The sequence below is a fragment of the Ananas comosus genome, linkage group 13 (assembly GCF_001540865.1).
Source record: "Ananas comosus cultivar F153 linkage group 13, ASM154086v1, whole genome shotgun sequence".
Lineage (NCBI taxonomy): Eukaryota > Viridiplantae > Streptophyta > Magnoliopsida > Poales > Bromeliaceae > Ananas > Ananas comosus.
Window position 1 is genome coordinate 8,684,449 of NC_033633.1, and position 65,715 is coordinate 8,750,163.

At 40.2% G+C, this 65,715-nt stretch overlaps 2 protein-coding genes across 4 annotated transcripts; both read right to left on the reverse strand.

Moving 5' to 3' along the window:
* Nucleotides 26,855-33,819, reverse strand: LOC109719075 (probable LRR receptor-like serine/threonine-protein kinase RKF3). Of its 2 annotated transcripts, XR_002218601.1 has the most exons (2): nucleotides 31,463-33,819; nucleotides 26,855-27,066 (listed from the first exon to the last, which is right to left on the reverse strand). XR_002218601.1 is itself a non-coding variant. In XM_020245593.1 (1 exon), the coding sequence occupies exon 1, from the start codon at nucleotides 33,350-33,352 to the stop codon at nucleotides 31,559-31,561; it is 1,794 nt and encodes a 597-aa protein (XP_020101182.1). In that variant the 5' UTR covers nucleotides 33,353-33,819; the 3' UTR covers nucleotides 31,259-31,558. The 2 variants fall into 2 exon arrangements, 1 of the variants encoding a protein (XP_020101182.1); XM_020245593.1 differs by lacking the exon at nucleotides 26,855-27,066 and having other exon boundaries at nucleotides 31,259-33,819.
* On the reverse strand, nucleotides 48,131-51,697 carry LOC109719180 (auxin-responsive protein SAUR72-like). Of its 2 annotated transcripts, XM_020245724.1 has the most exons (4): nucleotides 51,515-51,697; nucleotides 50,181-50,350; nucleotides 48,965-49,519; nucleotides 48,131-48,479 (listed from the first exon to the last, which is right to left on the reverse strand). In XM_020245724.1, the coding sequence occupies exons 3-4, from the start codon at nucleotides 49,410-49,412 to the stop codon at nucleotides 48,445-48,447; spliced, it is 483 nt and encodes a 160-aa protein (XP_020101313.1). In that variant the 5' UTR covers nucleotides 49,413-49,519; nucleotides 50,181-50,350; nucleotides 51,515-51,697; the 3' UTR covers nucleotides 48,131-48,444. The 2 variants fall into 2 exon arrangements, with proteins under 2 accessions (XP_020101313.1, XP_020101312.1); XM_020245723.1 differs by lacking the exon at nucleotides 50,181-50,350.

Consider the following 65,715-nt stretch of genomic DNA (forward strand, 5'->3'; position numbering starts at 1 on the left):
CAGATCCGTCCGTCAGATTTGCGAACGGATTGCACCAGTGCGATCAGCACCTCAGAGACAACAAAGCTACGATTTCGTTTCNTTTTTTTTTCTCTTTACAGCTTGATATTCTCTCTTTTTTTTAATGGTCTTATGCTTGTTAATTTTTTTTTAATGGACAATTTATTTTGTCATGCTTTGATTGTGTAATACCTAAATTTATAATCACTTAGTTAATGTTTAGAATTGGTATTCTTAACAAACTAAATACATATACAAATTTTTTTGCGAAAAAATTATATATAAAAGCATTATGATTAGCACAAAAAAAATTTAAAATAATTATTGCAAAAATATTTGTAAATTGGCAACCAAATTAGATTTTGTCATATATATAATAGCATGACGATCAGGACAGGGGAAAATAATAAATTTCTAAATTATTCACAGCAACAAATTGGTGGGCAAAAAAATAGTATATACATAAATATTAAATAATAGAACTTACAAATTTGAGCCAATCAATCACAGATCAACTATGCACGTATAGTCAATTTTATGAGATAAAGTAAAATTATTCAGTATTTAAAAAAATAATAATAAGTAGTCAAATTGAAATTCAAACAAAAATGAAAGGTGAAAACCAAATCAGAGAAGAAAATAGCACCAGCAGAGAAATAGAATTTTTTGCCGCAAATAAAAATTTTATGGAGGCATATTATATAGGCAAAAAAAATCACATTCAACGTAAAATGACCCTTCGGATTCAACAAATACAAATATTCAAGGAGTCGAAGAGAGCGTAGAGAATAAATCCGAACCATTTTTGCGACCAGAGAGGGATTAATCGGCAGGAACGAAGCGTTGCAAACAAAAAAGGCGCGACGGGAAGAAGGATCGACAATGAACTTGGCCCAATTTTCTGTCTAGGGAGGACGCATTAGGAGTCGGAGAGGCATCTAGAGGGGCGAGCGGCATCTAGGGCGAACAGTTTAGGGTTGAAGGTGGTAACCAATTGGAAGATGAACCGAGTACATTGAACTAATTAAATGGAAACCGGGTGAGCAATTAAGTGGGAAGAAGATGAGAAAAAAAACACTGACAAGTAGGGCCCATGGGCCTTATAATTAGGATGAATAATAGGTCTCACACAAATCAATTAAATGGGAAACGAATGAGCAATTAAGTGGGAAGAAGATGACTAAAAAAAACTGACATGTAGGGCCCATAGGTCAGGATGTATGATAGGTTCTACACAAATCAATAATTAAGGTAATTTAATATGACAGGTAGGTCCCACAAAAACACAAAATGTCATATGTCCAAAAAAGTTTATAGATGTTATCATCAATGTAAAGTTCATATACAATATGAAAATGTCATATGTCCAAAAATTCTAAGATGTCATGAATAGAATGAAAATGCATCTAATTAAACCCTATAACAAGATAGGAGATATAGGGTGAGTTCACCCATTCGGTAAGGTCAAACCCACCAGATATCTTTCGAAACTTGTTCGTTTCTCCAAACGAAATGGTTTCCTAGACTTATAGCACCCTAAGAAAAATTCTCAAAGAATTACAAGCTTCTAAAAAGCTTACCATTCAATTCACCAAAAATCAAGAAGAAAATAGATGAAAATTACCTTAGATCAAGTAGAACTCGTCCAAAGTCCAAACCAAAGCTAAGAAGTGTCAAATCCAATCTAAAAGAGTGTTCTACACCCATCAATTTAACCCCAACAGCTCAAAATAGAGAAATCCCAAAATAAACCATAGTTTCTTCCAAACTAGATTTTCTTCCAAAATTCTTGCGAAACTCAATTAGCGGATGTAAAAAGGCTACTAACCTCAATTAGAGCTCCAAACCAAGTTATGTGATGCTAGGGTTGAGTTTAATCCTCAAACAAGCTTCTTCCTTTACTCCCAAGCTCCCTTTAAGACCCAATAAGCAATCTTTAATGAAGAAGATGGAGAAAAAGATATCAAACCCAAGAATTTAGGGGTTTGGAGGGAGAAATCCAAGAGAGAGAAAGAGTAACTCACCTTCTCCTCTCTCTAACCTCAGCACAAAAGGAAACAAGTGAGGGGATGGAGGGTTATACTACATGTTGCAACAATCCCCCTTAGGCCCCTCAAAAATCTAGAAATTGCTTACTGCATGAAATAGACTCTGCAACATTAAGTACCGGTATACGATTTAAGTACTGGTACTCGGTAGTTTTGGTACCAAGGGTCCAATTCCACAAAATCCGAACGTTGGAAATTCTGGTTTTCAACTGCATTTCGGTACCCGCCTAATGTAGTGCCGGTACTGGGCTCGGTACTAATACACACAACAAGGATCTGCAAAACCCGAGAGCTACCCATTTCAGCACTCTACTGAGTTTCAGTACCTCAAGGCAGTACTGGTACTCAACACCAAAATCTGTAGTTTGCAGATTTTGATATCAAATAATCCCCTACATTTAAGGGTCATGCTCATGTTCTGGGAGATCGTCAACCACCCAGATGGCCGAAACAATGAAGCTGACACTAGAGAACCCTAATTCGGCTAAGTCGAAGCAGGGGAAGTTCGGCTAGGGTTCCGGCTAAAATCTATACCTCACACTAGCCATCCAAACAAGTGAGGAAAACACTCACGCATGATGCTCTCGAGCTCCCAAGTTGCTTCCCACTCCTCATAGTTGATCCATAATATTTTCACATAGGGGATGAAGCGATTCTACAACACTCTGTCTTGTCGATTGAGGATGCTAATCGGAGCTCAAATCCTCCGCAAGTCCAACGGTGGATAACTGATAATATAAGTGGATCAGGCACATAGTTGCGGAGTAGAGACACATAGGACATCATGTACTCCCGCCAAACTTGGGGTAGTGCAACCTGATATGCCACGGGCCCGATCTGCTTTAACACCTCAAAGGATCCAATATAGCAAGAACTTAACTTTTCCTGCATTCTGAATCCCTTCAGACCCCTTAGAGAGACTTTCAAGAGAACATGATCTCCGACGCTAAACTTTCTTCAGTCAATCCACGATCACCCAAATTGCATCGTGGCCCACTTTTGACTGGGCAAACCCGCAATGAAGTCTATGGTGATGTTCTCCCACTTCCAAACGAATATAGATAGACTTTACAATTTGCCCTCCAGAAGTCGGTTCTCCACCTTGACTTGTTAGCACACTTAAACACTGAGCCACAAAGTGTCGAACATCACCTTTCATACCTGACCACCAATAATGTGTCTTTAAATCTTTATACATTTTGGTACCACCCGGGTGTATGGTATATGGGAACTGGTATGCTTCTTTCAATATCTCCTCTCGAATTTTCGGGTCAGTGGCCTGAAACCTCTACAACCCCCTCGAAGTCCAAACTGAAATCCTCCATGCGCCCATCAATATCAAACAGCACCTTTTGGAGCTTTTAATCTGAGGTTTTCTTTTTCTTGCTTTTCTCCAACAAAGTTGGGAGAGTACTATAAGTGTCATGATTTTCATTGTGGCGCTAAACGTAACAACATGTAAATCAAAACACCTCATTTCTTCTTACAGCGGCGCCTAGCTAGAGATCATCATTGCAAGATTTTTCACGGACTTTCGACTTAGAACGTCCGCCACCACATTTGCCTTTCTCGGGTGGTACAAGATTGTGACGCCATAGTCTTTCAACAATTTCAACAACCGACATTGTCTCAGATTCAATTCCTTCTAAGTAAATAGATACTTGAGGCTCTTGTGGTCCGTGTAATCTCACAATACACGCCATATAAATAGTGCTACCATAACATCAAGGCAAAGATCACCGTAGCCAACTCAAGGTCATAGTCGATAGTTCCTTTCATAACTCTTCAATTATGAAGAGGCATACGTTATGACTCTTTCCTCTTGCATCAGAACGCACTCAAAACTGCTTCTGAAGGCATCACTATATATGACAAATCCTTTCAACACCGTAGGGAAAGTGAGGATTGAAGCCGATGTCAATTTGTCCTTCAAAAGTTGAAAATTTTGGTTGCACGCATTGCTCCAAACAAACTTAGTCCCTTTGCGTGTGGGGCGCGTAAGCAGAGTGATAATTTTGGAGAACCCCTCCACGAACTGCTTCTAGTATCCCGCAAGCCCGACAAAGCTTCAAACTTCGATAACATTTCTGGGCCGGGGCCAGTCCTTGATGGCCTCTACTTTGTCAGGGTCCAACGAGACCCTAACTTTTGAAGTAACATGTCCTAAGAATACAACTTTGTGAAGCCAAAATTCGTATTTTTTTAATTTCGTGAAAGCCTCCGCTCTCAAAGAACATAATTCCTCTCGAAGGTGTTCTTTGTGCTCCTCATCACTTCAAGAGTAAACCAAGATATCGTTAATGAAAACCACGACAACCCGATCTAGGAATGGCTGGAAACACAATTCATAGGATCCATGAAAGCCGTCGAGCGTTGATAAGCCCGAACGGCATAACATAAAACTCATAGTTACCATAACGCGTCCTAAAAGCCATCTTGTGCACATCCTCCGGTTTTATTTTCAGCTGGTGGTATTCTAATTGAAGATCAGTCTGCAAGAATACACGGGACCCTTGCAATTGTTGGAATAGATCGTTGATCCGTGGTAGTGGATACTTGTTTGATTGTAACTTTGTTGAGTCACATTAATCCACACATAACCGCAATGAGCCATTATTCTTCACAAATAGCACCGGGACTCCCTACAAGAAAACACTAGGCTTGATGAAGCCCTTCTCCAACAGATCTTGCGATTGAGTATTAAGCTTTATCAACTCCATTGGTGCCATCTAATAGGGTGCCTTGGAAACTGGCACCATTCTAAAAACGAAGTCAATCACAAACTCAATCTCCCGGTCAGGCAGCATTCCCGATAGCTCCTGTGGAAACACATCCAAGTACTCTTAGGCTACGGAGATGCCCTCGAGTATCGATGACTTTGCACAATCCTCCACTACGGTGACCAAGTAGGCCACAGATCTACCATTAATCAACTTCTTGGCTCGAGACATGGAGACCATCATGGTGAAAAGAGAGCTCCTACAACCTCGGTAGATGAACTCCTTTTTCCCAGGCTCTCGAAAAGTGATGACTCGACTCTCATAATTCCGAAGGGCTGAAGCATTGGATTGTGGTAGTGAGTGGCTACGAATGATAGTAGTATAATACCGCGAGAGCCAGTCCATCCCTCACACGATGTCAAAGTCCTCCATCCGCCTTAACACCAAGAAATCCGCAAGCATGATCCAATCGCCTATCTGCTCTGGATATGCAGGGCAATAATCGGTGATGTAGAGTCCAGGACTTGAACCCGCTTATTGCTCGTGGCCTCTAAGACGCTAATCTCGTGGTAGTGGCAAATATCCTACCGATGAATGAATGCGATGCACCAGTATCGAATAATGCCCTACATTTAACACTATTTAGTAAAATTATACTTGCCACAATGTCGTTGGCTGCTACCGGCTTCTCCACCTGAGTGGCAAAGACCTGCCCACTCGATGCTTGCCGTGAACCCTCGTGCTGCCGTGATGAAAAGGGTTGCCCGCACGAAGGAGCGGCACACAGTGCTCTCAAATATTGTCTCGGGACAAATGGAACCGAAGCTGAAAAAGGGGCCAATGATGCACCCATGTAGCAGTCGTCCGCCAAATGTCCCGATTGGCCACACCTGAAACATTTCCCGTCTTACTCCTCGCATTGCTGGACCCGATGCGCCCCTACATAGATAATGCACTGCTCATGAGGCCGGGAAGCATGCTATCCACAAGAGTGTGACTGTGAGCACGGGTGCTTAGAAGGCTTCTTCGTGCTAGACTGACTCCCAGAGCTACCCGAAGATTGCTTCTTGTCGTTCTCCTTTCCTCTCTCGAAGGCCTCGCACTCACGGCTCACGACGATCTCGCCTCGCTCAACCAATCGGGCGTGGTCCACCACCACTTGAAAGGTATGTAGATCAGGTGGCTAGACCTTGGAGTAGATGCCTGGTCAAAGGCCCCGCTCAAGACACCAAGCCTTGTCTGCCTCGTCTCGCACCACGAACGGGATACAACTCACGATGCGGGAGAACTACTGCTCGTACTCCTGCACCCTACGACTCCGCTAGCAAAGGTTCTTGAAGTCCTCACCTATTTGTTGTTTGGTGCTGTTGGGGAAATAAGATGTGAAAAGAAGTCCCTAAAACTCCTCCCAAGTCGAAGGTGGTAAAGCGGCATTGGCCCAGTTGCTCTTATCCGATTTCCAACACTTGTGGGCCATTTAGTCCAAGCAATGGGCCGCCAAGTAGACCTTGTCCCGATCCGGTATCAAGAGGTCCTCAAATAGCTTTTCTATCTTGTCGACCCATGACTCGACTACTAGTGGGTCATCGGTCTTGTCGTTGAAGATTGGTGAGTTGAACTTCTTGAAGCTGGCGAGACTCTCTATAGCCAGCAACTGCTCCGCCCGCTGAGCCATGGGCCCCGACGGAGGCATCAGAGTCTGTTCATAGGGTGCATCGACACGGGCGCCACCATCGTTATGCCCTTCACGCCTGTCCACACAGCAGGCAAAGAGGTAGGTTCCTGACTTGTATGCGCAGCCCCAACTTGTTGCGAATAAAAATTGCGGAGCGTCTTAATTTGCTCCTCATATCATCCGAAAGCTTCCTCTTGCTGTCGAGAGGCCTCCGCCTATTGTGGCATGGCCATTTGGTTGCACAGCTTGTGACCTCGCTCGGCCCCGAGTGTTCAGACGCCTTGAGTCAAGTGGACACAGACCTTATCCTCGATCGTCCAAGCATTGCCATTGTATTCCTGTATATTATAGCATCAATATTTTAATGTAAGTCTTTCACTTAGACCCTTAGCAACATGTAAAGAAAATAATAAAGGGCCCAATTAAGTGAAAGTTCATAAAGGACACTTCCTCTCATTCCCGATATTATGTTCGTAACCACCAACATAATCATCCAAAGAATGAAAAGATCATCTCCCTCAATCAGTCCCAACATTCTATTTGGGAACATTACAAGACCCAATTACACACTTTCGCCAAAGTTCACATACCACTCACATTCCTAAGTCCCTAGGGTCTTCCTAAGGCTTAATTGTTCATCAAAACCACCTAGAACTCTACCTAAACTATGATATCACTCTTATTTGCCACGTCCTGAGACCGCCAATTACTCCTACTTAGGCACGTGCAACAGACCCACTGAACAGGAAAGACTTTCCTTACCGCATGAAGCGAAATCACATATCAACATGGACAACCATATACAATATGGATATATGTAATATCAGAGTATAACTACTAATTTGAAATATTTAAGTTTAAATAGTTTTAAAGTCTACAACTAATTTAAACCATTTCACAAAATTAAACTTCATTAAAGTTTACATGATTTTATCCCAAATATTACAATACTTTATTTGTCCAAATAAAAGGTACATCTAGACCTCTCTCTAGGTCCACTACTCCGTAACGCCCTTGCCGCAATCACGGACCTCACCAGTGGTACCAGGATCTAAAAATGGTAAACCACAAGGAGGTGAGAACTACAATTAGTTTCCAGTGGATGCAACTACCAAATGTGGCACTCTACACTTACTCGGTCTAATGGAGGCATTAGTAGAATAGGTAATGATAACAGCTAGATATTTCTATGCTTGAAATGCGATAATTAAATTTTACAACTATAATACCTCAAGTATACAAGATGCCACTATACCACTGGTTACAAGTTTACCCAATTACCACGTCTCTAACCATCTATTAGATTGGTTCCATTTCATATACATATCTCATGGAGAACTGAGGAAGATCGTACTACTCTTCAATTGGTAGCCAGTAGGCACTTAGAGCTGAGGGTGATCGTCCCTCCAAGTGCTTCATATGGAGTCGAGAGGATCGACACTCTGATGCATAGTGGAAGTCGAGGGTGATCGGTCCTCTCAATGCATACGAGAGAGTCGAGGTGATCGATTCTCCCTGAGACACTTTCGAAAGGTCGCAACATAACTCATCATGACACCCTAAGTTTAGATGACTTCCAAGGTTATCAACCATATCTAATATACATAACTTATTCCTTAGTTCACGTTTACCTAGGGTTCACATGTCTCTATGTTTCATTATAAATTTTAACCTAAGTTCAGATACTACACATGTTTAGCCTATTTCCTAAATTCTCTTTAAACAAACATGCACGTGTCCAAAGTCCCATTATCATCGAAACCCTACTTTTGCTAGTATGCAACTAAAATCCATTTAGTTTAATAACAACTTGGAGAGTGAGCGGACCGCTAAGAGGCAAGACTAGCTGCCTTCTCATCCAAAATATCATGTGAGGGAGAAGGTATAGTGTCGGATCGTTGGCACTAACCATTAATCCCAAAAGCTCGAGCTGTTAAAAATACGCAACCAGTTCACTTAAAGTGCACAAATACAATACCCAAGGGTTTCGATTGTGACTCGGCCCAACCAGTCTCACGCCTCTTCGAACATGACTAGACCCAACCCAACCTCACGGCACTTCGAAGATGACTCGGCCCAACATGGTGTCCCGCCACAGGGTAGGATACTGGCCCATTTAAGCCAACAATCCCCCCTCTAGCAACTGCACAAATTCGCAGTATGCGGGAATCGAGCTCGTGACCTCTGTCTCTAATAGCACTTTTCGGATCGTTGGTGCTAACCATTAATCCCAAAAGCTTGAGCTGTTAGAAATACATAACCAATTCACTTAAAGCGTTCATCTCGATTGTAACTAGGCCCAACCAGCCTCACGCCACTTCGAACATGACTCGGTCCAACTCAGCCTCACGCTATTTCGAACATGACTGGGCCCAACATGGCCTCCCGCCACAGAAGAGGATGCTAGCCCATTTAATCCAACATATGAAAGTCCCTCCACAATTTTGCATGTAATTGTAAAATCTACATTTTGAACCTTCAAAAACAAAGAAGAATTAAGGGTCTCTCTTTGAAGGGCAATGTGGAAACTAGCATAAGTATTAGAATTTTCCTTTATAATTTTTATCTTCTGTCAATTTCTCCCACCAGGCTATTAAAAATTTGGTACAAATACAAGTAAAATGAAATTGATTTTGTGTTTACAGCCTGAGTTTATTTTCAAATCTTTTGAAAGTAACCTGATAAACAATAAGAAAATCAATAATTTGCAGTAAAAGTCAATCCAGAATCAAAGAAGAAACAGTTTAGTGTCCCCAAGCATAGTAAGGAACCTGGAAGTAGCAAATGGCTTATTCTGTTTTCGAAACGAAGCTATACATTTCCTGCCCATGAATGCAATAACAAGTGTTACAACTTACTTTGACTTCCATGAGGCTTTGATTGCTTGTTGTAGGTTATGCTTTGAATCCTCTCATATCTTCGTCCCAAGATGGTGTGGCAAATCTATGCACTCTTGCTTGGCCATGAACTACAAAACTTCAGCTATCAAAAGAGAAAACCAGTTCAGTTACAACTAAAATATTAGAAACTAAGAGGACATAAAATGCGCCGTCATAACTGCATCACTTCTTTAGCATTCTCACCTAGCGTCGGAAGAAAAGAAGGGCCCTCCCATTCTTTTCTTCTTGTTGCTCTGTTGCGAAGAAAATAAATTTTTGCTCCAACAGCTCCAACTCCTTTACCCAGTCGTCAACAATTTGCCATATAATCATCTTTCTCCTGATTATTAATTAAGTTTCATAAGAGTTAGCAGACAAGCAGTTGCCAGTCTGCTAGAGAAGCAGCTCTTAATGAATTCTTAGATCCTAAAGGCAGAATGAGTAATGCACTCAAATTAGGTTTATGTTGCAGTGGATGATGATTAATTACATGTATAAGAAATGATGGGAATGCTGAGAAGATCAAGAATATTATAGGACGACTCACACTTGTGTTACCACAGTTTAGCTATTGCAACATTCAATAGAAAATCAATTATGATGGGATACCTGAGTTGGACATATAAATCGTGTTTGATATGAACAACAATGGGGCATGCCTGTTGAAGACTTGGGCTGTGCATGCATACAAACAAGGAGTAATTAAGGTAGCACCTAGAGACAATACACAAAAATGAATGAGATCGATGTGCAATTCGTAAAGCCTACCTAGAAGATCCTTAGAAAGTTGCCCTGGCAATGACTATCGAGCACATAACATGCCACGGAGCATCAAGATAGCTAATCTACATACCAGAAACAGTCATTTTTTTAAACCATTTTTATACAGTCTAATCAATTTAAATGTTTGCTTGGAATGCACTTTAAGAATCATTTTACTATAACGAATCAAAGTATTAAAGGGTAAACACACGTGTACACCTATTAACAAAGCATCAAGTTTTCTCTTTCTTTTTTCATCTTTTTTTACGCTCTCCAAACGGTAGATATGCTAGCACAATCATATAACAACCACACATGAGAGCCTTTTCACTTTTAAAAAACTCAAAAACACAACTCCGTTTTCTCTTTATCCACAAATAGCTTCCCTATTCACATCTTGTTGCGCACCCGGACGATCCGCAACCGCCGATGATGAGATTGCTCTGAGGTCGGTATGGCGGTGAGGATGATGGGCGTATCCCAGTCGCAATTAAGATGAGAAGGTGATAAGAAACGAGGGAGAGAAGGAAGAATCAGATGTAAGAAGAGACAGAGTAGAGAATAGTAACAGAGGGAGATGAAGTTGAGAAAGAAAGCATTAATTTCATTCCTTGTCTAATTCCTATTACACGCTGCCTCTTATTTGCAATCTGAAGAAAACCCTAAACCTAACTGGACTCCTAGGACTCCTCTCGGTGGCCCAACATAACATGGGCCTTGCTGGCCCGCTTCTTAAGAGGTATCGGATCAGACCCTCTCGATTATCCGCATCCGCCCAAAGCCGCTCCATCAGACTATCTAGAAGCTGGGTCACTTCTCACTGCTCTTCACTCCTGTCGGATTGCCCTCTTTTCTCTACCCCTTCCTAAGTCCTCCCTTCTCCTTCCTATGCCTCCCTCCTACCGCCGATCCTTGCCGACGCACGGCACACCTCCTGGAACCTGGACCGAGAAGAAGAAGTTAAGTCCTTCTCCTCTCTGATTATTCTGACTATATCCTCTACTGCTGCTACTAACTCCTTCTTCTACTTGGCAGGTGCAACACATCTCTATTCAGATAGCTATCTAAATTTTATCTCAAAACCTGTGAGATTTAGCTGATCAAAACTTAGCACTTGCAGTAGTGATATGTATTCCTCCAATGACCTAGAAGATTACTTGGACCATTGCTGATCAATCTGCTTATAAGCAAGTAGAAAAAGAGAAGCATGATATGAATGTAGAAGCATAATATGAAATATCTAGTTGAACAGTTGTGTTATTTAAACTTCAAGGCCATAAATTCCAATAGGAAGTTGTCTTTGCCGACTCATTTATGATGGTCATGTAAAATGCTGACCTCTAGATTACATGTTTGTGTATAACAGCACAAAAAGATGGATAATCTTAATCCCACCCTGTATCAACAATTCCAAGGTCAGGATAAGCAGTTTCAACTGCATCATTTTTTGTGATTTGCATCTACCACATGACAAAGGCTCACTAGCACAAAGCTTTTCNGAGAAGAAGAAGTTAAGTCCTTCTCCTCTCTGATTATTCTGACTATATCCTCTACTGCTGCTACTAACTCCTTCTTCTACTTGGCAGGTGCAACACATCTCTATTCAGATAGCTATCTAAATTTTATCTCAAAACCTGTGAGATTTAGCTGATCAAAACTTAGCACTTGCAGTAGTGATATGTATTCCTCCAATGACCTAGAAGATTACTTGGACCATTGCTGATCAATCTGCTTATAAGCAAGTAGAAAAAGAGAAGCATGATATGAATGTAGAAGCATAATATGAAATATCTAGTTGAACAGTTGTGTTATTTAAACTTCAAGGCCATAAATTCCAATAGGAAGTTGTCTTTGCCGACTCATTTATGATGGTCATGTAAAATGCTGACCTCTAGATTACATGTTTGTGTATAACAGCACAAAAAGATGGATAATCTTAATCCCACCCTGTATCAACAATTCCAAGGTCAGGATAAGCAGTTTCAACTGCATCATTTTTTGTGATTTGCATCTACCACATGACAAAGGCTCACTAGCACAAAGCTTTTCATCCTTAATTCTAAATCCCAAATAACTAAAAAATAAGTTTACAACAATATGAGAACATAAGTATGGTAGCCTGCTTGATACACTTAATACACTTAACAGCATGATATCTGGAGTGCTTAAATTTCATGTGATTTTATTCAAGTTTAACATGCCAGAGAAAAAGCAACACAGATGGCAACACAATAGCATCAAGAGAGAATCTGAGAGTATTAGAATGAATAGAAGGTATAGACTATAGATGATGTTATATTTAAATAGTAAATTCAATTCAAATATAGTTAGTTACCCTACTTTCATGGGAATACAGAATTCATCACTTTTTATAATCTAGGGCTGGATCCATTTGTTTATTTTGACTGCTCAGCAAACAAGAAATCAAAGGTGTTTAGGGAATGACTTGTGCTATTTGCATAAGCTTTATAATCTTTCTAAACTTGTATTATTTAAGTGTGAAACGAGAAATTAAGAATGTCTCAAGTCTCAACGCTATAATTTTCATATACGTTATCTATAGAACGGCACTGAATTTTCTTGCTGACTTCATTTCACATTTATTTTCCGATCCTTAAATTTATCGAAGTCATGAACTTCTCCTTCCTAAAGAAAACATAGTCAATGAAAGTCACCATATACTGCATGCAGCTTATTGACGCCTTTTCACATGACAGAAGATCCCCCTATGAACTGTTGGGAATCTGGTACTCGCCCCGGTACCGGATCTCGTGAATCCGCAACCCGCTCCGATACCGACTGCTGTGAATCCGGTATCGATTGTTGGGATTCCGCAACGGAAGCTTCAAATCGGGTTTTAACCATAAACCCGTCTCCTCAGCAAAAACTGATACAATCATAAAAGAGAGAAATACCAAAAAAATAAAAAATATGCGGGTAAAATAAGATTCATTAAATAAGAGAAGATTACACCTGACTCCTTTTCTGCACAGAGTAGCTACAATTCGAGCTCTCTTCCTGAATCTCTCCTACCCTTCTCTCGTCTTCTATAATCCCATAAAGAAGACAATCATCCGCGTGCACCCATGCACTAGGTGCACTAAATAACTCTCTCTCTCTCTCTTTTCTCTCTCCGGTACGGCACCCAAGAGGCCTTTTCTCTCTCTCCCGTACTCCACCACAAAAGCAAACCCACAAAGAGCTATTTATAAGGCTCCACCAAAACGTACCTCAATCCTAATATATTTAGGATTTCTACTCCAATTAATATCTAAATCTATCTTAATCAATCTCTAATAGATTTAAATGTTAATCCTAATCTAGTTAGGTTTATCCTCTAATTAATATTTAAATCTTAATTTATCTCAAACAGATTTAAATATTAATTCTTATCCAAACAGGATTTAATTACAAATCTAACCAAATCCTAACATGAACTAGTTCCGTTCGTTCCTTTGCTCTAAATTTGATTCCTCATACGGCAATTGCTGTGCTTTACCATATTGGAACCAGCAGAAACTATGTATTCCTTAAGTTCAAGTTGAGGACCATTCAATATCGACTTTTCCGTCCTGGTCTTATATTTCCGTCCTGGTCTTATAACTTGAGATAGTTGGCATGTTCGAAGTGAGCATGGAGAGGTCTACAGTCTCATTATACCAAGTCTTCTTTAAATAAGATGACTTTGCCCACATCACATACGTGGACTCAAGCCAAAGTCAAATACACACCCTTCACTTTGTAAATGCTGCACAAAAGCTATAACACTAAACCCCCATCAATATTACACTACTGCTGCGGGCGGACATTAAAATATATAGGTTGCTTCTGCCTTTTCTTGTTCACTCCCTCCTCTCTTCCTTTCTCTTTTTCTCTTTTACTTCACTCTTCCATTTGTCAGCACACAATGGTGCTCTTAACTTGTTATTTATGGGCCCAAGTCAAGGCAAAATTGGCGACCAAACTAACACATATTTCCCAACACAAGGTTGAAAAAAACAAGAAGGGTGCCTCATCGCATGGCCATGGGCTGTGACTGGCCCAATAGGGCATATGTACTGTAGTTAGGGCTGGCAAATGAGCGAGCCGGCTCGTGTTCGACTCGATATTCGGCTCGCTCGAGCTCGGCTCGAATTAATTTCAAGTCGAGCTTGAGCGTAAATTTAGGCTCGAAATTAATTTCAAGCCAAGCTTGAATATTACCCGGCTCGCTCGATTTAGGCTCGAAAAGCTCGAAATATATATATATAGAGAGAGAGAGAGAGAAAAAGTCTACTATGTTATTAATAGTGTTGATCACTTGCTATTAGGTTTTCGGCCCTTGGATGAAGGGATGTGCGGTTAGAATGAAAGTAATTAGAATGTTTTTCTTTTATCATCACATAATAACTATCTAAGTGCCGAAATCCTAATAGCAAGTAGTTAATACTATTAATAATATTGTAACCTAATTCTATATATATATATAGGCTAAGGCTACTATATTCTTATGAGTATAGACCCCTTTATACTTATAAATTTTTCGCCGTTGGATGTGCAATTAGGATAATAGTGGTTCCCTAGGATTGAGGGGTGGTTGGTTGAATTGTATGATTTATGGATGGAAATGGTCAAAAGTATAGATCTAACGATAAAAAACTTATGAGTATAAAGGGGTCTATACTAATAGAGTATAATAGCCGAACTCTCTCTATATATAATTATATATAATATATAGTTTAATTATATAAATTTATATTATGTATTTTAATTATATGTATATAGAATTTAGATTATTGGGCCCATAAAACCAAACCAGCAAAATCCTACTTTAATTGCTCTCTTTTTCTCTTTTTCGCTCGCTCATAGAGTTGTTTTTCCTAATTTTTTTTAATATTATAATATCGTATTTCATGTATTCATTTTGTATGTTGAGCTATTAGACATTTTTTGTATCGATTTTAGATAATATTTTATGAAAATTAAACTATAGATTGCCCGATGTTAAGAATTTCAAGCAGCTCGTTTAGGGCTCGAGCTCGTTTAGGGCTCGAGCTCGCTCGACTCGAAATTAGGCTCGCTCGAGCTCGGCTCGAATTAATTTCAAGCCGAGCTTGAGCCTAAATTTAGGCTCGAAATTAATTTCAAGCCAAGCTTGAGCTGCGGCAAGCTCGCTCGAGCTCGGCTCGTTTCCACCCCTAACTGTAGTGACCTGTACTGGACCAACCACTGTGCCAATTCGATGGCCAGACAAATCGCAGCCTATGACACTCACAGGCCAAGCCTTGTTACGGCCCAGCATGCCACCACAATGTGCCATGCCCGTCAGAAAAATGCATTGATACTATATATAAATCATTGAATAGCCGACTAGTATAAGCGACTTGTTGAGCCTAAACTAACACCTGAAATACCCAAGTCCATGTTACCCATATTGAAGTGCCAGCCTTAATTTGTATTCCGATGTATAGTCCCTAAGGGTGCGATAGTTCGAGTTATGTAGCATTACGGGTTATTTCAACATAACCAGATAACTGAGATTTTTGAATTATATTGCTACTGATACTATATTACCGCAGTTGATTTAATGCAATAATATAATGTTGGATTACAGTGTATACTGAATTACTATATTTAATTTATTTATAAAATTCAGTAATCCTGACAGTAAAGTGTAATCTATTCCAAAATTGCCCTTGGTGTCATATTTAATATTTTTTTACTAAACTTAACTTAATATAATTTGCACTTTAATTAATTCTATTAATACGCNTCGATTATCCGCATCCGCCCAAAGCCGCTCCATCAGACTATCTAGAAGCTGGGTCACTTCTCACTGCTCTTCACTCCTGTCGGATTGCCCTCTTTTCTCTACCCCTTCCTAAGTCCTCCCTTCTCCTTCCTATGCCTCCCTCCTACCGCCGATCCTTGCCGACGCACGGCACACCTCCTGGAACCTGGACCGAGAAGAAGAAGTTAAGTCCTTCTCCTCTCTGATTATTCTGACTATATCCTCTACTGCTGCTACTAACTCCTTCTTCTACTTGGCAGGTGCAACAATCCCCCCTACTTGAGTTGATCCTTGCCCTCAAGGATCAAAAGATGGGCATTGGCTTTTGATGAACCCCGAATCCTCCCATGTTGCGAGTTCCTCTGGAAGATTTGCCCATTTTATCAAGATTTCGGTCGTGGCTCTGCCTCCGCGCTCCACCGTCCTCCTCTCTAATGTTTTCTCTGGTTCTGCTCTCAATCCTTCCTCTTCTCCCACAGAGGGCGCTGTCGGAGATGCCTGAACTGAAAGCGGTGGGCTCTTCTTAAGTAAGGAAATATGGAATACTGGGTGGATTCTTGACCCCTCCGGTAACTATAACTTGTATGCCACTGGCCCGATGCGCTCTAGTATCTTGAATGGACCAAAAAACCGCGCTGAAAGCTTCAGGTTTCTCCTTAGTGCCACCGTGGTTTGCCTGTAGGGCTGTAGTTTCAGGTAAACCCAGTCCCCCACCGAGTACTCTTTCTCCTTCCTATGTTTGTCCTCTTGCTGTTTCATTCTGTTTTGGGCCACATGTAATCGATCTCTTAGCTCTCGAGTCAGTTGCTCTCTGTCCTTTATCCATCCCTTCAGCTCCTGAGAGGTAGCCTTGTCTACGGCGGCCACCAAGTGGTTTGGGGGTGGTTTTCCGTAGAGCGCCTCATACGGGGTCATGCCTATTGCCGATTGAAAACTGGTATTATACCACCATTCTGCCAGAGCTAGCCACGAATGCCATTTCTTGGGATGTTGAAAACACATGCATCTTAAATATGTCTCTAGGCATCTGTTAACCCTCTCGGTTTGGCCGTCGGTTTCTGGATGATACGCTGAACTCATGTGGAGCTTCGTTCCCATTGCCTGAAAAAGCTCCTTCCAAAATTGACTCACAAAGATTTTGTCCCTGTCGGAAACTATTCTTTTTGGGCATCCGTGAAGCCTGTAGATTGTGTTCATGAAAGCTTTCGCCACATCTGAAGCCGAAAACGGATGCTTCAAAGATATGAAGTGTGCGTATTTTGTGAGTCGATCAACCACCACCATTATCGTGTCTCGACCTTCTGATTTAGGCAAGGCTTCTATGAAATCCAGGCTTATATCCTCCCAAACTTGGTGTGGAATTGGTAGGGGCTGCAGTAAACCAGCGTATGGGGACCCATCTACCTTGTTTTGGGCGCAGATCGTACAGTTCTTAACCCAATCCTCCACTTCCTTCTTTAACCCGAGCCAAAAAAAATGTTGTTTAATCCTTCGATAAGTATTTTGTATTCCCGAGTGGCCTCCCAAGGCTGAATTGTGCATCTGATCTAAAATCCGTTTTCTTAAAGGCCCAGCCTCTCCAATGTATAACTTGTCTTTGTGGCGTAGCAATCCATGGCCAAAAGAGTAGTCCCCTTGAGTGGGGGCCTGCAGGATTAATTTGTTTATTATCTTCTCGCAGTGTTTATCTCCCGAATAACTTTCCACCACCTCTTCTACCCAGGTTGGAATTGCTGCCGTGATAGCTAACGATTCCCCTTTTGTTTCTCCTCTCCTGGATAATGCATCTGCTGCTGCGTTCTCTCTTCCCTTCTTATACTGTATAGTGTAATTAAGCCCCATCAACTTCAGCATACCCTTTTGTTGCATCGGCGTCGAAATCCTTTGCTCCAGGAGATGTTTCAAACTTTCGTGATCTGTTTTTATCACAAAAGTGTTTGTATTCAAGTAATGCCTCCATTTTTGTACCGCCATGAGTATCGCCAAAAATTCTTTTTCATATGTCGATAACCCAAGGTGCTTTCCGCCAACTGCCTTGCTCAGATATGCTATCGGCCTCCCTTCTTGTGATAGTATTGCGCCTATCCCCGTGCCACATGCATCCACCTCTACTGTGAAAGGCTTTTCAAAATCTGGCATGGCCAAAACCGGAGCACTAACCATTGCCACCTTCAACTCCTCGAAGGCTGATTGAGCATCCTTGTCCAAGTGAAACTGATCCTTCTTTAACAACTCGGTCAAAGGCTTGCTAATCCTCCCGTACTCTCTGATGAACTTCCTATAGTACCCTGTGAGACCCAAGAACCCACGAAGCTCCTTAACAGATCTGGGTATCGGCCACCTCGTCATCGCTTCAATCTTTGACGGGTCCGTAGCGACCCCTTCGGCAGATATAATATGTCCGAGGTACTCCACCTTATCTTGCCCAAAGTAGCACTTGCTCCTCTTGGCGTAGAACCTGTGTTTTCTCAACTCATCTAGTGTGATGCACAAATGCCTCACATGCTCCTCCAACCCTTTGCTATAGATTAGTATATCATCAAAGAATACCAAAATAAATTTTCGTAAATAAGGTTCAAACGTACAGTTCATGATTGCTTGAAAGGTTGCGGGAGCGTTGGTGAGACCAAAAGGCATTACCCGAAACTCGTAATGCCCTTGATGAGTTCGGAATGCTGTCTTAGGAATGTCCGCTGGGTTCATTCGGATCTGGTGGTATCCGGATCGTAGGTCTATCTTGGAGAAATGAGTCGAGCCTCCCAATTCATCTAACAAATCGTCGATAATCGGAATGGGGAATTTATCTTTAACAGTGGATTTATTCAACTGCCGATAATCAATGCACATGCGCCAGCTTCCATCTTTCTTCTTTACCAGCAAGGCCGGCGAGGCGAACGGGCTGTTACTCCTCTGTATTATTGAATCACTCAACAATTCTCTAATCTGTTTCTCCAGCTCCTCTTTCTGTTCGTGCGAATACCTATATGGTCTCACATTAATCGGGGCGGTGTCAGGTTGAAGCACAATCGTGTGATCTTGGACCCTGGTTGGGGGCATCCCTCGTGGCTCTTCGAACACATCGGGGTACTGATTCAGCACCTGTTGAATGTCAGGGTGAATCACGGATTCGGCTTTGGGATCGTCCGATATTATTTGATGGCTCAGTAAATAACACTCCCCGGTGCTCATTTCCTGTTTCCATTGAGCTGCCGTAATCAACTTCAGCTTCGCCCCCTCCTCAATCCCTTTCAACTCCAATCTCTGCCCTTCCTTCATGATGGTAACCGAATTGGATAGGAAGTCGAAGGTTACCTTTCCATAAGACTTAAGCCAGTCAATTCCCAACACAATGCTAACTCCTTCAATCCGAATCACCCGTAAATCTGCCACGAATTCGTGCCCTTGCATGACCCATGAAAATCCCGGACATTGAGCTTGCTTAACATCTTGTGTCCATCCGCTATAGTAACCACCAATGGCGAGGCGGCTTCCATCTTTGCCCCAATTCCTTTTGCCACCTGAAGGTCGATGAAGCTATGCGTGCTTCCTGTATCTATCAACAAGGTCAGTATTTTATTCTTCGCTTCACCTCTGATCTTAATAGTGTCCTGCGGTCTTTCTCCACTCAATACATGTACTGACACGCCGATTTCCCGCGCCTCCTCGTTGTCAGTTATAATTTCATCCCTTGGCTCTTCCCCTCCTATAGCTTCTGCACCCACTTCTTCTTGTAAGCAATCTTCGTCGTAGACTTCGATAACTTCATCTGAGGCTTGCAGGGTGTTTAGTGATTTGCTGTTGCACACGTGCCCTGGGTGATACCTTTCTCCACACCTGAAGCAAAGCCCTACTGCCCTTCTTTGCTCTATTAGCTGCCTACTAATTGGATTGTGATTGATCTGGTTTCTTTGAGTTGTTTGGTACTGAGGTTTCGAATTTTCGCCGCTCTTGTTAACCCCACTTCTTGTGTTGCCACGAAATGATGATGATGGGTATGGGCCCCCCGACCCTTTGGGCAGGTACTTGCTTTTCCTATTAAGTGAAGCTATAGCCTTCTCATGTAGCTGTGCTTGTTCATACGCCTCCTCCAATGTATTCGGATGCGCAATATCCATGAAATGAACCAGTTCTTCCTTGAGTCCATTAATGTAACACGCGATAAAATATTCTTCGGTTAAGTGTGGGTTATAATAAAGCAGTTGGTACCTTAACTCTTCAAACTTCTCTTGATACTTTTCGCATGTTCCGGTGTGTTTCAAATTAGTGAACTCCCGGATCAGATACCTTTCGCCCACTTGTGCAAATCGCCTACACACTGGTTCAACAAACTCGTCCCAAGAAAGAGTTTGCTTGTTGACGAAATAGCCCTGCTTCCATGTTCTCGCCCTGCCTGTTAGATACATGGTGGCTACACTCAACCACTGATGTTGCGGTATTTGGTATAATTCGAAATATTGTTCGCAATTTTCGATCCAACTTCTGGGATCCTCTCCATCAAAGTAAGGAAAATCCAACCGAGGGTACGGTAAGTGCTGATGTTGATTAAAAGTTCGATTGCTCCATGGTGAGGTATGCTCTTCATCTATATCATGCGCTCTAAACGGAGTGGGTAGAATACCTTTACCTTTTTCTTCTCTGATTAACAACGGTGTGTTACTACTCCCAGGCCTGAATTTGCGGTCCGAAGGGGGCGCCTCGGCTTGGGTTTTGAGTGTGGGTAACTGGGCGGTTATAAGTTTCAGCAGCTCCTCGTGCCTCCTGTTTGCCTCGGTTTGTAGTGACTCAAACTGTTTTTGTCCCGTATCCCTCACTTCGGATATTCTTTGGTTAAGTGCTTCTATGTTGGCTTGATGTTCCGTTCCCAACTGCTGATACTTCTCCTCTAATGTATGGATGTGATCACTAATATCCCTCAGTCGGGTCCCTTCGGCCATATCTATATCCTCCAAATAATCCCTTGGATTGAACTTGAACTTGTTGCTCCGCTTACCCCCAATCTTGTCGTGTTGCGCGAATTACTTATGGTGGGTTCTCTAACAGAAGAGTTGTGATCCAATGAAGTTGCCTCGGATGACTCAATGCGCCTGCGGTATAAATTAATCTGAGGAGTGAGGGGGTTTTCCTCAGATCCTATGGTCAGTCCTGGGTTACTGTACGGTGATTTCCTTTGTCCAACTCTGATCTCGGTACAGAATTGGCAGCGCGGAAATCTTAGATGCGATTAAACTCAACGATGCTAAGATCGGAGTCAGGAAGCGATTCTACCACACATGGCCCTGGGATCGGACTGCTCTGATACCAATTGTTGCGCACCCGGACGATTCCCAACCGCCGATGATGAGATTGCTCTGAGGTCGGTATGGCGGTGAGGATGATGGGCGTATCCCAGTCGCGATTAAGATGAGAAGGTGATAAGAAACGAGGGAGAGAAGGAAGAATCAGATGTAAGAAGAGACAGAGTAGAGAATAGTAACAGAGGGAGATGAAGTTGAGAAAGAAAGCATTAATTTCATTCCTTGTCTAATTCCTATTACACGCTGCCTCTTATTTGCAATCTGAAGAAAACCCTAAACCTAACTGGACTCCTAGGACTCCTCTCGATGGCCCAACATAACATGGGCCTTGCTGGCCCGCTTCTTAAGAGGTATCGGATCAGACCCTCTCGATTATCTGCATCCGCCCAAAGCCGCTCCATCAGACTATCTAGAAGCTGGGTCACTTCTCACTGCTCTTCACTCCTGTCGGATTGCCCTCTTTCCTCTACCTCTTCCTAAGTCCTTCCTTCTCCTTCCTATGCCTCCCTCCTACCGCCGATCCTTGCCGACGCACGGCACACCTCCTGGAACCTGGACCGAGAAGAAGAAGTTAAGTCCTTCTCCTCTCTGATTATTCTGACTATATCCTCTACTGCTGCTACTAACTCCTTCTTCTACTTGGCAGGTGCAACACATCTCTATTCAGATAGCTATCTAAATTTTATCTCAAAACCTGTGAGATTTAGCTGATCAAAACTTAGCACTTGCAGTAGTGATATGTATTCCTCCAATGACCTAGAAGATTACTTGGACCATTGCTGATCAATCTGCTTATAAGCAAGTAGAAAAAGAGAAGCATGATATGAATGTAGAAGCATAATATGAAATATCTAGTTGAACAGTTGTGTTATTTAAACTTCAAGGCCATAAATTCCAATAGGAAGTTGTCTTTGCCGACTCATTTATGATGGTCATGTAAAATGCTGACCTCTAGATTACATGTTTGTGTATAACAGCACAAAAAGATGGATAATCTTAATCCCACCCTGTATCAACAATTCCAAGGTCAGGATAAGCAGTTTCAACTGCATCATTTTTTGTGATTTGCATCTACCACATGACAAAGGCTCACTAGCACAAAGCTTTTCNGGGCTAAAATTATAGTTTTACGTAATATGCAAGATTACCCGCTATCAATAATTAGAGATACCCACCCCCGCTGGGTAATATTTTCGGAGTAATCTTGCACTATTTGTAATGTTACATTACAAACCAGATTACAGATTGGATGAACCAAATGCAGTAATCTTGACAAAATTGCCTGTAATCCTCGCAGGATAATCTGAGCCAAACGCACCCTAAGTATCAAATATTGCAACGACAAGGGTATGACAACTTTATCCTACGATGGCGTCTCACCCCTAATGTTTGACAAATGGTTCAATTTTATACAACAACGAATATATAGCGGGTTTAGTTAATGTAAACATATCGTTCATACCTGTTGGGAATTTAGTACTCGCTCTTATACCAGATTTTAAGAATCCGCAACCAGCTCTAATACCAACTGTTATTTATTTGGTACATGTTTCAGTACCGATTGTTGGGATTCCTTAACGGAAGCGTCAAATTACTTTTTTTACTATAAACCAATCTCCTTGCAAAAGAGTTGTTGCTGGCACAGCCACAAAAGAAAGAAAAACTAAACAGAAAATATACAGGTGAAATAAGATTCACTAACCAAGAAAAGATTACACATAACTCCTCTTCTACAACAGAGTAGCTTCAACCTGAGCCCTTTTTCTAAATCTTTTTCATCTCTCTCTCTCTTCTTCTGTGAACTCAGAAGACTACTCTCGTATGCATCTGTGCACTAGGTGCATACATAAACCATGGACAAAACACACACTCTCTCTTGCCTTTGTACGTAACTGGGAGCAACCTCAACTTTGGCCGTACTTCACCGATGGGAACTGCCATACAGCACGTAGGCTTCAACTCTATTTATGCCGTATAAAAATCTCAAACAATGATGTACCCAAATCTAGTAAAATTCGGAATCATACTCTAATTAATATTTAAATCCAAATCAATTTATCTCTAATGGATTTAAATATTTATCCTAATCCAACTAGGAATCAACTACAAATCTAACCAAATCCCAACAATACCATTAGAATCTTTAATAGTTAATGGTGTTAAGTATTGTGTGTTGGCAAGTTTCGTGAATTGAGTCCGAGTCTTGAAGGTTCGGTGCATATTGTCGAAGATCGAAGAATCCAGGACTTCGAAGAAATCAGAAATATCTCACGACATGAATCACGATGCTCAGGTAAAGTTTTGATTCATATTATGGTGATTCATACTTAGTTATAGACATTAGAATCATGAAAATCAAAGTTTAGTGGATTAGAAAGTACTTTGAAAATTTTGAAACCCGAAATCAAGCATTGCTGAAATTTGAATAGGGTACCGGTACTACATTGACTTGGTACTGGTATTGATCTGGTACCGGTGACAACATGATTTAGTAACCGGTATGAAGTATATGGAATTTTCTGTGTCGTCTTTTGGTACCGGTGACAACATACTTTGTAACCAGTACACAGTGTAAAATTCTGAAAACTTTCTAATCTGACTCTAATTGATTCTAAAGCCTATAAATAAGCTATTAAGGTTCTCTAACTTATAGAATATCACGAGAATACATGTTTGAGAAACCATAGAGGCTAGGATTTCGTTCTAAACCTATTTTTTATAAATTAGCCTCTTTTAGCTCAATTCGAGATATTGAAAATTGATATCTAAATGTCGAATTGATCTACTCTTCACTTAGAGATTCTTTTCTGGTTTTCATCGATACTCTAAGTGAAGGATCACCATTAGCATGATGTTCTTCATGGATGGCGTTGTGGATTCGGCGCGATCGAAGGCAATTCGAGGGTTCAGATCGTGTGCTCATGGATTCGAGTGGCGTTCGTGGATTCGGACATGTGCGAGGCGTTCGTGGATTCGAACGTGAGGATGTGGACAACCCAGAGGATTACGCGAGACTCATAGGAGGCTAAGAGATGTCAAGTCCGTAGAGTCGGTAATCACCTTGTAATCTTTTCGCTTAGTGAATTATTTTTTCGCTTGTTGGTCCTGTGGGTTTTTTACTCTAAGTTGGAGTTTTCCCACGTAAATCTCAGTGTGATTTTTATTTTCCGCATTTACTTTTTTATTGCATTGAGATTTGTGATTTTTGGCCTTTACACCACCTATTCACCCCCCCTCTAGGTATTTGATAGTACTTCTAGATAAAGATCCTAGGGTTCCGCATAACTTACAATGGGTACCCCAATTTTTTTTTTTCTTCTCTTTTCTAAATAACTAAATTCTAGTCTTAGTGTGACGCCCCACTTCCCAGGGCCACCCATCCTACAACTACTAACGCTGAGCTCACGCAATCCTCTTAACCTCTTGAGCCTAACCACTGCACAAAATGCTATATTTGGGTTAAGAGTTTAGCCCTACTATCCTTATATAAAGGGCTATTCCAAATCGTGAAAGTGTCATATTCCTCTCCCCCTTATGCCTTGACGTTCTCGTTAGGCTAAAGCACATTTATAAGCATCAGACAATGTGAGACTCATCTGGCTAACCTTAGCAGATCTTATGGAGAGTTGTGCAATACCCATAGCAATCGTCAGCCGGGGAGCCACGCTCTTGACCGTTGTATAACCCTAGCTCATTTGAGACTAATCTCATAATTCTAGCTGGTGATTGGCTATGATACCAATTGTGGCGTCTTACTTCCCACGGGGTCACCTATTCTAGAACTACTCTAGCCCTAGGCTCGCTCAACTCTCTTAACCTTTTAGGTCTAGCCACCACCCAAAATGATATAGCCAGATTAAGAGGTTTAACCTTATTATATCTTATATGCAGGACTATTCCAAATTTTGAAAGTATCACACTTACTGGTAGAAAAATGATAGCTTAACTCTAGTCAAATGGCTTTAAAATGTTTCAAAAGAACATGTAGTATTGTAGTGAAGTCTTATTGTTAATGTCTTCTATGATTCTTCTACTTGTAAGCGACGATAATTTGATTGGCTAAGGTCATTTGGAGGAGAGTATCTTCTAGAATGGGAGTTTTAACCATCTATCAATATCATAAGCTACTTTGAGATATCTCCTATAAATTTGAAGCAGCAATAGCAAAAAACCAATCAAAAAAATGCCACAAAAATAGATCAAATTTTAAAACCATAGTGCCATCTTTGACCTAGAGTTGAATAGCGTGAAGTTGATGACAAGTTCCTCAAAAAGAACAAATTTGGCCACGAGCCAGGTTAAGAGGTTTAATCCTATTATATCTTATATATAGAACTATTCCAAATCTTGAAAGTGTCACACTTACTAGTAGAAAAATGACATCCTAACTCTAGTTAAATGGCCTTAAAATGTTTTAAAAGTACATGTAGTATTGTAGTGAAGTCTTTATTATTAACGTCTTCTATGATTCTTGTACTTATAAGCGACGATAATTTGATTGGCTAAGGTCATTTGGAGGAGAGTATCCTCTAGAATGGGAGTTCTAACCGTCTATCAATATCATAAGCTACTTTGAGATATCTCCTATAAATTTGAAGCAACAGTAGCAGAAAAACAATCAATAAAACACCACAGAAATAGATCAAATTTTATAACCATAGTGTCGACCTAGAGTTGAATAGGGTGAAGTTGATGACAAGTTCCTCAAAAAGTGCAAATTTGGCCACGAGAATAGTATATAATGTAATAAGGACCACTTATCATTAAAACTTCTTTTTCCTGAAAGTTCACTTCACATTAAAAGTCAATTAGAGGCCATCTAGAACAAGGAAGATGGAAAAGAACATTGGAACATACTTCCCACTATGCTAACTTATCGTTCTTTTGTCTCTTATCACACTCCCTATTCCTCAAATTTCACATCTACCAGCAAAGTTAACCAAGCTATGTATTCCCATATCACAAATTTTAGTACTGCCAAAATAACAAAGAAATAAAATCATATCCTTTCAAAAGTTCAAAGTTCCCTATATCAGACTAATTAATGTCAGAAAACATGCACAATGTTCTGTCATTTCAAAATATTGTTATACAATGAGAAAATGTCAGAAAGGTTAATTTGATGACTAGAGAATAGATATTCAAACCAAAGACATGACAAGCAATACAAGATGATCCAAATGAATTGATTGCATAAATACTTTCTTTTCTTATGGTTAACATTAGCATACTACATTTGATATAACATAACTTTCAAAAAAGGAAAAACAAGAATCGAGAAAATAAAATCACCTTCCCCAAGAAAAATCATTTGAAACTATGCTCAAACTAGCTTAAACCACTCCAAGATCATGAAATTTTGTCCCAACTTATTTGGCAAGCATTTCCTAATAACCTATTCTATTTAGTTTAGTGCCAAAAGTAGCTTTTCCAATAATTTTCTCATGACATCCTGTCACGCCCCGCTTCCTGCCTATTTGGTCAGGTTCGGGCCACGTCAACAGACGCCCAACAGACAGGGCCTCCCCTGCCCGCCCAAGGCTCTAGCAACAGGTATAATTAAGCATCAACAATAATATTTGCAATTATACAAGGCTTGCACGAGGGCAAGTAACAACGGAAGCGAAAGCTCTAAGCTACAACATACAACCATACATAATATTTGATTACATTTAAACCAAATACTAGTAAACTAAAATCATTCCCTTCTTTTTTCCTTTCATTCATAATATCTTTTTACATCTTAATCATTCAACCCCAAAATACATGAATGTTTACAACTTTACAATTCTAGATCAACAAAAGAAAGTTGATACATGAACCAAATAGGGAATGACTAAATGCAAGTACTCCGGCGGCCACTAGCTATGGCACAATACCCTTGCCTCGGTCCTCCATCGCCCCGCTCGCGCTCAGACCTGTAGGGTTAGTGGTGTGAGAACTACAACGAAGTTTCCAGTGAGTTCGGCAACCGACCTCGCTGACTTACCTACTAGATCTATTCAGGCATAAGTATTTCAAAGAAAGAGAAAAGTAGCCAATACTAATGCTAATACTATGCCTGCAAGAAAGCTGTCAGTGGATATATATATAATGAAATATGAATGATTATGCATGCATGCTCTTTCGATAACTTTACTTTGGCTTTTACCCAATCTTACCGGTTAACCTTGTTAACCCCAATAACTCACAACCCGTAATCCCTTTTGTTCGGGAAGGTTCTAAGCACTGCAAGACCCGAGGGACCGTCTTCGGGGCCACGATCCCCGTGGTGACTGTTCCGGAACGCACCGCTCGAGGGGAAACTACCTCCCTCAAGTCAAGACTTATCGTGAGTATCGATCCAATCCTCAACTTGAGGATATATAGCTATTAGTCACAATGCCACTATCATAACAGGTTTCTACCTAGTTATTAATGTCACTTTCTAAGTCAATCTTGTCACAACGCCACTATTGGTTAAACTCTGTTTAACGGTTCATGTCTCAATGACAATCTTGTCTCTATTATCAATGCCACCTTTGTTTACTATCATCATAGTCCCGATCTCACATTCATACAAGTATAGAGTTCCAACATACATGTCCATCGTGGTCCATATCAATCACTATGTTCATCTACGTTAGAAGCATAATATTGAAATTTAACCAACATTCATATGTGAACTACCTTATCATGCATGAATGACTATTGATATATGCTCAACAAAAAGGTGATATAGATATAGAATGGAATCCAACGATTCCAGATAGCACCCCCCGTCTCGAATAGTAGTAGAGGAGTTGTGGTTCGATTCTCGGGATTTTTAGACTCGTATTCCGCAAACGATTGCTATCTGTACCAAAAATAGCGTTTTGTCATTAACTTCACGTATACTCGTCGAATTGCCGAACCGAGCGCACCAACGCGTCGAAGACACCCCCAATTAGGTTTCCACAAGGTCAATTTATCTTGAAAACACCCTAGGACAAAAGTCCCAAATTTTATGCCCTAACAATATCACTTTGCTAGATTTATTGGTTTGATCTTGGAGCTAAACAAAAACAAGCTTAGAACCTTCCAAGAAGCTCTCTAATACCATTCTTAACTCATTTGAACCATTCCTAGAGCATCTACTATGAACCCTAGATGTTCACCATGAGAGCACTTTGAGAAACCATGGATTTTCATGGGTTCAAGGTCTCAAGAGGGTTTATAACCTTGCAATAAAATCAAAACCCAAAGATCTAAGGTAAAACCCAAACCCTAGAACTTACTCTTGCATAAAAACTCACCTTAGCCCAAGCTCTTCCAAGTTCTCCTTGTTGGAGAGCTTCTAAAGCCTTCAAATCCACCAAAAATCCCTCCAAAGCTTCTTCTAAATCCCTCCAAAGCTTCTTCTCCTTGCTCTAGGGCAAGATCTCTAGAGAGAGAAAGAGAGAAATGAGAGAGAGAGGGAGTGGTGGCTGTGGGAGGGAGAGAGAGAGTGTGTGGGATATATTACATGTTTTAACAATTGCAACTAGGGCCCCCAACAACTCATATTTGCAGTAGACTATTTTCTTGCTGCCAGATCAAAGTGTACCGGTACATGGGTTCCTGTCACCGGTAACACGGCCGTGCAGAGGCAAACCCGAGAGCAAGTTTCTTGGTTACGCAGGGTTTGTAACGGTACACTTTTATTTTGTACCGGTACACTTCCAACTTTTCTCAAACCTGAGAGCTTCCTCTCTCGGTCAGCGATGGTTGTACCGGTACAAAAGCTCCAGATTTCTGTTTTTCGCGTTGTTTCGATTCTACTTCGTACCGAACAACGCTAAAATCTTTCTAATTTCTTTAAACTCATTTTTAGCCCTTCCAACATTATTGGAATGCTAAATGGAACTTGTCCAACCATTCCTCTCGGCACTTTAACCAATTTGGTTAAAGTTCAATAATCGCTATCGAGGTTTCGATATATTACCCATCCATCGGAGAATAGTTCCTCTTAATGAATCCTTCTTACATTTTTAACAGCCTCTCCTAAATTTATTGCTGCTTAAATGCATTGAATTATATCCAAGAAATAAAAAACAAAAGGTACACAACATGGCTCCTCTTGATGAGAAAGAATCCCAATTGGGTTGAAAAAATGCATTTAAGCAGCAATAAATTTAGGAGAGGCTGTTAAAAATGTAAGAAGGATTCATTAAGAGGAACTATTCTCCGATGGATGGGTAATATATCGAAACCTCGATAGCGATTATTGAACTTTAACCAAATTGGTTAAAGTGCCGAGAGGAATGGTTGGACAAGTTCCATTNAGATCTAAGGTAAAACCCAAACCCTAGAACTTACTCTTGCATAAAAACTCACCTTAGCCGAAACTCTTCCAAGTCCTCCTTGTTGGAGAGCTTCTAAAGCCTTCAAATCCACCAAAAATCCCTCCAAAGCTTCTTCTCCTTGCTCTAGGGCAAGATCTCTAGAGAGAGAAAGAGAGAAATGAGAGAGAGAGGGAGTGGTGGCTGTGGGAGGGAGAGAGAGAGTGTGTGGGGTATATTACATGTTGTAACAATTGCAACTAGGCCCCCCAACAACTCATATTTGCAGCAGACTATTTTCTTGCTGCCAGATCAAAGTGTACCGGTACATGAGTTCCTGTCATCGGTAACACGGCCGTGCAAAGAGAGCAAGTTTCTCGGTTACGTAGGGTTTGTACCGGTACACTTTTATTTTGTACCGGTACACTTCCAACTTTTCTCAAATCTGAGAGCTTCCTCCCTCGGTCAGCAATGGTTGTACCGATACAAAAGCTTTAGATTTCTGTTTTTCGCGTTGTTTCGATTCTACTTCGCACCGAACAACGCTAAAACATTTCAAATTTCTTTAAACTCACTTTTAGCCCTTTCAACATTATTGGAATGCTAAATGGAACTTGTCCAACCATTCCTCTCGGCACTTTAACCAATTTGGTTAAAGTTCAATAATCGCTATCGAGGTTTCGATATATTACACATCCATCGGAGAATAGTTCCTCTTAGGCTGCGTTTGGTTCGGGTATAAGTAAGAACTGCTAGTTCTAGGGATAGGTACAAGTTCAGGTATAAGCAGGAACTAGACCAATTTTGCGTTTGGATGAAAATTGGGTTGTTCCTGGGAATAAGGTAAAAAGTGTTTGGATGATTAGATTGGAACAAGAGGAATAAACGTTATAATTTGCAATTAAAATTATATTATGTAATTAATTAACATAAAAATATTACTTAAAAATAAATAAAAAATTAATTATTAATAATTAATTATAAATAATAAATTAATTATTAATAACGATTATCTAATTAATAATAATTATTATTATTATTAATTATTAATTTTCTTATTAATTAATTATAAATATATAAATATTAATATATTGATTATCTAATATTAGATATAATTATATTAATATTAATTAAGTAATAATAATAATTAATAAAAGAAATTATTATTATTAATAATCTATTATGAAATAAAAATAATAATAACATCGATTATTCTTTATTAAGAAAATAAAATAATAATTATTAATAATAATAAATTAATTTTATTAATTATTAATTATAAATAATGATATTAGATAATAATATCGATTATCATTAAGAATAATAATTTATTAATAAATAAATTACTAAATATTATTAAATTATTAATAATTAATTATAAAAATAATAAATTAATAATAATTATCTTAATTATTATAATAGTTATAAATAATTAAATATTAATTATTTAATTATTAAAATAATAAATAATATTTAAATATATTAATGTAGATTAATTAATAATTTAATTGTCATTAAATTAAATTTATGATTTTAATTAATCTTGTTCTCATCAAGGAACGCACAGCTTGTTCCAGAGGAAACGGTGATACAGCAAGTTCCAAGCCTATTCCAGCTAGTTCCAAATTCCCGACTACTGTTCCCCGGGAGCCAAACATAGTGTTCTGGGCACCACAAAGGGGGAAACAGAGGCTTAAGTTACTTCCCCCTCCTTGTTCCCCAAACCAAACGGACTTAATTGAACACCTCTCCTAAATTTAGTGCTGCTTTGATGCATTGAATTATATCCAAGAAATAAAAAACAAAAGGTACACAACATGGCTCCTCTTGATGAGAAAGAATCCCAATTGGGTTGAAAAAATGCATTCAATCATTATTGAAATTGAATAATTACATGTTACATTAATCCCCCCTCCGATGGAGAAGGAAAAATGTAGAAACAAAACTATCTACAATAAAAAAAAAAACTCAATATTCTCACATCTCAAGATTCAAATGAATATTTCAAATAACGAATAATGCAACGCAAGCATACCTGAGGAGCCCTTGCAAAAACTGGATATATGCTTTGCCTCATTTATACAATCCTTTTTCGAGAAATACATCCACCCAACGGCCGTAACCCAGTATCTCAGGACAGAGGTTCTTCTGAGGAATGACTAGAAACGCGATCAGCTCCATTAGTAAAAGGCTGGTACCCAGAAAAGCTAGTCAGCCCTCCTGACCCACTGCTGCTCATCGATCTTTCGATATCTTCCATGCTCGCCACGATGGGGATCGGCCGGTCCGGAATCGTCGGGACCGACAAGTCGGTTTCTAAAATCTTCACAATCTGGTCCATTGTTGGCCTCGCGTGCAATTGAGGATGGGTCGAGAGCACGGCCACTAGCACGTACTTCTCCACGACTTCCCTCGGCCCCATGTCCTCCATTCCTTCTTGAATAACTTCAAAGGTCCTCCCTTGCCTCACCAGCGACCAGGCCCAATCAGTGAGCACAAAGCTCTGGCCCTCGCCGAGCGAAACAAAGGCCTTCCTTCCACTCAGGAGCTCGAGCAGGACGACTCCGAAGCTGTAAACGTCGATCTTCTCCGTCAATTGGCCGTAGAGAGCGTACTCGGGCGCCACGTATCCGAGGGTTCCGGCCACCCTCGTGCTCATGTGGGACATCCCCTCCGGGGCAAACTTGGCCAGGCCGAAATCGGCGAGCTTCGCCTCGAAATTCTCGTCTACCAGAATGTTGCTGGACTTGATGTCCCTGTGAATTATCGCGGGCTGCGCCCCGTAATGCAGGTACGCCAATCCGCGCGCCATCCCGACCGCGATCTTCTGCCGGAGCGGCCAGCTGAGGCGGCTCTCCCCCGGGGAGCCGAAGAGGTGGTCGTGGAGGCTGCCGTTCTCGACGAGGTCGCAGACGATCATCCGCTGGTGGCCCTCCATCGGCGTGGTGGCGATGCAGTAGCCGCGGAGGGCGAGGAGGTTGACGTGGCGGACCGACGCGATGACCTCGACCTCGTGGGCGAAGCTGGCGTCCCCGGCGGCGGAGCAGTTCTTGAACCGCTTGATCGCGACGGCCGACCCGTCGGGGAGGACGCCGCAGTAGACGTTCCCGTAGCCGCCGCGGCCGACGAGGCGGTCCCGCGAGAAGTTCCCGGTGGCCGCCTTGATGTCGTCGAACGCGTACTTGACCAGCGTCGTGCTCGCCCCGATCGACTCCAGCGCCCGCGACCCGGCGGACGGCGCCTCCGCGTCCTTCCTCCGCCTCCGCCGCCGCCGGCCGCGGCGCCTCGAGAAAAGCCACGCGGCGACGGCTGCGAGGAGCAGGAGAGCGACGCAGCCGACGACGACGCCGTAGATCCAATTACGAGATCCGGCGGAGGGGGAGGGGGAGGGGGGGGCGGAGGGAGCGGAGTCGAGGAAGAAGAGGCAGAAGGCGGTGCCGGGGGCGGAGGGGCCGGAGGGGTTGGAGACGGCGGCGGCGTAGATGAAGGGGTAGTCGGCGCACTTGGTGACGTTGCCGACGGCGGGGCCCGGGAGGTAGGCGGCCTTGACGCGGTTGAGGCTGGTGGTGCAGGCGGTGCAGGAGGGGACGGCGGCCAGAGACTGGTTGCAGTTGGCGGCCATGTCGTCGCGGGCGGGGGAGAGGAAGGACTGGAAGTGAGACCAGCAGGAGGAGGCGGAGGGGGCGGGGGGCAGGAAGCGGGAGGAGGTGAGGAGGTACTGGGCGAGGACGAGGTGGAGGGCTTGGACGGAGAAGGCGCAGAGGGAGGAGGTGTTGGTCGGGACGGTCGAGGCGGAGACGAAGTTGCGCAGCACGGAGAAGTCCAGGGGGCACTCAGTAGAGTTGGTTTGGGAGAGCGTGGAGCCGGGGAGGACGAAGAAGATGAGGAGGGAGAAGGAGATTTGTTGGAGCTTTCTTCTTCTCATCGTTAATGGAGGGGCGAAGATGAGGACCTAGAGACAGAGGAGGCGAGAGGAGAATCGCGGTGAGTAAGCACATGTTATGTTATAAAAATAATAATAATAATAATTATTATTATTATTGAGGGGTTTAAGTAATCTTTGATGAGGAGGTGTTGTTGTCCACTGTTGTTCTTTTTCGTCGTTTTATAATTGCGGAGTTGGTGATTATTTTTGACGCAGAGGCAGGCGGTTAGTCTGGAGCGGTGTTGGGATATGTGTGCTAGAGAGAGAAAGAGAGGGTGAGAGAGCAAGCAGGTTTCGACGAAACAGAGAGGGTGGGAGGGCAGGTAGAGATTTCGAGGAAAAAAGGTTGAAGATTTTAATCTAATTTGGCGGGCTGAGTGGCGGAAGTAGGAAGCCGGCGAGAAAATTAGGAGGGGAAGAGATTTGTAGGCGCTGCTTAGTTGGGACTTGGGATAATGGGAGGAGGGAAGGTGTCAGTTATGGAAATGGGGACTAGGATGGTTCAAGAATAATAATATTTTTACATTTTAATGGCTAATTTATATAAAAAAAAATTCATAAATTTTGAAATTTTGCAAAGCTGGACCGTCTTTTTCGATTTTACAAATTCAGTCCAAATTTTCAACAAACTGATCAAAATACCTTTTATTATTTTTTCTCTCTCCTTTTTTTTCTCTTGTTAATTTTTTTTTTCTCACTGAAGAAGGCAGGCGAGGCAGAGGCGAAGGCGAAAACGGCCCGCCTCGCCTCTCACCCTCTCGCCCTCGCCCTCGCCCTCGCCCTCGCCCGCGCACCCCTACGCCTTCCTCGCCTCCCACCCCGCCGAGGCGGTGCCGCGATTCTTTTTTTTTCCCCCCTCCGACCCTCCTCCACCGTCTCCGACGACAACACCTCTCTCGTCCTTCCCCGCCCTTCTCGTCCTCTTCCTCTCCCTCCTCCTCCGTCGCCTCCGACAACGACGCATCTTCGCCGACGCCGACGCTGCGAAGGTCGCTGCGGCGCCACAACCTCAGAGCATGAGTTCTTAGCGGCGTCGTCGCCGGCGCCGTGGCTGTTGACTAGACCTGGCAATCTTGACCCAAACCTGCGGTTACCTGCGGGTTACCCACAAATTTGCGGGTACCAACTTTTCCAACCCAAAAAATTACGGGTAAAACGGGTGGGTACCCATTAAGCAGTAGGCATTTTGGGTAACCCGCGGGTACCCACGGATACTCGCACATATATTTTTTAGTTATAAAATATATTTTCTTAATTAATATATATTTTTTATTTACTCATCCAAAATTCTAATCCTAATTTCTTATTGCGTGTCTTCTATATTATGAAATTTTTTGCCTTAAGACTTTAAATATTTTTATTATATGTTCTGGTATTTCAAATAATGAGTTATATTATGCTTTTAAAACTTATATATATATGTGTTTTGCATTTAAAAAATATAAGAACAAAAAAAAAATTTGTGGGTAATCCGCATATCCACCCGCCTACCCGCGAGCGGGTATGGGTAAAAATATTGACTACCCAAAAATTTGCGGGTAAATTTTACCCATGCCCAAATAACCTGCGGGTACAATAACCCGCTAGTGAGTTACCCAATCCGCCCGTTTGCCAGGTCTATCGTTGACAGAGAGGGGTGACAAAAAAAATTTGTAGAAGAAGAAAGAAGAAAAAAATAAAAACAAAAAATTATAGAAAAAAACATGAAGATAAAATTGCACTGTTTTAAAGAACGTTGCACTATTATGGACATAAGTTGTACTGCTTAAGATGTAAACTGCACCCTTTAAGATAAAAATTACATCCTTTAAACGAAAATGACACTATTTGAGAGATATTTACACTGTTTCTCCTCTTATTGTACATTTGAGATGTAAATTGTATCCTTTAAGCCGAAAGTTATACTCTTAAAACGAAATTTGCACTCTTTGAGAGATTTACAATATTTCTCCTCTTGTTGCACTCTTTGAGATGTAAACTGCAGACTTTAAGAGATATTTACACTGTTTCTCCTCTTGTTGTACTGTTTCTTCTTTTGTTGCACTGTTTCTCTTATTAAAGAGTGTAACAAAAAGAAGAAACAGTGTAATAAGAGAAGAAAGTGTACAAATATCTCTTAAGGGTGCAGTTTACATCTCAAGCAGTGCAATAAAGAGAAGAAACAGTGTAAATATCTCTCAAATAGTGCAACCTCGTTTAAAAAGTATAACTTTTATCTTAAATGATACAGTTTACATCTCAAAGAATATAATAAGAGAAGAAATAGTGTAAATATCTTTCAAAGAGTACAATTTTCGTTTAAAGAGTATAATTTTTATCTTAAAGGGTGCAGTTTATATCTTAAGTAGTGCAACTTATATCCATAATAGTGCAACGTTCTTTTAAAACAATGCAATTTTATTCTAACGGTGTAATTTCATCTTCATCTTTCTTTTTCTATAATTTGTTGTTTTTTATTTTTTTCTTCTTCCTTCTTTTACAATTTCTTTTGGTCACCCCTCTCTGCCAACAGGCACGGCGCCGGCGACGACGCCGCTAAGGACCCCCCGCTCCGAGGCTGTGGCACCGTAGCGACCTCCGCGGCGTTGGCGTCGGTGTCGGCAAAGATGCGTCGTTGTCGGAGGCGACGGAGGAGGAGGGAAAGGGAGAGGACGAGAAGGGCGGGGAAGGGCGAGAGAGGCGTCGTCGTCGGAGACGGTGGAGGAGGGTCGGAGAGGGAAAAAAATGAGTCACGGCGCGGCCTCGGCGGAGTTGGAGATGAGGAAGGCGGGGGGTGCGCGGGTGAAGGCATGAGGGTGAGAGGCGAGGCAGGCTATTCCGCCTCCGCCTCCGCCTCTGCCTCCGTTGCCTTTTTCGGCAAGAGAAAAAAAAATGGAGAGAAAAAAAAGGAAAGAGAAAGAGGAGAGAGAAAAAATAATAAGAGTATTTTGGTCAGTTTGTTAAAAATTCGGACCGAATCTACAAAATCAAAAAAGACGGTTCAGTTTTGCAAAATCTCAAATTTTGTAAATTTTTTATGCAAATTGGCCCATTTTAATTGACCATTTTAACATAAGCGGTGAAAATTTGATAGTTGATATTTAATGTTCCAGGTTTGAAGTCCGGTTGCTATGCATTCCTATCTAAATGAAGCAAATAGCATATTATCTCCCCCTCAAAAAAATAATATATTTTTAGTAAAAAATATCTTTTTTATAATATTAAAAGTTCTAAAAGAATCTAAATTCTTATATACATGGCATAAAATTTATATTATATTTTTTGGTGCATAAAGAGCATTTTTCATAAAAGGTACGGGCTGCTAGTAGTTGCTATTTAAAAATAGAAAATAAAAATAATACTATGTTTTTTTTATTACAGCAGATGACATCTTACTAATTCAAATTATTTGCTTAAAAATTACTATGTCTACACACTATTATAGCATATGAATCTTACACTCCATAATTCTAAAATTTAAAAAATTATTTTAAATTTTTAGTATTAATAATTAAAAATATATAAGTAAATATTAGTCTCCACAAAATATAATATAAAATTTATACTAGTGCAGAAACCCGCGCGATGCGGCGGGTAGATAATAAAATCCCAAATTTAAAATTTTAAAAAACAAAATTATATTTAGAATCCTAAATACTAATTTTTCTAAATTATAAAATTTGGAATGAAAGTTATATGGCTCCAAAATATTACTATTCGTCAATAAATTGTGTCTAGAAACTTTAGAATTTTACCAAATTCTAAAATTCATACTATAAACTTCATGCTATAAAGTTCAAAATAAAAAAAAGTCTCTTACACATATCCTTCAAATATCCTTTAAATATTATAGAAATTAGATTTTATGATAGTTTTCATGAAAAAATCTTCACTTCTCTTCTTCATCGGAATCAAAAGACTGAATTAAACTGCAAATAAGAGTACGTACATTCAAGTTATTTAAGGCAATATTTTAAAACTTCTTATGAACATGACTTTGAAAAGTGTGTATAGAAAATAATGTTAGTAATTAAATTTTTCCAGATGAAACAATTAAAATTACTATCTACTTTGCTTTAAAAAAAAATTTCTATATTACCTGAACATTCTTTTTTTTCCTCTTGATTTTCTCGCAGTTTCCTCCAACTTGTTATTTGAGCTTCTCATTTTGATAATTTCAAAGTTGTACATACAAAATAATTAAAATAAATAAACAAATTAAACTTGACAAAGATGGATTAATTAGATGTCTTGTGGAGGAAAAGTGAAGGTTCGTAATAAATTAAATAGAAATAAAATGGTGAGAATTATAAATGACAGGGGGAACATTTAAATATATTAATTGGAAGTTTAGTAGTGGGCCATTTTAGATGTATTAATTTGATACATTAATTAAAAATTTAATGAAGAATTTAAATACATTAATTGAAAGTTTAGTAGTAGACCATTTCAGATGTATTAATTAGATACGTTAATTAAAAATTTGATGAAAAGAAGGGAAAGAATCACATGGTGGTGAAGGTGAAGAAAAATAAATATCCTTCAATTATTATAGAAATTAGATTTTATGATAGTTTTCATGAAAAAATCTTCACTTCTCTTCTTCATCGGAATCAAAAGACTGGATTAAACTGCAAATAAGAGTACGTACATTCAAGTTATTTAAGACAATATTTTAAAACTTCTTATGAACATAATTTTGAAAAGTGTGTATAGAAAATAATGTTAGCAATTACATTTTTTCTGATGAAACAATTAAAATCACTATCTACTTTGCTTTAAAAAAAAAAGTTCTATATTACCTGAGCATTCTTTTTTTTCTTCTTGATTTTCTCGCAGTTTCCTCCAACTTATTATTTGAGCTTCTCATTTTGATAATTTCAAAATTGTACATACAAAATAATTAAAATAAATAAACAAATTAAACTTGACGAAGATGGATTAATTAGAAGTCTTGTGGAGGAAAAGTGAAGGATCGTAATAAATTAAATAGAAATAAAATGGTGAGAATTATAAATGACAGGGGGAACATTTAAATATATTAATTGGAAGTTTAGTAGTGGGCCATTTTAGATGTATTAATTTGATACATTAATTAAAAATTTAATGAAGAATTTAAATACATTAATTGAAAGTTTAGTAGTAGACCATTTCAGATGTATTAATTAGATACGTTAATTAAAAATTTGATGAAAAGAAGGGAAAGAATCACATGGTGGTGAAGGTGAAGAAAAATAAATATCCTTCAATTATTATAGAAATTAGATTTTATGATAGTTTTCATGAAAAAATCTTCACTTCTCTTCTTCATCGGAATCAAAAGACTGGATTAAACTGCAAATAAGAGTACGTACATTCAAGTTATTTAAGACAATATTTTAAAACTTCTTATGAACATAATTTTGAAAAGTGTGTATAGAAAATAATGTTAGCAATTACATTTTTTCTGATGAAACAATTAAAATCACTATCTACTTTGCTTTAAAAAAAAAAGTTCTATATTACCTGAGCATTCTTTTTTTTCTTCTTGATTTTCTCGCAGTTTCCTCCAACTTGTTATTTGAGCTTCTCATTTTGATAATTTCAAAATTGTACATACAAAATAATTAAAATAAATAAACAAATTAAACTTGACGAAGATGGATTAATTAGAAGTCTTGTGGAGGAAAAGTGAAGGATCGTAATAAATTAATTAGAAATAAAATGGTGAGAATTATAAATGACAGGGGGAACATTTAAATACATTAATTGAAAGTTTAGTAGTGGGCTATTTTAGATGTATTAATTAGATATGTTAATTAAAAATTTAATGGAGAATTTAAATACATTAATGGGAAGTTTAGTAGTAGACCATTTTAGATGTATTAATTAGATATGTTAATTAAAAATTTAATGAAGAGAAGGGGAAGAATCACATGATGGTGAAGGTGAAGAAAAACTTGACAGGGAACCATTTAAATTCATTAATTAGATACGTTAATTAAAAAATTAATGGAGAATTTAAATACGTTAATTGGAAGTTTAGTAGTAGGCCATTTTAGATGTATTAATTAGATATGTTAATTAAAAATTTGATGAAGGGAAAGAATCACATGGTAGTAAAGGTGAGGAAAACTTGCCATGTGGTAAAACATATTGAGGATTCATATAATTTAATAGATTTGTTAAATGCATACACAGCATTATTCTGGTTCATTATGGTAATGGAATCTGGGAACTTCCGGTAGTTTTCTAATTTTGATTCTCTTTTTGTGATTCTACTCTATGTGATTGGACATCTATGGCAATGGTTTGAATTTTCCCTATATATATTCATTAGAAAGAAATGTCAGTCAACATCAAAATTAAGAATAGAAGGTGATGTGTTTGTAGTTGCTACATCATGTACAAAAAGTCCAACCAGATAAACTATGGACTGCACATTTTGTTTCTACTGGCATAGCAAGCACGCAATCTTGACAAGATCAAGATATTTGAAGCTGACTTTGGTAAGACAATTCGGCTCGCTAAACTCAGAAGAAGAGGACTCGCTGCAGCGCAGCCTTATAGACTTGTAGTCCTTGATGGCGTTGAGACAACTAACAAGGCCGTGCTAGAGCAAGTGACAAAGGGTTTGGTGCCGTTGTACTCTAAAAATTTAAGCTGTTAGAGAACGGTGTTTAAATATTTTTATATTTAACACTCCCACTCACGTCTGGACTCGAGACTTTTTAGTCGGCCCATGACGTCGGCTTGAATCAAATGAGAGAAAATTAATTTGTTAGAAGCCTGGCGTGACTCGAACTCAGGACCTCCTTCTTTGATACCATGTGAAACAACCGTTGTACTCTAAAAGCTTAAGCTGTTAGAGAACGGTGTTTAATCATTTTTATGTTTAACATGGTTGGTATCCGAGATCCAAGTTCGAATCCTAGTTGATTCACATATCTAGCTAAGTTTATTTCTAAATGAAATAAACGAAGTGGGCAGCATGCTACCTATCTCTTAAAAAAAAAAAAAAAACAAGGCCGCGCTTCTTCCCGCTTATTACTGTTTCGAAAAATATTAATTAACCCTGCTTTTTGTTTGGTAATGCAAAAACTATGGCTAGAGTTAGAACGCAGAAGCTCCTTAGATGGAGCTTTTTAGTTGGGAACAAATTGCCTAACTAATTGAAATATACTCTTTCTGGCCATCCATATCACAGGATGAAACATAGCTATAGCTAGCAGTAATTCAAACTTAACTAGAATTTTACTTAAATTTGTTAGAGATAAAATTTATCCAAATTAGAGTTAGGTTATATTTAAATCTTTATAATTAGAGTAGAATCTACTTACACTAAGATTCGGATGTTGAGAATCTGGTAACTGCTCTTATACCATTTGCTGAGAATTTAGTACTTGCTCTACCTTCAGTTGTTGAGAATTTGCAATCCGCCCTGATACTAATTGTTTTAAATCAGATACTCACTCTAGTACTGATTATTACGATTCTGCAACAAAAGCGTCCAATTGAATTTTTACTGAAAATACCTCTACTCAATGAAAGCTAAGACAATCACAAAAGAAGAAAATAATTATATCCAACTCTTTTTTTACATAGAGTCTTCAAAACGAACTCTCTTTCTCAATCTCTCTCCCCCTCAATCGTCTTCTATAAATCCAGAAAACTTCTCCTTTTCTCTCACATGCACTCGCGCACTAGGTGGATGCAAGCAGGATAAAGTGTCTCTCACCTCGACCGTACAAACACCCACCTTAGCTGAACACCACTCTTGAAGCTTCACCTAAGAGCCTCTTTCTAAACTTCTCTCACTCCTCTGTCGTTTTCTAAATCTCCAGGGATAAATAGCTCTTGCACCCATCCACCTGTGCATTAGGTGCACTAAACCATTGGCTAAGTTTCTCTCTCATACCTCACATACAGCTAGGGTGTCAACGAGCCGAACACGAGCGAGCTAAGGCCGGTTTGTGTTCGGCTCATTTTATAATCAAGCCGAACACGAGCTGGTTCGTTAAAGTATCGAGTCAAAAAGTACAACTCGTGGTTGGCTCGTTTATTAACAAGCCGAACACGAGCTTCCTCATAAACAACAAGTTAAAAGAATTATGAAAGATACGTATAGAAAATAAATTTATAAAATCTTATCCATTTAACTTTGATCTAATATTTAAAACTTTACATATAAATGACCTTGTTATAAGAAGTTGGGCTTTATATTTAGGTTAAGCTAATAACCAATTATTCATTTATATATATAAATATAAAACATATGTATTCGAGTTGTTATCGAGTCGAACATGAGCGAGCTAACCCCAGCTGGTACTGTTCGGCTCGTTTATTAAACGAGCTGAAAAATTCAGCTCGTGTTCGACTCATTTACTAAACGAGCGAGCCGATCTCGAGCTAATTTCGAACCGAACACGAGCGAGCTGACCCCAGATAAAGTTCGAGCCCGTTTACCAAACGAGCATACAAAGAACGTTCAGCACGTATGCGACGCACATGTTATTCGTGAGAAAACCAGCAATTCAAACGTCTCGAGCGCATCTCAACCCACGAACACGAGCGAGCTAACCCTAGCTAATACTGCTCGGCCCGTTTATTAAACGAGCTGAAAAATTCAGATTGTGCCCGCCATCTTTACTAAACGAGCGATTCGAATCTCGAGCTCATTTCGAGCCGGTCATCGAACTGCCTTGCGAATAGCAAGCTGGACTGCCACCCTTATATACACCTCCACTAAAGCCATTCACTGCGTAGATTAGATGCCACACCATGAACCCTCAAGATCGGAGCACTTGACAAGTTAAGGCCGATTGGTGCTTACAAAATGCACCTACAATAGATACTCCGACTCCTAATTTAATTAGACTCTCTTCTCTAATTAATACCCAAATTTCACTTGATGAAGATTAGCAGACGTAAATATTTACCCTAACCTAATCAGAATCTAACGATAAATCCAACAAAATCCTAACAATTGCCACCCAGATTTGGTTTGGATTCTTCAATTGTGGCGATCGAGCTTACCACGCAACCTCCACCTTGAGCAGATCACCTCGACACGATGTGCATCGACTCCACCTCGAGTAGCCGCACATATAGCTGCAAACTTTTCGAACCCTAATTACCGTCCACAAACCTGGTCTGACTGTACTCCCATTCAGAACATACAAGTTTTCATTCTTATTTACCTGCCGTAGATCTACCAACTTCATTTTCACGCCCTTATAGTTACACCTGAAGCTAAAAATTCACAATCATTCAAGGCCAATGTGTCTAACAAGATCAAATTCTTCGATGCAACCCAAGAATGCTGTAGCACACCTATTAGCACCCTTACGAATCCCATTGCTGTTATCTGGACCTTTTCTATACCAATTCCAAAACCTACATGCCATTTTATTCCCCATGAGATCTTTCTTCAACCTATAATCACCATATGAGGTGCGAAAAAACTACTTTATCCGGCCAAACATGAAAAGAACACCTTGTAATTGACCACCTACATATCAGTCGTTAAGCTATCGCACCTACTGGATGTTGCATACATACACATCAAATTAGATTAGATCCGAAGACTATAGCATGCATTCCAGATCTGGTTCCTCGTCCTAATCCATTGCAGTTCCCTCCTTCTATCACCGCACCTCCTTCAAATCATACCCAAGAATTTGATATATATGCTTTATGTGTCCTTTCTAATGACAGCAGAAGCATTCCACCTTGGAAAGTGATCGTACGTTGGTCTATCAGGGATCGTCAATACTTTGGCCTTTTTCTTCGCTCTTACTACCAAAGCTAAATTCAAGCCCTTTGGATGGAGTAAAGAGCTATAGTTGTACGGAAACATGAAACAACATTGGACAGGCGCATGATAGGAAGAGCCCAGCACTCGATGACGAGGGACAGACCAGTAGAAAACGACCGGCGAAATCTCTCACGATCTCGATAATATGAGCCGTGGCTACGTTCAAAAGACAACGGTATAGTGGATTAAATGGTAGCAACAACTAGCAGCAGAGGTGCCAGAATAGATGTGACATTTCCACAGGACCGAAGTGGCGGCGTCAAAGTAATCAAAAGGAGAGAACATGAATTAGAAATAGGGACAGATGGAGAAAGAAGCACAATCAGCTTGTCCTTGGGCACCAGCACAAACACCATCGACTAGAAACAGACCCCTACCACACCCGAGCAAATGTCGGGAGCTCCATCAACTCACAGCCAAGCAAATCGAGCTTCGGTTTATCCACACCAAGCAAAGTGCCCGCAACAGCCGCAGAGTGGCTACCTATATGATAGCCCAGAACAAAGACTCCACTGCAGCTGACCCTGTCCTGACAGAGCACGTGCAATATTTGATATCAGTGCATCACATTCATGTATTAGCCGAGCATTTTCATCAATATCATGGACTCAAGATATCAAGTTCATTACCACATGCACAAGAAGTGCAGATTGTCCCATCAAGTATTGCATATGAGGACTGTTGCTGGTCATGTCCAGTGTAGTTGGGATCATGGATCATGCAAGTGGATATAGTTGGTCTTTGAGATACCTATCAGGATTTTGAAATAGTGTTCATGGGATAATTATCTATAGCTGGTTGCACTACTTCACAACAAGTAAATATAAAAAGAGTCAGTAGGTAATATATATAAGAGTCAGCATAAGAGGACTTTGTTTCCATAGGGGCTGCAAAGGCAGCATTCATTTGCGACAATGATTTCTACATTGAGGGCCAGACATACGGTGAGTAGCCAAATTATGTCAAAGCCAATGAAGCAACTGCACTTCTCCCTATAGCAGCACAGAGACTCTGAGAATATTTCCTAGAGTCCATCACTTTATACTGGTGTTTCTCCCAAAGTTGATAACAATGCTGCCAAAGACCGAGGTTGAGTTTCTAACTGACATGAACCTCTAAAACCACACCAATCTCAAAGGCACCCCATAGAATGCTATCGGCTGAACTAAAAGACCTAAAGAAGCAACTCCGGGATCTGCATTGAACAAGTCGAATATATGAGGCAAGTGTCCATCGCCTCTTGCCAACTGCACCAGTGTTATCAGTGAAGAAGAAGGATGGTTCACTAAGACTTCCTGAAAATTATGGCAAATTGAACAAAATGACCATCAACAACATAGTACGTCCTTTGTCACGTACACCTTGCTAACCAATTCAATAAGATACTAAGGGACTTGTATCGCTTACAAGATTGATCACTAGTTAGGTTACCACCAATTAAAGCTGAAGACCGAGGATACTCCCAAGATGGCATTCTAGCACTCAGTACACCAAATAAGAGTTCACACTTATGCCATTTTGGATTGACTAATGCTTCTGCTACAATAATAGAATTGATGAACACTTCGCCGTTTTGGATTCACTAATCCTTCTGCTACATTAACAGAATTGATGAACACATCTGCCTCTTTGGATTGACCAATGCTTCTGCTACATTTATAGAATTGATGAACAATACGAACTTGTGGATTGACGAATGCTTCTGCTACATTTATAGACTTGATGAACAAAGTGTTCAAGCCCTATATAGATAAACTTCTGAGGTGGTGCCTTCATTCATGATATGTTGAGTTACCACTAGAATAATCCGCAGACTATCAGCAGCACTTCATGATACAGCTATAGATGCTGAGAGACAGAAGAAGTTGTATGTCAAGTTAAAGAAGTGCTAGTTTTGGCTTAGAGAGGTTGATGTATACGGCCATGTGATTTCAGCCGCAAGAATGGTAGTAGACCATCGCAAAAAAGGTTGATCCGATTCAGGATTGGCCCAGACCAATGAAAATCACTAACCTCAGGAGTTTTCTTTAGCGATAAGCTTAAACTACCTCTACCGCCAGATTGTGGAAAGCTTTGCGAAGCTATCCACACCCACACTCGATTGTCTACTTCGGCAAATTGAAAACTAAAATTTCATATAGAATGAGGATTGCCAAAGTATCTTAGAGCAACTAAAATATACGCTAATGATGAGCCCACATCCTTCATCCATGCCAGTTATAGGAAAAGGATTCGTGACTTTTAGTAATACATCACACAGTGGATGGGAAATGCAAATACTTAAGATCACGACATTTGCGGAGGTATTAGATCGAGCCAAATGGGCCAAACGCAAGTGAGAACCCCACGTCCAGCAGAAGCGTGAAGATTTGGCCGAGTCTAAGGAAAAGGGCAAGTAAACTACCAAGGCCGCAGCAGTTAGAGGGGACAAGCACGTTACAAGAAACCCCCGAAGTAACCACGCGCTCAACAGAAGGGAATACGACAGGACCGCGGTGATGCATTGTGTGCGGCGAAGACTCACACCATCTCGCGCTACAAGCCAAAGTTTGCCAATCGGCAAGTGATACAAACGATGGCCAGAAACCACACGACCACTAAATTCCAGACTGCCCGGGATCATTGCAGCCTCACCTGCCCCGTCAATTGCATCGGCGCCGGCGATCCCGACTCACTACGCAGCCAACCACACCGACCGCCACGTAGAATGGACGCGCAATTCATGCCACGTCAACCTGAAGTATGACTGCAATAGCCACCGAGCGGACGGGTGTTCGCCGCTCAGGTCCAAGCTGAAGAACCTGCGGAGGCGAAAGAGCATAACCGTGCGGAAGGTACGGGTCGGGGGACTTAACGAAGGTCGCTCCAGACGCCGTATTTGATACAGCATCCCAGCGGGCATCTCGAGGCATACAGTAGATCCATATCGCACGCATGCACGGCATTCTCACAGAGGAGAAGGTGACAAGTCGACCAGTCGAGAGCCATGCGTCGACGTTTAACACTTACTCGGAGTGACCGGCACGTCCCATGCAAATAGGCGACTGGATTATGCCTATCCGGACACTGGAACGCCAGAACCCTGAGGCTTTTGACATCATTCCTCAGCGCCACCGACTGGCGCTCGAAATATCACTACGATGATCGACTGCAAGAGCAAGGTGATCATCTTTGACGTACCGAAACCTCAAAGACAGGAAGAGTTTCACATATCGGGCTTGTCAAAACTACTGCTTTGTCGCGACGGTGTCAGCGACGAGAGCAAGGATAATAGAGAACAAAGGTTTCAAGGAATTCGTAGCGACTGTTGTGGAGGTAGAACAAGCAGCTCCAACGTTAGACCAGCTGATCGGCAAAGCGGGAGCTCCCGGAAGTATTTCCCACGGAGTTGCCAGGGATACCACCAGATCGGGAGATCGAGTTCGTCAAAGACAGCGTTCCTACAACCGCACCAATCTCGAAGGCTCCGTACCGAATGACACCGGCGGAATTGTAACGAGTAGAGGTAGGCATTACTGCAAAAACTGCCTCATGACAGGGACGGTTGAATTTATCTTCGGCAATGAGAGTATCACCGTATCGGGTATGCCCCCACTCTCTCTCTCTAACGAACAAGGACGGATCGTTTCCACTCTGCGTGGACTATCGAGTAATTGAACAAAGTCACAATAAAGAACAAGTACCCACAACCCAAGATCGAAGACTGGTGCTAATACAGTTGAAAAGGTAAAGCGTGTACTCGAAGATAGATTAGCAATCTCGTACATTATCACCAACTAAAGATCAAGCCGGAGCATGTACAGAAAACTGCATTTAGTACACGGTATGGACACTACGAACTCACGGTTATGCCATTTGGAATCACGAATGCTCAAGCGGCATTCAGTTAGATTTAATGAACCGTGTCTTCAAGAACTACTTGGATCAATTTAGCATCCCTGCCCTTAATAAAATCAACAGATTGGCCTATGCTCGTAATGACGAGCAACATGCCGAGCACTTGAAGATCAGAACTTCAAGTCCTAAGAGAGGAGAAGCTACTATGCGAAGCGGAAGAAGTGTGACTAAAAGATTCGCAAGGTCGCACTAATTAGGGAATAAGATTTTCGCGGGCGCAGTAACTGTAGACCCGACAAAAGTCTGAGGCAATCAAGGATTGGCCGCGCACGACAAATATCACAGAGGTCCCAAGCTAAGTGGGCTTGGCAGGCTAATATAGCCGACAAGAGGAAGGCTTCTCCAAAATAGTGATTCCCCTTACCCGCAGGATCTCAGAAAGGCACCAGGAGATGCGTTTGGAGCGAAGAATGTGACCGGAGTTGCAAAGAGTGGAAGCAAAGACTGACTTCGACGCCGGTCCTCGCTCTACACGTACATGGGCGAAGACTTCGTCGTCTACAGTGATGCCCCCTATCTTGGCTTGGGGAGCGTATTGATGCAAAACGGGAAGGTGATTGCCTATGCATCCCGTCAGCTGACAGAGCTATGAAAAGAACTACCACATCTCATCACTTGGAGCAAAAGACGGAAATAGTAGAACGCGAAACTATAGGACAATAATCATGATTCATCTCATAACACTATTCCTTGGGCACCAGATGCATTTTGATGAGGGCATCGAATAACTAGTCGGAGTAGTTGGTGGTTTACTGAGTTTTTCTCATTTTATATTTTATTATAGGACCGTGTATTATGGGGAGTACAAATGCACGGGACCAGGTTCCGCGACTAAAAACCGCGTGAGCTATGGAAAGATACTGAACGATAGTCAAGCGAGGCCCTTCTTGAGCAAGGATTTCATCAATGGTGCAACATGGCTTCTTCCTCCACCAAGATTAAGAGCTTTCTAGGAATAAAATGAGCAAATTATATAATATCTTTCTAGGAATAATAGTTGGCTTTCAATCTTTCATGTAGATCCACAGAAATTTACACAAGTTGGCCAACTGCTGAAATTGGTAAGCATGAAATGAACAACAAAAGAAAGTTAAAAAGAGTTACAATGTCTAAATCAAGCATCAGATGCCAAAGAAAATCAATTAGGGATATCGATTCGCAAGGTTACATCATTACAAAGGCAGGGAATGTTGGGTTATATAGATTCTAGCAGATTCCCTGCAATTATATAGTTAAGCAAAGAAAATGTTAATAGCCCTAAAACACTCATTTAAACACTGTTGGAGCATATTGATACAACAGTTTCGTTGAGCTGATAGAACACCAAGTATCCTCAGGAGGAAGAAAAGAATTCCTAAAGACGATGTTTTGTGTACCGATTGGTGGCGATAGGGAGCAGCAAATCTTGAGATGTGCTCATTTATGATGATTCCTCCACCTCTGTGGAATTCCCTTCTACAACAGGATAAGAGAGAAGTATAGGGGGAAAAGAAAAATTAGATAAGGAATGCTTAGAACCAAAAATGAAATTTTTTTATTTTTCGGAAGCAACCGAATTATATAAATGCTTGCCAAATTTTATCTCCAAATTCCTACAGGAAAATCTACCTCCTACTTCAATTATGACATTGGAGATCTTCTCTTTTGCCACACTACAGAGCATCTCATTAACATTACTTTTCTAAATAAAGATAGTATGCTATTCGATTCATTCATTTTTTTAAAAAATGAACTTAGTTGAAAATGTAAAGTTATTAGACTTTAAACTTGGGTCTTCGGATGCCAACCATTAAGATTTTTGTTAGTTACGCTAGGAATAGTCGGTCTCATTAGCAATTTTTATCTCTTAGTTTTAGACTCTTAACTTGTATAAAATGTCTCATATCTTAATTTCTGTGTAAGAGAGAACAAAAAGAAAGCAAAGAAATTAAGGACAATACCATCATCAATGAGGCCCTGCTTGTGCCTCTCCATGCACTGGAGTATGTACTTGAATGTCTCGATCTCGCACGGCAGCGTGAGCGCGCCCTTGTGATCAAACCCAAACTCCTCCTCGGCCTTCTCCAGAAGCAGCTTAAACACCGGAAGACCTAAATAACTCGTCGGTATAACAAACCTCCGCTGCTCTGGCCCCACATACACGGGGCAATACCCCTTGGGAACATCTGGAGGCGGCTCCGGACTTTGGCAGTTCTCCTCATCTGAGTCGCACCCAACACTGACGCCCTTCAACCGCTTGTCGATAGAAGGAGGGATTCCCAAAGGCTTATTATTACTAGGTTGTTGCTCTTCCTTTGGGCCGAGAGTGACAGATTGCCACTTTTGGAGAAGCTCTCTGAGTCTTACTATTTGGCGGATCCCTGTTACTTTCCCTCCCTCGTCTCCCATGGTTTGGAAGTGGCTTACTAATGATGATCACCGAACTTAGGGTTTTGGTTCCGACTCGTCGTGATCATTTAGGTCTTCAGGTCCCTAAGCATTCTACTTTGTTCATGCTGATGATGATAAGAAAGAAAACATATGTTAGAGACGCTGAAGGAGAAGTTGGCCAAAGCCAAGAGATATCTGCAAGTATAAGGCCAAGGTCTAGAAAAAGAAAGTAAATTGATATATAATTCATGGTAAACTGAATAAGTTTGTGAACCTTTTAACGTATCTGAAATCAAATTTCGCCATGACACACTACAGAGAACTAGATAACATACAATAAGATTGTAGCCACTCATAGTACAACTGGAAGAGGAAAAGATGTCATAAAAATGGTGTTATTGATCATCTATCAATTTATACTGCAACCATTAAAGAGAAAATTGCCAAATTCTCCTTTTCACAAAAAAAGAAGGCGCTAAAACCCTAAAAGATATTGCTTTTGAGACTAACAACTTGTTTGGGAATGCTTTCCATATGATAGTTACTTCGATGCTTTAAAGCTCCGCAAAATCGAAAATTGCTTTAGAGCTCCTCCACAGCGTGCATGAGAAGCACTCCCAAAGTACAAAAATAGTCATGTGTAATCTAATATTATACATAACAAATCAATCTGTAGAAACCATAATCTCCTTAGCTTTCGAGCCACTCAAGTAATTGCATGACCTATTAACAAATCAATCTATAGAATAATGAATTCCTTAAACAGCTAGATCATTAAAGACCAACCATAGATTGCTGAGAAAGCCTGAATTGAGCTAACATGACGGCACATGATTCGGTGCCCTCAAAATCAGAATCTTATAATTTATTCGGAGTTATCACATGAGACTATGGCTAAGAGAAGTCTCCTGCAGTTCTACGAATTCTGGCGCGTCATGTGAGGTCGGCAGCGAGATCTGTACGGCATGTACTGGTTTATCAGTCTAATGCAGAGGAATTTTTGTTGCGCATCCTTCTTATTAAACAGAGCATCACATGCAAGCAACCAGAATATACAGATTATGTTAATCATATCACATTCCAGGTTAAATTTTAATTAAACAGTTTCTGCTCAGAGATTTTATCAGACACTTCTCAAGCAGCGCTTGAATAGTAAGAAATGCTAAGAGAAATGAAACAACGTGATTAGTGTTAAAAATATTTCTAGGTTGTTTCCTATCAGATTGCTCTTCCACGAGCCCCTGAACTCGCCACAACTGATGTTTGATGGATTAAGTTCTCATCAGTTACCTGTTGTTCTAGCCGAGCGACATGGCGGTTTTTCTGATTCATATCATGTACGTGAGTAGGGGTGTTTAAAATTAGTTCTAGATGGTTTCCTTATATTCCTATTAAATTAATCTTCTATGTAGCAATTGTAAACTAACTTAGATGGGGCTTTGTGCCCCTCAAGAAGGACACTAAACAAAAACTTTTACATGACATTGGTGACAAAGCTAATTAAGCCTACAACAAGCCCATAAATCAGGGAAAAGGGAAACCCAAATTACATAATACCATTTACTGGTACTTAATTTCAATATCTAATTGTCAATACATTTATAACAAATGTGCATCTGAATAATTTTCCTTTAGGTGCATTTGATTTCAATGATCTATTATAGTTTAGATCTTTGGTGGGATAATATTACAAAGAGTATAATATGTCATATAAAATTCGCAGATATGAATAATCAATTGAGATTTCCATTAATATTTTCCACATTCATTTATATAAACATCAAAATTGGGTTGCACTATCATACTAATTCAATTGAATAGATTGGAAAAATAATAATAAGTCCTAGAAAAATGCAAAAATAAAAAATTTCCAATCTACCAAGATGTAATGTGACAATGTCCAAAATGAATATAGAAAGGAAACCTTAAAAACAAAATCTATTTCCTCAATAAGTTGGAGTAAAAAAAAAAAAATTTCAGAGAAAAGTAGATAAAAGGAGTCTGATTCAACATTGTTTTTTATTAAGGGACTGAATTGAAGCCAAACAAATAAAAAGGAAAAAAAAAAGAAAAGAGACAAATAATAATATGTATATAAATCCATAGATAGGGTTTGTTACCTTATTCAAGAGGAGAAGCTGCCATTGTAAGAGAGAGAGAAAAATGGAGAGAGACAAAAAGGAGGAGAAAAGAAGATGAGGAGGAGAAGGTGGCGGATTTAAAAGTTATGTGGAAAATTACTAAAATACCCTTAGTTTTATTTCCTTTTCTCTGTCCGGATCCGAAAGCGTTCTAGCTTCGGATTGCCGAGATCTACGAGGGCAATTACGGAACGAAGTAAAACGATGGGAGGAACCGCAGAAGGGGAAGGTGGGCCAGGTCAAATGTACACGTGGCAACCTCGTAGGCTGCCACGTTTACATCCTCTCCTAAGGAAGCGGTATAAATTTAAAAATTATATAATAATATTATAATAATAATTATTAGCTGGTGAGTCGATTTAGACAAAATTTTAAATCTTAATTCTCAGTACCGAATAGACTGCGGACTGTTACGTCCCGAGAGACTACAAATACCGTAACACTTAGTGTTGGCCCGATTCAGCCTGATCCTCATCATAGGCTCGTTGCTAAGAATGGCACGATTCGAAACGAACCTGAGTCATGCCGAGAGAAGATATAAGCCTTGGGGCCAGTACGGCCTGGCCCACTTGATCTGTGATGGGCGACATTATCCGATCCGAATTTGAAGCCGAGCCTCTTCTCAGCAAATTTCGGTCCGGATAAATATAGGCCGTGTTGGTCCGACACGACAAACATTACACCGCTATTTTTACGTATCTGTCGCGTCGTCAATATGATTCTCTCACACGGCGCGCGCGCGCACACACACACAACAAAACAAGANCAAGAAGCACACCGATCTCCATATGCCGATCACCCGGGCGGCACCAAGATGTATCAAGGACTGAAAATGCATTATTGGTGGCCGAGAATGAAAAGTGATAGTGGGCGCTTTGTGACGAAGTGCCTAACATGCCAGCAAGTAAAGGCCGAGCGTTGATTTCCAGCGGGAAAGCTTCAAAGCCTACCAATCCCCGTTTGGAAATAGGAGGATATATCGATGGACTTAGTGGTCGGCTTGCCTCGCTCAACGGGCGGCCACGATGCAATTTGGGTAATTGTAGACCGATTGACAAAGTCGGCTCACTTCTTGCCGATCCGCACCACGTGGTCGGGAGACAAGTTGGCGTAGGTGTATCTTGATAAGATAGTGAGACTGCATGGGGTGCCGAAATCGATCGTGTCGGATCGTGACCCCCGGTTCACTTCACACTTCTGGAAGAGCCTGCAGGGAGCCCTTGGCACACGGCTCGACTTTAGCACCGCATTTCATCCCCAAACTGATGGGCAAACAGAGAGAACTATTCAAACTCTGGAGGACATGTTGCGAGCGTGTGTCATCGACTATAAGGGAAGTTGGTGTGACCACCTACCTATGGCCGAGTTCGCCTACAACAACAGTTATCACGCTAGTGTGGAGATGGCACCGTTCGAGGCTCTCTATGGGCGGACGTGTCGGTCTCCTATACACTGGAGCGATGTGGGTGCGCTTGCAGAGTTCGGCCCTGATGTTTTGCGAGAAACGGAGGAGAAAGTCCACCTTGCTCGCAAGAGATTGCTCACGCAAGGTAGGATGTAAGGAAGTGAATTCTCGAAATCCGAGGATCGTACTTCATCCAGGATCGACTGACTGTCGAGAGGATACCCTTTGTGGGAGTTAAGAATGTCCAAAACACAAAAAGTGCTTTGGAGTTGAGTCCGCGAGAGCAAATGGTGCAAATTGCATTTTTGGGTTGATGTTGCTCTCGGGGACCGGTCTCTGGAGGTGAGAGACCGGTTCCCTCGGCTGGGTATAGCGGGGTTGCTTGGTGCAACCGGTCCCTAGCAGGGAGGGACCGGTTCCCGAACGTGGTCCCAGCGAGAAATGCCGAAATTTGGCTAAATCCTGAAAAATCGAGCTCTCGGGGACCGGTCTCTCAGGCGAGGACCGGTCTCCCGGGGAGAGACCGGTTCCCGAACGCGTGCGCCCGAGGGAGGCTCTCGGGGACCGGTCCCAAGTCGGGGAGACCGGTCCCTCCGCGCGAAAGCTGCCCAGTGAGGGCTGTGCAATGGATGAAAAGTTGAGGGGTCTAGATGCAAAATGGCCTTTATTAGAGTGGGCTGAGCCTTCTCTCTCCCTCATACTCATCTCATTTCCCTCTCTCACACTCTCTTTCTCTCTTGCTCTCTCTCTCTAGAAAAGAAAGGAGAAGGAGAAGAACAAGAAAAAGAGGAAGGAAAAGAAGAGGAAGAACAAGAAGGAGAAGAAGAAGGAGATCAAGAGGAGGGCCTTGGACACTTTCATCTCCCTCTCCTCTTCTCTTTGGTGTAGCACAAGAGGTAGGCTCTTGAACCCTAGCTTCTAAACTTTGGAGTTTTGGGTTTTTATGCTTTGGAATGGGTCAAATGAACCCTAAGCATGCTTCTAAGTAGATCAATCCCATAAATCTAGGGATTTATTAGGTGGTTTGCTATATGTGCAAACCTAGGGCTCCAAAGTGGGGTTTTTGTGAAAGTATGAGATTGGTCTCATTTGAAGCCTTGAAAACCCTATTGTTAGGTCACGAATAGCGAGAGCGAAGTCGGTTTCGGCATTCGGCGAGCCGGCGTGAAGTTCTCGGCAGAACAGGGCCGGGTTAGTGTTGATTTGGGCAAAGAAGGCTAAAGCCTTTTCGTTAAGTTTGCCGAGAAGAATATCCAAAGCCTCTATATCGATTAAAGGTGGGGGGTGCCATCCCGAAGCTTTCGAACTCCTTTCTATGTCTTAGATTGCATTTAATCTCATCTCTTCATGTTGCCTTATAGGATTGCATAGTAGCTCCATTCCTTATGCTTTCTAAATGATAACCTAGTGTATTTGGAACGCTTGGTAACTTAGATAGGTGAGGATTGGGTCGGAACGTGGATCCTATGATGTGAAAGAAAAGAGATGAACCCGATGGGGGTATTGATGACATAGAAAGTAGGGTAAAGTGTTAAAGAACAAACGAGTGGCATCCAAATGTTAAATGATGACGAGTGGCATTAATGTAGTGTAATGACACTAGAGGTCGATGGACCTAGGGATAGGCGGATCCCTTAGAAAATGCCTTGTGAACAATGAATTTAGAAAAGCTAAATAGCATTGTATGAATGTCGGGAACAAATGATCCCGTGGGAAATGTTGACTCTATTTGTAGAGCATCCTCACTTGGAGAGGATTTGATTGGGTTGTGGACCCTAGTTATAGTGCTTCCTCACTTTGAGAGGACTGGATTGGGTAGTTGACCCTAGTGATAGTGTATCCTCACTTGGAGAGGATAGATCTAGTTCACAGTCTGCGTTTGGGATGGTATAGCCATCCAATCCCCACATGGAGGGGATTGTCGTCGAGTACTCCGGAGTGTCGCGCGACTAGGACCACTTGGAGGTCCGGACCACATGGAGGTCCGCAGACGGTCCCGGGCTTGGGTGCACTTGGAGCTCCCTCCCCACTTTGGGATTGAAAGGTGAGTTATGGGCGAGCCCTAGGGCCTCGCCACAGATTGGGTAAATGGAAAGGTTAAAGGTTTATTAATGTCATTGAACATTGCTATTCGAACATGGATCGAATTTGTTAGCATGGTAGCAAACCTTTATTATATGATGCATGCATTCATATTCATGATTATGGGCATAGTAGCATAGTTTTCCTACTACTGCATTTACAGCTTTCAGATACATATCTATCTATCTATCTGTTGTTACTTGTGCCCACTTGGACCTAGTGGGGAGATCGGCAGAGTCGGCGGCCGAGCCCATTGGGAACTATGGAAGATAGTTCTCACCCCACTCTATTTCCAGTGGTAGGTACATGGTTGCCGAGGGAGGACCGCGGCAAGGGCATTGCGCCCGACCAGTAAGACCGTGGTAGTATAGTAGCTTTCCTTTTTGCATTAGTTCACCTATGTATTGAGAGAGATTCATTGTGGGTGAGGGTTTGGGTGAGCTATGTATTTTGAAATGGAAAATGTATTCATTTAAAGAAAATGATGTAAATGAAAATGATGGAACTATTGTAATAGTTAGTAAAGTACTCTCTTTATTTCACATGTGTATCTTGTGGATTTGCTTGCTCTTTGTATTGTTGGCACTGGTTGTGCCCTTGTGGATGTGTATGTTTAGAATTTAATTTTCCTAGGTAAATTCTTGTACACATTCCTATTGTTGAGCCTTGGGCGGATAGGGGAGGTGCTGTCCGTTCGGCGGCCCGCCGCCGCGGCCGAACCGTGCCAAATTGGTAGTAGTTTCGGGGCGGGGCGTGACACTGTGATTCGTGGATAGTCCACCTACGGATGTAGCAAGAGATCCCCAAGGCAACCTACATTTTGGGGGGCCACCCTCGAGAGTGGTGTCATGGTAGTAGATAAGTGCAGGCTTGATCGGACCCTCGAGTCGGTCTTTGGGATTGGGTTTGGATAATGAGCACCTATTAGCTAGTTGATGTATACTTATAAATCTAGCTGATTTATTCTGATCATTAGTGGTATATAGGCATTGTAGCTGTAGATTTTCTTTCCAATTTTTAGTATTTCATGCTCTACTATTAGTTATAGTTCATTACTTTTTGCCTCTAGTAGGCCTAGTGTGTAGGTCGTCATCATTGTTGACAATATCAACTGACTAGTTTTAGTAGTTCTCATGCCCTCTATTGTTTTCTTCCAAAGCCCTCCACCCCTGTTGCTGCGTCTAATCGAGGTAAAGGAGTTGCGACCTAGTTCCTCCCTACCTATGTTGTTCCTGTTAGAAAAGCACTTTGTAGAGCTATTTTTGAGAGTTGTGCATTATACATACTAGGACTGGCGAGGCCAGCATGGTCATGTATTTTATTTTTAGCTCTGTGAGGTCACTGATGAATTATTTTGGAATCATGTATGTACAATGGATTACATTATAGTTGTTAGTAGTTTTAGTTCAGCTCTGATATTTGCTAGCTATAGCCTCTAGTTTGTTTTGTTCATAGGTACTTCTTTCATTTTTGTACACAGGGCTTCCTGTGTATGCGGTGGATCTGTTGGCGAGCCCGGATTTCTCCACATCCAGAGTGTGATAGAACTTCTCTATTTCATACTTCGTGGGCTATCTCGTCGATCTCACCTGAAGTCAGTAATCGTAAGCTCTGATATTGACCACCCTGCTTGAGGATCAATAACCTAATGCTCTGATACTAGTTGTTCAGAAGCTGATACTTGTTCTGACACCACTTATTGAAAATTGGATACTTACTTTGATCCCAATTGCTGAGAATTCACAACCCGCTCTAATACTGTCTGTTGTAAATTCAGTACTCGCTCGAGTACTGATTGTTGGAATTCCGCAACAAAAGCGTCCAATCAACTTAAAGATAAAATGGGGTGTTAGGCATAGCTTTTGAAAAGTGATTTTTGGCTTAATAAAGCGTTTGACAACCTTGTTTTCAAAATTTGATTATGATTGTTATAATTGGTCCTTTGATTTTCCAAACCCAAATCAGTAAAATGTACTTCTTGAAATCTAATTTTATTTTGGACTCGAAAATCAAGTTTGTATTTTAATTTTCGATTCAAAGTTTTAACCTAAATTTAAATTTAATTTTTACTTTTGAAATTTATTTTTGAATTTTTAAATTTCAACTTTTAAAATTTAAAATTTACAATTTATATATTAAGTTTTAAATTTTAAATTTTAAATTTAGATTTCAAATCTAAAATTCAAAATTTTAATATTAATAATTTGAAATTTAAAATTTAAGATAAAATTTCAAATTTCAAATTATATATTTTCATTTCTAAAATTACAAATTTCAATTTTTTAAATTCAAATTTAAAATTTAAAATTTTAAATGTAATTTTAAAATATAAGTTTTATTTTTAAATTTTAAATATTCAAATATAAAATATAAAATATAAAATTTAAAATTTAAAATTTTAAATGTAATTTTAAAATATAAGTTTTATTTTTAAATTTTAAATATTCAAATATAAAATATAAAATATAAAATTTAAAATTTAAAATTTTAAATACTCAAATTTTAAGTTTTAAATTTAAATATCTAAATTTCAAATGTCAAATTTTAAAATTTGATTTTAAATTTGAAATTGAAAATTTATATTTAGCTTTAAAAATTGAAATTGAAAATTTTAAAATTTGAAATTTACTTTTTAAATTAAAATATTAAAATTTAAATTTTGTCACAAATTTTAAATTTTTATTCAAATTTTAAATTATTTTGAAAGAAAATTTAGTAAAACTATTATTATATGTAAACATCAAATTATTTTTTGCCAAACAGCTTTACCAATTTACTTCAGAAAATCACTTTTATCTAAACTCAGTCAAACGCTCTATAGCTTTTAACCAAAGTCAATTCTTCAAACCAAAATCAGTTTTGTAGAAATAATTTTTCCAGAATCTAAGGCCAGCTCATCTTCTCAGCGAAAGCATATACAACTACAAAATAAAGAAAAAAATCTAACAAAAAATATAGGTGAAAAAAGATTCACTAATCAATAGAAGAATTACACCCGAATTTTCTTCTATGCAAAGTAGCTTCAATCTCTAGCACCCATCTCTCGTCTTCTATAAAGTTAGAAGACTTCTCATTTCTCTTATATGCACTTGTGCACTCAGGGCTTGCAAGCAAGATAAATTCTCTCTCTCACCTCGGCCGTATGTAGACCTGGTAAACAGGCGTGTCAGATAAACAACGTGTGGGTTATATATTGTACAAGCGGATCATATAGACATTGGTAAAATTTACCCTTAAATTTTTGGGTAGCCTATTTTTTTACCATATCCCCTCGTTTGCGGGTTATCCGCAAGATATTCCTTTTTTTTTTGCTCATATACTTTTCAAATGCAAAATACATATATATATACCTAATTCTAAAAGATCATAACTTGTTTGAACTATCACAATATACAATAAATAATATAAAATATTAAAACGCATAAATTATATGTAAAAGTATTTTACATGTAGGTCGGGCCGCCGAAGGATGGTAGAGTGGTGTGGTGGGAGAGGAGATGCAGTAGGAGACGTGGCCACATCAGAAAGAAAGACAAGAAGAGCACTTAGGTTTAGGTTTTTTTATGAATGGGTAGTGTGTGTGTATATATTTATATATATATATGTGTGTGTGTGTGTGTGTGTTTAATTTAAAATATTATGCGAGTACCTATAGGCACTAGCGGATTACTCAAAATGCCGATAATTTAATGGGTATCCAGCCGTTTTACGTGCATAATGTTTTAGATAAAAAAAAAAAATTATATAGTATCTAGACCCGTAAATTTGTAGGTACTCTGCGGACACCCGAGGGTATGGATAGAGATTGCTAGATCTAACCGTATGCAGTGGACATCTTACCTCAGCAAAACACCACTCTTAAAGCTTCACTTGCCTCCTTCTGAATCTCTCACTCCTCTCCTGTCTTCTAAATCCTCGAAAACAAATCGCTCTTGCACCTCTCCCCCTGTGCACTAAATTCTTTGTAGAATGCAGCGGAAGTATTCATTTGTACTTTTTTGCGGAAGCGATTCGCGCTACGACGCGATGAGCCCGGATCGTAGAGATTGATTCATGTGTCTTTGGATCGTCCTTGAAGGTCTTCTAACGCTCCGAACCCGTGGTGGATCGAACTACGAACGAGCACGATCGCAAATCCACCGTTCAAGTCCCTCTAGAATAATAGGTTAATGGAGGATGTGGTTTCTCTCTTTTGTATTCTTATTCTCTCTCTTTTTCGTTCATCGTTTTATGTAGGATCGCCCGTATATTTATAAGAAATTTTAAAATCCTAATCGCGTAAGAGATAAGGCCAAATCGGTTATTAATTGTTATCCTAATATGATTAAAATTTATCTGTAATTAACTTTCCAATTTAAAAGCAAGATTAATCCTAATCCAATTAGATAACATAATAATCGTCGGATCGAGCCCGATCATGGGCGGACCCGATTCGATTTAACCGAATGCCAACACCCTTGGCTAAGTTTCTCTCTGGTACAGCTCACGAAAACCTCGCTACTCAGCCGTATTCTAGACCGCGAAGCTTCAGCATAGAGTTTGACAAGCGAAGGCCTATTTTTGATTATTTAATGCACCAACAAAAACATGCCCCGAATCTTAACATAATTAAATTTTTTTTCTCAGATTAATATTTAAGTCCTGATTCATTTATCTCTAACAGATTTAAATATTTATCCTAATCTAAATAAGATTTAACTACAAATCTAACAAATGGGCGCGCCCTATTGTACTTTTTCAACGGACAAATCTGAGAAAATCCAGTAATTGAAGAAGCTGCATCTATCCTTTATTAAAAGAAATATGTAGTTGAAGAAGCTGCATCTATCCAGTAATTGAAGAATATGTAGTTCAATTACTGCATCTATCCAGTAATTGAAGAAGCTGCATCTATCCTTTATAAATGGTAGGAATATGTAGTTATCCTTTATTTTTTCTCAAATTAAGTAACTTTATAAAAAGATCGTCTACTATATATTTATTAATTAACTATTTTCTCCCATTATTTTTAACAATTAATAGAATGTGAATATCAGTATTTACTTGGTTGTACCATATAATGTGACTAAATAGGGACAGTGCGAGAGCAAGTATTATAATTTTAAATTTTAAAAGAGATAAAATATAGGTTTTTTTTCGAAAGATTGAGGGATAACGTGCAAAAGCTGACGCTTATGGGAAGTTTTTTTTTGCAATTTACCCAAGAAAAAAATATATTAAGAATTATAGCACGAGTAAAGGAACCATTAGATAAATAAAAGTTTCAGAGAACTAGAGATGCACACGACATAATTCGTCAGTAAATGTAATTAATTCTACACTACAACAAAAACGGTCTATAGCGACACTTTTAAATATAGGTATATGTCAAAAAAGTGCTGCTAGCTAAAATTACCGACACTTTTAAAAAGTGTTGCTATATGTGGCGTCGCTAGGTACATAGTAACAGTTAAAGAGTGTCGCTATAACCTAAAAGAGTGCTGCTAATTTATCAACAACTTATTTAAGCATTTAGCAACCGCCGAAACTCTATCTCGTTGGCTGCGGTGGCGGAGGAGGACGACAGGAATGGCTTTTCGTCTAGAATTTCAGTAGATTGAGTGAAGAGAGAAGAAAAATAGTAATTAATTTTTCTTTTTTTTTCTTTTCTGTTTGTAATCAGGTCAAATGGACTGGGTGTGGTGGGTTGAGTAGAGTAATCTTTTATTTTTTATTGGATTGGGCTTTATATTTAGGCATTAGTAGATGTTTTTTTAAGTTTTAGTATAAATGAGACACTTACTCAAAAATGTCCCAAACATGTGTCCCTATAACCTAATTCTGTTGTAGTGCTACTTGATAAAGCATGCCTAGTTGCTAGGAATGGCCTCAAATAAGAATCTTGTAACTTTTTTGAGGTATATTTTAGAAATACAATAATAAGCAAATTCACATATCCAAAAGCCTCTTTTTTTTTCTTTTTTTCAAAACTTTTACGATAAATTTACAGTATTTTCAGGGCATTTTGTTAATTTTTTTTATACTCACAAAAAAAAATCCAAAAACTCCTATATTTAAACACTATTTTTTGTCAAACTTTTTAATACTACAAAATTACATGGCATCCAATCAAGACCTCAGTGCCAGGACTCAGAGGAAGTATAAACTTGCTATTGCACATCATTTACCAAGTACAAAGAATTGTAGAATTGGAATAAAAAAAAGACGCAATCTATAGGCAGAATACGTAAAGAATTGCTCTTTCGCAAGATAAAAAATGCTTATTAAAACCTCTTTGAAAATCATATAAATAAATTTTAAGGCCTTTGTGCATAAAAATTTATTGATTTTGTGTTTTGGCAAAACTAAGCCCTTTGCTTTTGGGATTTTACACATCTAATATAGAATTTCAAAAATCTAAACAAAATATCTTTCTTTCCCCCCTCTTTCCCCCTCTTCCTTCCTCACTCTTATCCCTCTCATCATCTCCTTCCCTGTGTTGCAATCGTTGCCCGCTTCCACTGCCTCCTCTTTCTCCACTCCCTGCTGCAACCCTGTCATCTTCGCTCCTGTTTGAGTATTTAAAAAGAAAAACTTTGAATACAATTTCTGTGTTTCGTGATTTTTTACTTTAGTACTCTGTGATTTAAAATATATCACTTTAGTACCCAATAGTTTCATTTTTCTCTTTCCGTTATCCCTTTTGTTAATTTTTTTGTTATATCAGTTGTAAAGTTAAAAAATAAATAAAAAAAAAAAATCACAGAGTATTAAAATAAAAATTCGATAACCACAGAAAACTTAAATTAATATTTAATAAACTATAGGTGAGATATCTGAAATTTTTGTATATGATTTAATGAAGAGTTAGCAGAGTTACTGACAGAAAAAAAATAAATTTCTAAAATAGTAAAATGATAAACTTTAAATTATAAAATATTAAAATAAAAAATTATAAAAATGATATTTAAAGTTTATCTATTTGAAAATAAAAAAGAAGAGTCGTTAAAAGGAGAGAGAGACAAAGAGAGACCTCACGGTCTCTCGTATTCAATGTCGGACTCAATGTATTGGGATGCGGAAACTCACGTGTCTCTCCACTCATCCCACTAGTCCACTTGTCATGTAACTAAAACTAACTCTATAAAAAGCGTATGACTAGACAGGAGAGGAAAAGAAAAGAAAAAAAAAAAGCAATCGAGAAACGGAAACAAACAAAAAGTCAATGGAATCTTGCGTAATTGCCTTGCAGATAATTTTCCGTGGATATACCGGCATTTCCTAGCATAAGTGTCAAAAAAATTTGATGGTTGATATTCGAGATTCAAATTCGAATCCTAATTGATTCATATTTTCAGCTAAATTTATTTATAAATGAAATAAACAAAGTGGATAGCATGTTTTTTGAAGTTTATTTATTTTTTGTTCTCTTAGGCTGCGTTTGGTTCGGGTATAAATAAGAACTGCTAGTTTTAGGGATAGGTACAAGTTCAGGTATAAGCAGGAACTAGACCAATTTTGCATTTGGATGAAAATTGGGTTGTTCCTAAGAATAAAGTAAATAGTGTTTCGATGGTTAGATTGGAACAAGAAGAATAAGAGTTGTAATTTGAAATTAAAATTATATTATGTAATTAATAGTAATAAAAATATTACTTAAAAATAAATAAGAAATTAATTATTAATAATTAATTATAAATAATAAATTAATAATATATGATCTAATTAATAATAATAATTAATTATTCTTATTAATTAATTATAAATAATAAATTAATAATTATTGATTATCTAATTTGTCACGCTCCGGATTACACGTTCCCCGGGCATGCCGACAAATCCGCCGTATACAAAAAAATTTTTCCTGTATACGAAGCGACAGCTGTACCTGTAAACCGTACAATACTACAAACAGTAGTATAGAGCTGCTAGAGTAAACAGAAACTAAACAGACGGAGTTCCATATACATAGTCCAATAACCAAAAATACAGAGCTACTCGCACTGGCGAGTTGCGTATACTATGTACATGAACTCAAAACAAAACATCTACCTGCAGTAGGGGCACCTCTAGCTCGGCACGTCTGGTAGGGCTCTAACTCGCGACGCCCTTGCCTCGATCATGATCTGCGACAGCAGCAGCCGACGACGATAGCTCTGCAAAAACAGGGGGTAACAACAGGGCATGAGAACTACTGTAAAAATAGATAGTCCTCAGTGGGTACCGCCCTCAACAACATCGGTCCACCCACTAAGTCTGCAGAAGGGAGCAAAGATAGTAGTAAATGCAGGAATAAAATCTACCGCTATGACTCACTACACTATCATGCTGTACACTAACCAACTGTAGGAAATGTCAAATCTGACCCAATCCAATCGAGACTGTAAGCCTACCCGTCCCTGCCCAGTTGCGACTATCCAGCTACCTCCACACTAACTGGTCCGTGGAGAGCAAGTCCAACCGGCATGAGCGACACCAATGCGAAAGCACAAAGCCGTCTCCGGAGTGGCACTCGTGGGCGCTACCCAACCGAGTATGCAGCGTATCTCTGTCGAGCTCAAATAGGCTCTGAAAAGCCAAAGTCAAGTAACCGACTCTAACTAGTCTAATAACCAACAGTTCACGTGCCCTTGGCACAATCTGTCGCCAAAAAGGCGATCCGGGTCCACCGTCAACTCTGACGGCACCCAACAGTCCAAAACAGCCCAAACGACCCTGTAAAAATCTACTCGGCGTACCAGCACGAGCGTAAATGTATTCTAAACTACCTGTAGTGCTCGTCTCGAGGATACTGCGACAGTACAATTTTATAACGGCTCTTAGAGATAAATCATGCAGTTTAAACAAGTGACAGGTCCAAATCGTAGGTTTTCTCCTAATTCAAATTTCAAGTCCAACATGTATAAACTACTCAATTTATTACCACACACTCCAAATTCATATTTGCAATCTACCATATAATCCATGAATTCGAGCTAGAATAGACTATATCAAAATTGAAATTTACACATGTCGACTATTAGAACTTAGGAGTCAAAACCGATGTAAACCCACCTCAAAAGCTAATTCAGAACAGCGAGAAGTCAATAGGAGAAGAAATTTTCGTGCTGCTCGGCCTCCAACGGCACTACCACGACGCACGCACGCTCCAACGGCTCGCCGGCGCGAAGTTGACGTCGCTCCAATCTCCAACTAGAGCCTCCACGAGCTCTCCACTTCCAACTAGAGCCTCCACGAGCTCTCCACTTCCAACTAGAGAGAGAGGGAAATTACAAATCACAACTATCCCTCTGCCTCTCAAAACCATATAGGCCACAAGATAAGGACGCATGGGGGGGTGCACGTGGCATTCAAAGCCACCCCCATGCATCACCAACCGACTAAAAAAAATAAAAAATAAAAAAAATAAATAAATAAAACAAGGATACTACATCCTCCCTCACTATAAAAAGTTTCGTCCTCGAAACTTAAAACATACCTCAAGACGAGGAAGCGAACAAGTCGGGGTAGGACTCTCTCATCACGGTCTCGGGCTTCCAAGTCGCCTCCCGCTCCTTGTGATTGCTCCACTGCACTTTCACATACGGAATGACCCGGTTGCGCAATTCTTTCGTCTCACGAGCAAAAATTTGCACTGGAAGCTCCTCGTACCTCAGATCCTCGCCAATCCCTAGTGGAGTGTAGTCAATCACATGAGAGGGGTCGAAAACGTATCTCCTCAATGCCGAGACGTGGAAGACATCGTGAATGCCAGCTAGTCGCGGGGGTAGAGCGATCCTATATGCAACTGGTCCCACTCGCTCCAATACCTCAAAAGGGCCTACGAAACGTGGACTGAGCTTTCCACGTACCCAAATCGGCGAATCCCTCTGGACGGCGAGACTTTGAGAAAAATATGATCTCCAATCTGAAACTCTAAGTCTCGTCTTCTGGTATCGGCGTAGCTCCTCTGGCGGCTCTCGGCTATCAAAAGGTGTCGTCGAACAACTCTCACTTTTTCCTCAGCCTCTAGCAAAATCTCAGGCCCTAGCGTCTTCCTTTCACCCACATCACGCCAACACAAAGGGGATCGACATCTGCGTCCATACAACGCCTCAAACGGAGCCATCTGAATGCTCGCTTGATAGCTGTTGTTGTACGCAAACTCAGCTAATCTCAAATGTCGATACCACCCTCCTCCAAAGTCCAGGTCGCATGCTCTCAGCATGTCCTCTAGAGTCTAAATGGTCCGCTCTGACTGACCATCCGTCTGTGGGTGAAACGCCGTGCTGAACTGCAGCTGTGTACCCAAGGCTGTCTCAAACTCCTCCAGAAATGTGATACAAACCTCGGATCTCTATCAGATACGATTGAAATCAGCACGCCATGCAGCCTAATAATCTCATCCAGATATAGCTGCGCGAGTCTCTCTCTGGACCAGGTGGTCTGAACCGGTAAGAAGTGAGCAGACTTGGTCAGTCTGTCCACTATCACCCAAATCACATCAAAGCCACCCTGTGCTCTAAGTAATCCCACGACGAAATCAGTGGGACCCCCTTGGTTCTACATATTCCTAAATTTCCGTGTTAAAACCACCTTACCTTACTTCTCTCTGTAACCGTCTAAACACCGAGTCACAAACTGAACGGTTGTCCACTTCCGGCTCGTAGTCCACGGACGACCGTTCGAAGTCTCAGACGGTCACGGGCTCACCTTCAGCCTCGTCTAATGCTAC

Coding starts and splice junctions, on each gene's coding strand:
- LOC109719075 (XM_020245593.1), bottom strand. CDS start 33,352: ATGAGAAGAAGAAAGCTCCAACAAATCTCCTTCTCCCTCCTCATCTTC.
- LOC109719180 (XM_020245723.1), bottom strand. CDS start 49,412: ATGGGAGACGAGGGAGGGAAAGTAACAGGGATCCGCCAAATAGTAAGA. Junction 48,480..48,964: donor GCAGGGCCTCATTGATGATG/GTATTGTCCTTA, acceptor ATCCTGTTGTAG/AAGGGAATTCCACAGAGGTG.